This window comes from Tauraco erythrolophus, chromosome 2 (genome assembly GCF_009769465.1).
Source record: "Tauraco erythrolophus isolate bTauEry1 chromosome 2, bTauEry1.pri, whole genome shotgun sequence".
In the NCBI taxonomy this organism is placed as follows: Eukaryota; Metazoa; Chordata; class Aves; order Musophagiformes; family Musophagidae; genus Tauraco; species Tauraco erythrolophus.
The window spans coordinates 97,517,451-97,588,691 of record NC_141466.1 but is presented as its reverse complement, the minus strand read 5'-3'; the positions used below and the strand labels follow the sequence as shown (position 1 = coordinate 97,588,691).

Genomic DNA, 71,241 nt, shown 5'->3' with positions numbered 1-71,241 from the left:
CTCTGCATGAACATTGCCTCGAGCAGCAGAGTCCCATTCTTGGCTGGCACCTAGCCGTACTGCAGATGAATAGCAATAAAGCATCTTTTGGCAAGGAGACCACACCTCTTTCCCATTGGGTTTGCATTTTGATGCAGCCTTTCCAAAGATGACCGCCTCTGAATTTATTCCCCATAACCCTGGGCTGGGCATCAGCTTCAAACACTGGACCCTTTGGTTCTGTGCACTGGCTCTGTACCAAATTTTGGCCCAAATCCAGACTTTCAGCCCTCCTCTCCAAACCAATCCACAGCCTGGGAGCTGGCAGCCTAAGGGAACCTGATCCTCAGCTTTCGGATTGCTGCCACTCACACCAGCAGTGATTCACCCCAAAATCTCTATCTTGAGGGGAACGCTGATGTCTGCAGCAGATGGGTGTCTTCCCTGCTGCTGACTCCTACCCCTGAGATTTGCTCCTGCAGGGAGGTGCGTGAATGATTACCAGCTTTTGCATCTCCCAAGGCCAGAGGCACATCTCATTTCAGCCAGCTCAGCAGAATGAGGCCATGCACGCCAAACACAACCCTCGCTGCTGAGGGCATCAAGGAGGCTGGTCTGCCCTGTTCGCTGCTGCAGAGGTCCTCGGCACAGCTGAAGGATTCACTCCAGATGAAAGGATGTGCATGGAGATGGCAAGGGACAATGGCAGTGTCCCTCCCCGCAACACATCTCTGCTATCAGCCGACACCACGTGCTTCATGGGAGGTAGTAAAACCCTCGTAGCGGGCAGTTATGCAACAGGCTTCCTCGTCTAGCTCGCAGCAATTATTGTCATGCAAGATGAAGATTTATATCCCATGTAGGTTTTTATCCCAGCTGGTGTAGGGGTGGATGATATTTTTATTGCTGCTGTACGGAAAATGTGAGAGTAATGTCTTCCCAAGCTCTTGGCCCGGTCATATTTTCAAACAGTGAATTCCACAGGTTATATATTGTGTAAGGCAGTGTGTTCCTTTATTAGTATTTCAGGTGCAGTATTTTAAGTCATGAGCTTTTTCTTTCTCATTCTGGTATTTTAATAAAGGATAAATAGCAGGGTCCCATGTGCCTTCTCCCTGCCATTGTTCTTTTCGTTCCCATGTCACATCCCTCTCACTAAATTAACGATCCTAATCTTTTCTTTGTGAAATCCTTCTAGGTCTTCTAATAATTTGCATCATCGGTCTTTAAAAGCCTTCTATTTCTGATGTGTCTTTCAGAAAAGTGTCAAAATCTGAGCACATCGTTTCAAATGTAGACATAATTTCAATTCATAGGAAGGTATTATAATACAACCTTTTCAGTCCTAGCTAGCTATTGTGATCACTGTTGCTCAAGGAGCCAGAAAAGGACCTTGATGTTTTCCTGAGTAAGAAATAATTAATTTAGGGCCTGTCATGTTACATAAACAGTTTAAATTGATCTTTCATGTTCTATTACCTTGTACCTAGCCAATGCTGAAATTAAACTACCAGCTGCCTACTCTGGAGATCCTCACGCTCTCCCCTTTTTGAATCCTCTAAGCAACATACGCAGCACTGGAGCCCAGGGTCCACGTTGAGTCTTGCAAAACCAACAGCCAGGGCCCAGAGAAGAGCAGCAGGTGCCGCACAGCCCTCCGGCAATCTCGCAATGAAGTGTGGTGGGTAAAATATCAGCCATCCTCCACCAGCTGCTGGGGAAACAGCCACTGAGTGTTGCTGCTACACCACGAGCAGGTCTGCAGGGAAGGTGAGGTGAGCCCACAAACAACGGCTGCTGTCTGAGTGGCTAAATCCTTTACCTCTGCATGCCCACAGGGATCCTCAGGCACTTCCAGTCCAGCTTCCTGCTTAATACCTGCTCAGTACCAGCCATGACATTTCTACATTTCTGCCAGTCTTCTCTTCTTGACGTCTTGGTGATTGCTGAGCAAGATCATAGAATGATTTAGATTGGAAGGAACCTTAAAGATCATGTAGTTCCAACCCCTTGCCATGGGCAGGGACACCTTTCCCTAGATCAGGTTGCTCAAAGCCTCATCCAGCCTGGCCTTGAACACGTCCAGGGATGGGGCATCCACAACTTCTCTGGGATAAAGCATATCTCTCAGAAAGTCAGCCAAGCTCAACTTGAGAGTGCAAGTCTTGGTGATCCCGCTCCATTGCTATGTGTTTCTCCATGGGTCAAGCTAGAATTTGCTGCATGGACCTAACCCTATACATTGGTTCCCATCTGATGCACTTGCTTGTGAGTCTACTCATCTCTTTAGGTTACTGTTTGTTTTAAATTGTGATCAGTGACTATCATGGTTTGATGTGGGGGGGGAGGTCTGGGTGGCAGAATCTGTCCATCAGCCAACCCACGACAGTGACTCAGCACAAGCTGGAGGAGTTGCATCAGCAAAGCTGAGAGGTGGAACGTGAGCTGGCTGAACCCGGATCATGAAAGTTCCATATGGTCTTTACAGTGTCAAGAAAGAGCAGAGTTTGGCAGACAATTGGCAGAGACCTATAGCTCATCAAGATTTATCTGTTGGTACTAATTCTTGCTGCTTTGAAAAGGGCTTAATTAGAGTTGTTTATATAGACTTGGCCAAATCCTCGGTAGTTATAAATCAGCATAGCTCCAATTAATTCAATGAAATTGTCAATTGACACCAGATAAGCATCTACTTTATAGTACATTCTTGAATCCAACCAGATCACCTCCTTTTCACAAATACCTGGATGGCAGTTTTCCCTCCAGGATCCCCGCAGACCTTTCCTTCTGGAATGCAGCAGACTCCATGTTCTTGCTGGGCACGAAGTAACATCTGAGTGTTAGCCCCATAAAAAAAAAAAGAAGCACACATGGTTTTTTTACAACTAAGACCTATTAGCAAGTCAAAGCAACAGCTTGGAATGGTGGAGGCACAAACGTAAGGAATCTGTGGTATTTGTAAGAAATGCAGATAGCAGAGTATTTGACTTATTTCCAAATACTACGGCAACCGTTCCTTTTAATGCACAGAGCTCTGCTCACCCAGTTGCATTGCTGGCAACAGCTGTGTATTTCTGGATGGCTGGAGGCAAATACACAAACCTTCTTGTGAGGAGTTCTTGCCCCATAAGGTAAAGGAATAATAATTGTTTCTCCGAATCACCTTTCACCAGTAGATTTCTGGTCCCTTTGCAAACAGTGACTTCAGCATCAGGGAAGACCTCTGCGAGGCAACTATTTGGTGTTGCTATACTAAAAGAGTGATTCAGTAGGTTGCTGCAGGGCAGTGGGAAAGGCAGGAATTAAACTCCAATAACCCACTTTTCACTTCCAGGCTCCAGTCAGTCACTTCCCAAGCCTGGAACTAGAAGCCAAAATCCTGAGTCTCGTCACCAGCTGCAACTTCTAAATTACTTCTCTTTTTGTTGGCAGAATAATACCTACATCTCTCAAACCTCTAGTCCACATTGTGAACCCTTTACTCTTTGTAGAAAGTCATCCCAAAAAGACTTCTCCATGTGGCAGAGAGTACCTCTCTGCTCTTTGGTTTGCTTTGAAAGTCTCCAGGAGAGACTCTCAAGGAGAGGAAGAAGCCCAAGTTCTCCATGAGAGACTACTCAACTGTCCTGTTGGCAAAAATAGGATAAATTCCTTGAAGATCAGTCTGAATCTCTGCTGGGTTTCTGGTGATGATGTTTCAACTTTGCTCCTTATTTAAAAAACAGTGATTCTTATTTCAGGTGACTTATCCTGCTGCCCAGGGAGGTGGTTGAGTCCCCATCACTGGATGTGTTTAAGAATAGGGTGGATGATCTACTTGAGGATATGGTTTAATGGGGATTAGGGATGGTTGGACTCGATGATCTCTAAGGTCTTTTCCAACCTAGAAATCTATGAATCTATGAATCCTTTGCCTGTCTTCTGCTTTCCTGTTCTCTACATCACATAAATATTTTTGCTATTTTTCTACTAGCCACCACATTATATCTCCCACATCTTTTACCAGGTCTTATCCATCTTTATCCTACCTTTTTCCATTTTCTTTCTAATTCTTTCTTTAAGTTCAGTCTGAATTCAGCGTAAACTCTCTTCCCTGCCTTCAGGATATTTGAACATTTTGTCTTTTGTTTCCCCTGATGCTGTTTACTGTATCTTTCCTTTCCTCACCATTCCGGTGCAAAGCTCCAGATGGCATTAGCTGTGTCTGTTCTCTGAGATGCAGGAGTATTTTCAACTTTACCTGTCTAAGTCCATATCCTGGCCACATTCCGATTTCCTGGTGGGACAAAACCCGGATATACTTGGTTCTCAGTCTCTCTCCACTCTACCCCATGCCTTAGCATCCAGAGGAATAAGATCAAGTTGCCTGGGCAAGAAGATACTTCTCAGCAGCATCTCTGCTCTGGACACCCATAGGGCGTAGGACCAAAGTCTATACTATAGCATACATCTACCCATAGTGTAGACCAGGTTTTCCTGACTGTACCTGGACGATGCTGCAAAGACTCCACCTATTCAAATATCTATACCATATCTTCTTAAGGTAACTTCAGCTAGACATTGCATGTGATGTGAGAAGTGCTCAGCACCTCTAAACTTAAGATCAGATTGTTGCTGAGCGAAGGAATGAGATAAGAGCAGGCCCTCACAATCAAAAATAGGTACAAAGATGGAGCCTATAATCACACAGCAGGTCAGCATTAGATTAGGTACAGCATCAGGTCTCCTGATGGTCCCCACTGGTGCCCTCACCACAGGCTGTGTGACATTTCCCTCTCCTCACTCCCTTCTCATCCCTCTCTCCATCCCCCCGAAGCCACTCCTCTCCTTTTATTTTAAGAGCTGACTCTGCCATTTCCCATCTATAAGGTGACATACGAAAACTTTCTTAGAAAACAGTCATAAAAAGAAGAAGAAAATGAAAAAGAAAGACCCAATGGAGAGCAGAAAATTACAGTGTCTGGGCCGTATTTACAATAATTATAATTATTATAAAGCACAATAGGGTGTAGAAACCCATAATTCTCCTGGTGCTTTCTGATTTTTAGATCTATGTTTAGAAAGCACATAGCAGAGAAACAGTCAGAAAAGGAATGCCATGAAGTCATTTTCCTCTCTGTGTTGTAAAAGCATTGGGGGGAATATTTGTGTCTGCAGGAACAAGGGGACAAGCAGCTTCAGAAATGAGTGCATCGCTGCCCATCCCAGGGTGACGTACCACCTGCTAAAGTGAAAAAGGAAGCCCTCCCCTGACACTGCTTCACAAGAAGAGGCCCTCCATTCTCTACTGCTGTCCATGTGTCATTTTTATAGGACCGGACATTTCTCCCACTTCTGACACTTTGCGGACTCTTACCCAAATGTCAGACTTCACACCAGTAGCCATAGCCCCCAGACCACAGTAACATAACCTTGGAGTTGTGCCCTTCCTTATAGGAATGTATCGCAGTGGCATCTGAAGACCTCCCAGTAGCACCTGAGGTAGTCTGACTAACATCTGCCCTATGGGACTCCTTCTTTCCTCATTCCTCTCCCACAGGCAAAAGTACACAGGTAATGCAAGTGGTTTATTTTTCTCACTAGGTGTCATAACCTGAGAATCTTTCAGATTCTTTCAGAATCTTTCTTTCAGAAAGAAGTCCTGTCATGTGTAAGACAGAAGGTGGGAAAGCTTGCAATGGTCCTTTGCTCCTGCAGAAGGTTATCTAGCCCACCAGAAAGCTCTCCTCCCTGCACAGAGGAGCTTTCTCCAGTTGGCAGCAAATTCTATTGCTCATTTCTGCAGCTACACTCTTGAATCCCATGCAATCTCTTCAAGGACTGAGATCTTCAATTCTAATCAGAGGTCTTTCACAAGGATAAAAGCTTGTGTTCTTACCTAATCCTGTGTGGCTGCCCACCTTGGAGCTGAACCAGTTCAATCTGATCTTCTCCCAGTCAGGGTGATAGTATGAGACTTATGTCTCCTAAAAGAAAGAGACAGGTCTCTGCACAGTTCAGTTATGTTCACGGTAGTCTGTGTTGTTGGAGGTTATGTGCTTCAGCATCCCATACAAGTTGGATTAGTTTACCTCCACGGATCTCCCTAGTCTTTCCCGCTCGGGTTTGGACTCTGCCCTCCACGCCCTGACTCCTGAGCTCTGCTGTCCTGTTCTCCTAGGCCGTATCTATTCCAGCTGCTACGGTGTACACCAACATCTGCTGCAGGGTCATCTCACAGCCAGGAGCAAAAGTGGTGTTTGAAGTGGTATGGAGGTGCCCACATCCCTTTCAGAGCTACCCACAGGGCTTGGGACACCTGCTTAAGGAATTTGGCTGGAAGCAACCACCAGGCCATAGCACGGCTATGCTTGTGCCAACGGATGCTGAAGACTTTCCAACCAGCAAGATGGATTAGAGGCACCTTCTCTGGGAAGAAGTTTCTTCCTAAAACCAGGACATTAATTGTCTTTATTAATACACAAATGGGTGATAACAGGACTTGAATGTGAGAACTCAGGAGTTATGACCAGGAAACATGTCTAACAGAGCGACATCTGAGTAAATAGGTAGGAAATCAACAGGGACCAGCTGTAATGGAAGAGACTATGCTTTTGGACAGGAGTGAATACATCCTGCCCTCAAGCATCAGTTGTGTTTGCGACTAGGTACAGGCATCGATTCTATGCATTGCACTTGTATGTATGTACACGTATGGTCGTGTGTGTGTGTGTGTTTTTCTTTGACTGTTACACATTTTTGCCCAGGTAAGGTAGAGTGGGACTGCAGCATGAACATGCGTAACCAGAAGAGAATAATCCTTGCAGTAATTATGCCTACCTGCAAAAACCCTCCCAATCCTGCAGTACATGCCAAGCTCAGGCTCTTCACCTACCGGATAGAAAGCCAGGGGATTGCTCTTAACCAGGAGTGGTGCGTTTCATATGCCTTCCCCAGGAAACTTCTCTCCTCCAGTTCAGGCCCAGCACAGACGCAGTGGAGAAGGACGGAGAAGCACAGAGGCACTCAAAAGAGGTCGTCTTCTCAACCCTTGTTGTTTCCTAAGGGGCAGGTGAACAATTTTGCGTGGTGCCTTCAGCAGCCAAGATGAGCTCTCTCTCTGAGAGGTAGGAAAGTTGCCAAACCAAAGAGGTTTACCCCAAGGAGGACTGAGAGTCACACCTGGCCAGGTGTTCTTGCTCTCTCATGAGATCGACTCCCACCCCACCTCAAATGAGTCTGAAGTGGGAAGAGAGGGTGATCAGATAGATGTGCATACAGGTATCTCAGATATGCACCTGCCGCCCAGCCAGCGCCAGGGAGACGCCGGGGAGAAAAGGAAATGTTTTCTTTCTCTGACATTTTTAGCGTGGATAACAGAGTTCAAGCAGAGCAGAGGAGCCCAGCGATAATGGCTTCTGTTGCCTTGAGCTAAGCTGCTTAATTGCATGGGACTGGCTCATCTAATCAGGGAGAAAGGTGAAACACCCCGTTGCTTGCCTGAGCTAACTTTCCTCAACAAACAAATCCTGCGAGCAAAATGCCAGGTGGTCCCAACATCAGAAATAGCTGAACAGGGCAAACAGAGTCCCACTAATGTAATCCTGTGGGCAATACGTGTTACGCATGCACACGCTGAAATGGCTTGCAGACCAGGCTGAACCTGAAGCCTGGTAGCCATGGTCCTCCCAGCTCACTGGAAGCATGTCTTTCCTAACTTACTTCTTCTCCCATTCATACTTCACACCTCTGGGGAGCAGCAAGCAGCTCCCAAGTGGTTGTTGGCATCTAGAGAAAACTCGGTCTCCTGAAACAGCTGAAATAAGGATCTTTCTTCCACTCAGTGTCTCACAGTTCAGGGCCATTCTCTTTCACCCCTGCCCTTGCCCTCCTTTTCAAGACCTTGGCTTGCTGTTTAAAGAACTTGCAATCACCAGAAGATATAAAGTGTTCTGTCCAGATGGATAACTAAAGATCTCAATGTACCCCAAATCATGGGTAGCATGATAGAACAGCTCAGCAAGAAGGGCCCTAGCCTGGACCGATCTCTTTGTATGTCCTATCACTCAAACCGCTCAGCTCTGCAGCAAAATTGGATGATACAGGGCAGAGTATTGGCCAGCATGAGATCAGGACAGGGCTGAGGGGTCTCACTGACCTGGGAGGATGTGTCCCACAGAGTACAGAGAAGTGTAGGTTGTCCGGTTTAATTTTGCTTTGGAGCCACTCTCAAGGCAAGGCAGGTATCGGGGAGTGGTTTCAGTGCCAGTCTGGCCCCTTTGCCTCATGGCAAATTCCATATCAGCTGGGGACAGAGTACAATGGGACCAGTGCCCTGTGCAGAGCCTGCCCTGTGGTTTTCTCTCTCCAGTGACTGATGCAGCATCACAGCCTCGGAGAGGTGTCCCTAGGCTCAGTGATGGATGCTGTGCTCTTTTCTGGGCAAGGGGAACCCACCTGCGGGTACATGGGAATGGCTTATCACATCACGCCCGTGGCCACGTGTTTATCACTGGCGTCAGCCACAACACCCTGGCTCCAGGGCCATGTACCCTTCGTTTGCCCAGGTGTCATCACCCACTGCAGACAGTGCCCCAAACCCTCTGTCTGCCCTCAGGGACTGCGGGCTGGCCAGTGCTTGCCTCCCTGTGCTCCCACCCGCACCCCCAGCCAGGCCAGGCTTTCCTTGCTGTGCCGTGGTCTGTGCCAGGAGAGAAAAGCACCCTCCTGCAGCCCGTGGGAGAAGGGGAAGGGTGAGCTGGAGGGTGCCTGGCCCTGGGGCAGGTCTGGCACCACGCTGTGCCAGAGCCCTGCTGTGGAGGCGACATGTATCCATAGCACAAGCACCACTAGATCTGTCTTCACATCCTGCTGCTACGACTCACCGGACACATGGCCCTGGGCAATTTGCATTTTGGAATTTGCAATTTGCATTTTGCCACTTCCTTCCTTCTGTCCTATCCCTATTTGTCTTGTCTCATTAGGTAAAAGCTTTCCAGGGTAGGGATCACCTCTCTCCAGGCAGTGACACTGGTCAGCTGGGAGGGCTTCTGGGCACAAGGAACAGCCAGGGGAGGAGAGCAGGCTCGCTCAGTGTCAGCAGAAGCAGGCATCCCTGGCCCAACCTTTTATCTTGTCTCAATTAACAGGAAGTAAAATCTCAGACCTTCTGTGGTTCGATTGGAAAGCCAAGACTCTCCGCTGGAGAACCAGTCCCCAGCTGGAGCAGATCCCTGGCCACAATATGCTAAGCAAAGCGTGGCTTTCGCAGGAACCACAGGATGTGTCCTCCCTCCAAAAAGCCTTGCGAGCTTGCCTCAAGCGTGGAGCAGAGAGGCTTTCTCAAGCTTTGGTGCTGCTAGAGAAAGACTTTGCCCGTTGTCTGAAGATAGGTGAAGAGTCCTGGAGCTCAGCCTATCTCACAGGTAGAGGCACACAGGCAGCGGGCAGAGAGTGACCCTGGCATGGTTACTACAAGGGCTTAGGGCTGCTTGCCTGCGTCATGGTGGAGATAACATCAGCCTGCTGAAGACAGCCTCGGAGCAGCCTAATTGCTCCTGCAGGAGAAGGAAAACGCCAGCCCTGGGAGCCGTGCTGAATTCGGCTAATTGCCAGGCAGCTGCGCTGCAGGTATTCTGTATCCCGGAGGAAAGGCTGCTGAGGAGGGATGCTGTGGGCAGCTGGCACAGAGACCAGATGCGTTTAAACACTGTGAGGGAGGGGTGGACGGAGCAGTACTGAGAGGAGAAGACTCACTTTGTCTCCTGCTTCTCCCTGGGGAAATGGTTGCAGGTTAGGGTGCTACGTCGAGGACGGCAGTCACCAAGTCAGAAGAAAAGGGCAAGAGAGCTGTTAAGTGGGTAAAGGAGAGTAGAGAGGAGGGGTGTGACAGCTGCTAGGAATTTAAACAGGGGAGATGCAAGGAATCCAAAAGCGCACAAGGTCTGCTTCAGTCCTTCACTATCCGCCTTGTTACTTCATTTCTGTTTGCCAGTAGATTTGAAGATACTAATAAGGGAATGTCAGGAGACCAGCACAGCTACAGACGTTGCTAACCTCAAATGCTACAGACAAGCGTTGCAGAACGGCAAACCCGAGGTGTGCGGACATACCAAACCCAGACTCTCCTCACTAAAAATCCACATGCTCGGGATGTTTCCGACATGGCTTATAAATAACACATTGGCCTTAAATATTCGGAAACCCACAGTTATGTCCTCTAGGATTCAGGCCAAGCAAAATAGGCGAACATTTTGAGACGATATAGGTCTATGCACTTGAAAACTGCTTACTAAAAGTAGCAGTGGTAACAAACGTAGCGTTCTATATGTGCCCGGTGGACATGCGAGAAGTAAAGTATGTGTCAGGTAGCATCCCTGCTAAGAGTGAAACTGGAGGTGGCTTGAGCATGTGCGTTCTGGGCATCTTCCCTTCCTCTCCTCCTGCATGGAGTCGTCTTCTTCCTGCTCTAAACAGCCCAAAAGCTTGGCTCGTGACCCTGGCAAGCAGCACAGCAGGGCCCATCTACACCAGCCGGGCACCACACAGCCCTGCCGATTGCAGGACAGGACACTGAGCTCTGTGGAGCTTGCGAGGCAGCAAGAGCTCAAGCAGCCTTCCCAGCAAGCCCTTGAGCTCATTGACAAAACGGGAGCTCGGATCCTCGCGAACCCACGTGCTCACCAAAAGGAGCCTGGAAATGATCTGAAGGAGTGCACAGATGGAATTCATTGTCATCGGGGAGGGCAAGAGCTTTGCAGGAAGCAGGAAAGGATCAGATATTTCAGTGGATAAAAGAGAACATCCAGAGCTACACAATATAGAATAAAAATGTAAGAGATTTAAGCCCTCTTGCTCCAGGATACAAGCCAGCCCTGACTGACAGGGATTAGGACAAAAAGACACACCTGAGCAGGTTGCTTTGTAATTACCTGCAGCTGCATTTCCTGCCCCTCTTCCCTGCAGTGTCTGGCACTGGCCCTGTCCCGGACACAGCTCTGAATTAGACCACTGGGAAACTGGCAGGAGTGGAAGGAGGTTCTGCGGAGGGGAGACGAGGAGACAAACTGAGAAACCTCAACTGTGGTAGAGCACACTCATCCCCCTCTTGTGCTCCCCCTTATCCCCACCTTTCCCTCTGTCACTTCTGCCAAGGAAAGATCTCGCCTAAGCAAAGCTCTGATGACAGAACAGCCTGCTCTGGGTATTTAGGTAGGCAAAGGAAGAAATTAATTTTCAGACCATCCATCCTGTCCAAAAAAGAGCAGTCTTTCCCAAACTGAACTAACTCCATGCAATGACAACAGTAAGCAACACGATATTAAAAAATAATAAATCAAAGCTGACATCATTTGGAACATGTCTGCACTCTCCCCTGTGGGGGTATCACTCTTCTGTATGTCAACAGAGAGAAGAGAAAAGCAGAAAGAAACATAATCTGAATCAGATAAAAGACAGTGGGCCTACGATGGTGTTTCTGAGGGAGAAGACCCCTCCTAAAGACTTGCTGCATGCACCATGAGGGCAAGAGAGAAGGGCACAGGGAGGAAGGATGGGGAAGGATGACCTGTCTCCTTTGTGGCACTTGATTACCTGGAACAGCAAAGCCACCCTCGGCACAGAGGACTGGGACCATCCATCCCCGCTGCAGCATGCAGCGCACCTCCCAGAGCCCCTGCCTTTGCAGAGAGATCACTTCTTCCAAACTGCAAGAACGTGTGCACCTTGGTCCAAACCAGCAAGCCCAAGAGCTCAGGCACATAAGGGGAGCGGCAGGGCAGAAGGGAAGGGAAGCACTCGTGCTGGCTCTGGACTGGAGGATGTGACAAGAGTTTGACAGACACGTAAAGTGGTAAAAGAGCTGTCAAAAGTCATAAGGATGGCTCGGGGAGACATTCTTGAGCCAGCTTCAAACTAGCTGGGGACTAATGGGAGACTATGAGCAGCAGCAGACAGTCCAACTTGGCCTAGGAGCGGTCTGCAGTCCAGATATCTCAGTGATATACCGCTACTGGTACTCACACTAACAGGCAGAAAACTAGGTTAAAACTCAGATTAAAACCCAATATCATTAGGGTGTGTTTACCAAGCTGCGATCCCACCTCTGGAATGCAATGCAGACATACCCAAGGGATGACTGGATTTAGCTATCTCCTTGTAAAATACTAATGGAGAAGCGACTTAAGGGAGTTTTACTCCAAGGCCAGTCCTAGATCCGTATGCTAAGCACTTCAGGGTAAACCTACCTTTTGGTGTCTTTAACGGGAGCAGAAAAATGAAGCCATTTTCTCCATGACATACCAGCAAGGGACACCAGTGTCAGGGAAGTGTGCTGCAGACGCTTTCTGCTTGTGCCTCCACTCTGCACACCCCAGGTCGGGGTATTTATACCTAGATACATAGAAATCCCCTCTCTCTCTAGTTTGGTACTTTTTTCAATGGTATATCCAAGAAGTCAGCCAGCAGGCAAGGGAAAATTGGCAGGTGGATGGTGTTTGGAGAGCACAGCTTCACTCTAAAAGCTGAGGGCATCTCTCAGCAGATCCCTCAGATCCCTCGGATCACCTATCTGAGGTGCAGATCTACAACTGTGCTACAGACACTGTCAACCCAGCACAGGGCTGTAAACAGCGCAGAAGGGCAGTGCTGTCCTTTGGCAGCTTTAGCCTTTGTAAGAGATTCCAGACATCAGGGTGGATGGCTTTGAAGAAACCAGAATCCAAGGCAGTGGTTGAAAAATGAGCTTTGGATCGCATCACTGACAAGACCGTCAGGCTGGAGGGAACTATTGGGGCTGTGCTGGCAGGGGCCGTAGGGCAGGAGAGAAGGGCAGAGGCAGAGCCGAGTCCTGTGGCCAGGCTTATGGGGAATTTAAAGGAGGTAAAAGTGGTGGGGTAAGGAATTATCTTGGTTAGTTTGTTCTCCCACCTCCCTTTCTGCTGGCCATCAGCACTCCATTATATTGACTTGCTTCCAGTGATGCTGGAAGCTCTTCAGACCAGCGACTAACGTTCCAGAAACGCTGTGCAGCTCCAAGAACCAGGGATTACAATATACAGCGCTTCTCTCTCTGCTGCCATCGCTGCAGACACTGAGATGTGCACACGGGAAAAGAGACGGTTTACAGCAAAGAGAAGAAATAAGATACTTGAGCCTCTTCCTTTCAGTTTTAATGGGCTTCTCGTAGGTGTGCCGCCACTAATGAGTGTTGAGTCATGCTGGCCAGAGCTTTCTCTTGCACAACCTCTCCCTGCCTCCCTAGGTTGCTCTGTATCTGCCCTCTGATAGTGCTATACCTGATGACTAGGTTGAGCACCACTGCCAGCAGCAGAGTTTGCGCAGTATTTGCTGAGCTTTACTAGAATGCGACCCGATTGTTTCACTTCAGTGGCTGTTTGCTTGGCCAGCTCACTGTTTTCTCGGCCGTTCCTTCTCCCCCGCCAAAACCCTCCAAAACCCTCCGTAGCCACCCTTGCCGCACTCACCGCGGCGAAGGGTGAAGCACCCCCGGGGTGCAGCCCCCGCCAGTCCAGCAGCCCAACGCACACCCCGGCAGCCCAAGGAGCACCCCAGCAGTGGCCAGCCCTGGGACCTCGCTGCACTTCTCTGACATGACCTGCACCCCACCCCACCTCACCAGTGCCCACAGCCCCACTCCCTGCCCCTGAACACAGGAGGAGCCACCCACCTGTCACCCGAGCTGAGCTTCCAGGACCAAACGCTGAGACTGCAGGTGAAACAGGCTCTTTCCCGTCACCCCGGACCCTGTCCCATGCAGACCCCCTCAATGGCATCACACCGGCCCCCTTCGGCCCTGCCTGGGCACAGACTAACCCCAGCAGAGAACGCGCCAGCTCGATGCAGGGATGGCTCACACCCCAGCCAGGTGGAAGCAGCTGGGAGCTTCAGTACAACACAACTGGCTCCCATACACAGAATCACAGAATCACAGAATGTTAGGGGTTGGAAGGGTACACACTGCCTTTTCCTTCCTATTTCTCTTCCAGGCTGTCAGTGGAGGATTCGCACACAGTGGGCAGGATCCAGGCATCCCGATTCAGAGGCATCCATCCCATCAGGAATTTCTTCACGACCTCTGTGCACCGGGCTGGGGGGCATGTCTCGAGCTGGGAAACCTCCTATACCAGGAGTGCGAGTGCAAAGACGCTGTGTAAGCAGGCGGTGTTTCCTTGCTGATTCAGCTAAACGCACTGGCACATCGCAGGGAAAAAGCTGAAGTATTTTCACTGACTCACATGGGTTCAGGGATCTTGTTAGATCTATCCCAGGCTCCAAGAGTGGGTACAGCCTGTCTCTGAGTCTCGGTGCCTGGGGATTGCAACGGGAGGGAGAGGAAATCCCTTTAGAGGGGGAACTTGGATCCTGGCTGATACACAGAGGAGGGCAGAGACCTTTCACCTTGCAACAGGCGCAGGCTGTGCAGTGCAACTGCAAACTCCAGTTTAGACCCATCTCTGAATCCGGCCTCCGGTCTCCGAGGGGCTCTGCATGCCAGGGCACAGTGTCCCAGCATTAAAAATACCAAGGCTGACAGATAGTGTTTATTAATAGCACAAGTGGTGTTTATTGCTGAGCAACAGTCAGCAGCTCGGAGGTTACTGCTGCTACGAGCCAAGGTCTGAGAGCGTTGCCACATTGCTCCGTTCTCAGGGGAAAGAGGCTCCATCTTTGGAGGCAGAAGCTGTTTAGGAAGGTGCTGGTTTTAACACTCCTGTTTCAGAGAAGGAAACTGAGGTGCAAAGAGGTGAAGTGGTCCACCAAGGGTGATCTTCTGCCTGTGTTCCATGGATGATCACGGATCTGGCAACTACATCTGAATGACCCGGGAGAAGTGGCGAAGTAGGGCATTTGGCTGGGTGCTTTGCAGAGATCTACACATCTGACTTCTCTGAAGAGCTCTGAAAATGCTCCTGGAAGAGGGTTCAGTTCAGTTCAGAGACTGAAAAACCTAAAACCTAATAAGCAGTTGTCATGCCCCAGACTTACAGTTCATACTATGGAGGTGGAGGCCAAATCCATCTCTCAGCAGACATTTCTTTCCAGTCTTTGATCTTACTCTCCCAGCAGACTTTGTGTGATGCTTCACACTCCTCAGGTTTCCCTCCTCCAGAGCCATGCTCCCCAGCTTTTACCAGTTTGTGGTTAAAACACTACAGCACTAGTAGGCTACAAGCAACATCCGACTCCGCTCTTTTTCTCTTAGTTTTTTCTCCCTTTTCTCTTTCACCACATGCAACATGTGGGGGTCTCCTAGAGGGTGTTACCCCTGCACTGTCTCTTTACATATTGCTTCAGGGGAAGACAGTTGCAGCTGGAAAGCTACTCCATCCTGCCCACACAGACTGCTGCACACCTGGAAATAACATTACGTGACTGATGAGCCCTCATCTTAATCAAGGCGTGACTTTCCTTTGGAGCTCCGCAGAGAGGAGCAAAGACTTGGAGACAGGCTGCAATGTAGGCAAAAGTCATGCTTTGCACAGCACACGAAACTTCGGCTCGCCGCTCGCTGCCCACTATCGTGGAATCTCTGAGCACCTGACCGAGGCTACCAATTAATCCATCTTTAACTCTTCGCCCTTAATTCACTCATGGATCATCCCCCAGGGTAGCTCAGTACTGTTATCACCACGGTACTGTTATCATCACTAACAGATGAGGAAGCTGAGGCAGAGACCGGAGTAGTGATTGACACCATCCTAATTAGCAAGAGAGGCACAGGGCTGGGAAGAGGACCCAGAAGTCCCAGCTCTGGCACAGCACGAAGGTACAGGATCACCTATACTGCACAAGCCCATAACTTTTAGACAGTTTCCTTTATACCAAGTCAAATACAGGATTTGGCCAAAAATATGGCATAGAGGCTGCAGTTTTGGTCCGTGTTGGCTAAAAGATCCTATTCAAAACCACCTTTGTTCTCCGTAGCAGCCTCCAAGCAGGTTTCCTGTCATTGCTCTGCCTTTCACCTCCACCCACACCTCCTTACTCTCAACGAGTTAGAGACAAGTCATCCAGTGCTAGCTAGTACTCTGGATTCAAAGAGTCTACTCTTTTCTGGTGCAGAGCTCAGTCTGCCTGGCCCAGCCACCAAGAACCTGGTTCAGAGGTACCCACAGACCCACAGACCTAAGTTCCACGCACTTGTCATCTGAATGAGAAAATGATAGGCCTCTGGGTGCATTGGAGTCCATGCGTGCAGGCAGGTCTGTGTGGAGATGCTGAACGAGTGCACAGACCTCCTGTGCTCCCAGCATAGCAAAAGTGAGGTACCTCCTCTGCTCCCTCAAGGACCCCAATCCAGGTCAGGGAGCCAGGCCGTGGATGTTTAGTCTGGAACAGTCTGCGGGACACGATTTGGTGGTGTTCCCGTGATATTTCGCACAATAAGCTTAGAGAGGACAATGCAGTTGCTTTGTGAGACGTGGCGATGCTGTGTCTTGTGACACAGCCTATTAGCAGATTGGCTAATGCTGGGTGTGCAGCTGCTTTCTGTCACGGGAAAGGCTGAAAGCAGCCAGAATATACCTGTGAATCCTGCCTCTAATTACTTGGAGCAAAAAAACACTGTGCTCTCGGTTTTCCCGTATCCGAGTACCTTGCAGGCACATGCAAAATAAGGGTCAATAACCAGAACAAAAATCCTCTTTTATGCCTTAATAAAATCCTGCTCAGTAAACAGGGTTATACTTGAAATGTGCTGTGATAGAGATACAAGGAAAGAGACAGATGCCCCCATTTCTTTTCATGAAGGCAACTTGCTAAGCAGCTGAATGGATTTTGCTACCTCCACTTAACTCCAGCTGCCTGTACAGCCCCTATTTAAAACGTGTTTTTTTTTTTAAAAAATAAAACATTTTTATTTAAAACGTTTTCCCTTTTTACGGAGTCTGTCCGGCAGCCTTCCATCACTGCCTAATTTTGCCGGGGCGAGACATGAAACAGCTCGACGAGGGAACATAAAGTTTTTTCTCTTAATTTCACCAAGGGCATGATTTTCCCTTCTTGCTGAGGGTGGCTCAGTGGTCACAAGGATCCTGGCAGTGAACTTCCTGTGAACTGATGGGAACAGCCCTTCTCCCGGAGCGAGGAGACAATATCCAAGGGCTGTGGACGGAAAAACGAGGTAGTCGGCTAATAAAGAAAATTAACCCGGTGGACATGATTTGCCTGCATTCTCCAAAGCTGGAGTTCTTTTATAAGGCTTGCCACAGAAAGCTCTTAAGGATAACAACTAATCCCTGGATAAGGGTCAAAGTTCTTGCTGGGCATTAAAACTTGGTGATGTGATTAAAGAAAAAGTGAAAACTCGCTGCTTGGAGTAGAGCTTCCAATGAGGGAGCCGCAGGGTGCCGGTGCTCTGGTCGCTGCTGAATGATCCCAGGACCAAGGATGAGGAGCTAATGGGTTTGGCTCATGGTGCTCAGATGTCTGAGGAGCCTGAAAGGGATGTAAAGGTACTTTGGAGTGAAGCAGCGCAACAGCACACTGAAGTGGCCCCTGGATAGGTGCAAGGTGACGTACCCTGGCACAGAACAGTCAAAACTTCACGTCTTTACGAACGGGTCTCAAAGGTCCCCTCTGGAAAAAAATATTTAGCAGTTGCTGTGGATACCTCTGATTGGATGCCTGGGTTTTGTGTGTATCTACAACCCAAAAGGCAAACAGAGCTCAAGTGACTTAAAACAGGGAGAGAAATTGTAAAAAATATCCACAGTGAGACAAGGACATATATACAATCCTCTACCAGGCTTAGGAGAGGTCTGAGATTGACAACACCAGAAGATGGGGAGTGGATTAAAAGTAGGGTGGAACCTGGACGTAAATGGATATGGCGAGAGTCTGGAGAGCAGAGTCTGAAGCATGCCCAAGGGGACTCACTGGCAGGATTTAGGCTAGGAAGGAAAGTCATTGCTGGCAAATCACCCACCCAGCTGAACCCCACAGCAGTTTGAAAACTAATGCAATCTGGGGACATTTGACTTCTGAACTTCTGGAGTATACTTGGGCCATATTGGATTTTATATTTTCATCAGCACAAAGGATGGAAAGCTTTTTGGTTTGACTAAAAGCAGGTAGTCTCGCACACCACACAGCTCTTGTGCTGACGTTAAGTGGCACGAGAGCCTCAGCATTGGCCACGCTCTTCACCTGCGTGGTCATACCTGCCTGGTCACACCGCAGAGAGGGGAGACTCCAGGGAGTCAATAGCCATGGAGGCAGCCGTGCTGCGTCTCACGACTGCCCTTTCTGCGGCAGCGCTCTTCACGGCACGGGGAGGCTAAGGGGCTGCCCAGGGAAGGCTCCCCAGGTGCTGGTGAAGCTGGCAGCTCAGGCACTCCTGCAAACCCTAAACGTGAGTTTTCCAGCACTGAAAGCAATACACACCAGTGAGAGATGTGTCCATGGGAGTGCAAGAGGTTTTGTAACTGGGAGGGTTCCCTGAGCCCACGGCTGCCAGATAATCTTGGTCCTGCCCCACCCCACTCCTGAGACACTCTCAGACTATTCCTCCTCATCCTCCCACCTCACAGGGCATCCCTTGCCTTCCGCCCTCATCGCCTTTGCACTATCCCCTACCTCTCCCAGGTAGCAAAGCCCCTCTTGAGCTGTGCCTTCCTATTTCCCTTCCCCTCCACCTCCGTACCCCATAAGCTCCTGTCTCCGTCCCAAAAAGCAGATGGAAGGAGGTGCTGTCGGTACCTGTTGAAGTTCTCTCTCAAATGATGGAGAAGAGCAGGGAGACAGGACTGCAGCTGGGACTGGGTGGTGAGGGGACAATGACTTACCTGCTTTTGGGGAAAGTACACAGAGAGCCTTAACAATTTCAACAAAATAGGAAGCCTTCTACTGACTGGCAGTAAAATAATAAGCAGTGAATGGCACTTGATCATCTGTTAAGGGTCCCGAAAGAGGAGGATGGGATTTGTCTTACGCATGGAGAAATTGAGGCAGGGAGGGAAAGCAGAGCATCAGTGGCCCAGCTGGGAGCTGACCGCAGCTCCCTCACTGCCCACACCTCTGCTCTGCTCTATAGATGAGGACCTGCTGACTCCCATGGTTCCTCCAGCTGCGCCAGGTGATTCCTATCTGACGGTGAGGGAGAAATACAGCTCACCAGATGATTGAACACTTCTACGTGCAGGGCCGCACCTGCGCCTGCATCATGGGGCACCACCACATCCACTCTGTCACTGGGAGCCACAGCACCCTCCTGACTCAGCAGCACCAAGGAGAAGGTTCTCCCATGAACTGCCCGAGTTGGCACCTCCAGCAGAAGTGATTGTGAATTCCAGCACAAACCAAGAAATCCTCCAAAAGGATTTACAGAGATTAGAAACGAGCAGGAAACAAAATGAGATTTAACTTGGGAAAAGATCAGCTAATGTATCTGGGGCAAAGCTGCTTTGCAGTGAGAGAGAACACCCTGGAAAGCAGAACTGCCAGAAGAGGTTGAGAAAGAGCAACCATGGAGAGATGTGTCTGGAGAGAGACACAAGGAGATATGTTCAGATCCAGCTGCCTGTTTCCTCTTCTGTGGTGCTGGAGTGATCCACCTTTGGACAGCAGCAGACGTCTTTTGAGGGAAAAAGGGTATTACTGTTGTGTATGAAAGGTGTCAGGAGATGAGGAACAGGAATGGTGGAGGGCAGAGCTTAATGAGCTGATGCCAGGGGCTTTGAAGAACCGTTTACATCACTGGCCAAGAAATGTCCACGGAGACACGATGAGACTCCACAACCATCTGAGGGGTCTACGTCAGAGAGGAAGGGAACGTACTTTCATAGATTCATAGATTCACATATCTTCACATTCTTACTCACACATCTGCAGGCTTAGAGCAATAGAGTGAAATTAAGGCTGAGAAAACAGAGGCTGAAGAGCAGGACAGAGTCCAGGCAGCACAACATGTTAGACTGTGTGGTATGACCTGCACAAAGACAGATGTGTTCAGAAGAGCTGCACATTTGCACCTGGTCGACATGACAATCTAAATCCAGAAATTCAGAAATTGTTCCTCTTGGTATGTCTCTGAGTCCATGACTGATCCCGACAATTCAGCAGGGGTGTGGATCACACTCAGCCACACAAAGTGACTCACGAATGTCACAGCCTCTTGCACTGTACATGCAGACACCCCAGTGGGGTACTGGTGCAGAGGGCAGTGCCACTCCCTGAGTCATCAGCACCTCCTCCGACAGCTCAGCCAGTTCTCGTAGGTGCCATGTATTGACTAGGTCTACACTGCACATTCACAACACAGAGCTCTGGTAAGTCAATATCACAAGCAAGAAATTGGCCCTAAGCCTCAAGACCAGCCTCAAATTAGTCACCGAATAACTCAGGATGATCCTATGACTCATCATTTATGGTGCCTGTGGAGACTGGAAACAATCAGATCCAGTGCTGTTGACCCTCCATCCGTTGCACTTCCAATGATGAAATAAATGAAAATAAATAGGAGTTGGCTCCTTATTCCCCAGGAGCAACAACACCTGAGAAAAAAAAAAAAAAACATGATCTGCTCAGGAGGCTCCAGGCTGCTTCTCCCAGATGCGAGATCCTTGCAATGCAAAAAAAAAAGAAGGCACGAACATTCATGCAAGCCACCCAACATAAGGAATGGGACTTGACAAAGGAATGAACCAATTCAAGCTGGGAAAAAAAAAAAACAGTGGAGGTGATCGACAGCAAGTTGCTTTTTCAGAAATTAGTGCCTGCTCTGGCATCTGAGGAGCCAGCTGAAGGTTTCTTTGAAAGGAATGAGTCCATCACAAAGCTCTGTTGGAGCTTTTGCTTCTGCACGCATGGAGTCAGAGCCAAGCACAGGCAGGAAGGGCAGGGACGGGTACTGATGGGAGCCCAGCTTCTGGAGAAGAGGCCAAGGTCACAACCACGTACTCCCCAGGTATCAATATGTTCGTGGCACAGGCTGCCTCCAGTGCCGACAGGTTCTCTGTGGGTGAGAAGGACAGGAACACCAGGCAGTGAGATGGCAGCTTGGATGCTTTTGCTCGGACAGGAGTTACAGGCAAGAGGAAGAAGAGCTCTGGTCATTTCAGCCAGGTCACACTTCTGGCTTTAAAGTCTCCTAAGAGCTGATGGAACTGGATTATTTGCTTATTGTACTCATCGTGTGCCACTTCTCCCGAGCTGTACATAGGGCTTGCAGCTAAGGGGTTAGGTCTCTCCCCCTGATGCTTATATAATGCTCCCATTGAACAGGGTTGCACACAAAAGGACCAAGGGCTTGCTTGAGACACATCCTTCCTTCTCCACAGACCCATTCAACCAAGATTCAGAGGTACTGCCATCCACAGCCAAAGCTTCTCACCTCCAAGGCACTACACAAGTTGGGAGCAAGACATCCTGATCTGCACCCCAGATTATTTAGGCATTACATGGGCTTCCTGGAGAATGCTCAGCAGGAACTGCCACTCATCGATGGTCCTGGCAGGGTGCTCAGCAGAGCCAGACACCTTTCCCAGCCTGGGTCCCACCACATAACACTCTCCAAGCACAGAGCGCACCAACAGCTCCCAGAATAGCTGGCAAAGGAGGTGTTGAAGTAACCCCCTAGCTGAACCCCTGCTGTGCTGGCATCGGGCTTGCAGCAGAACACCTTCCCCCTCTTGTGTGCACCAGGCTTGGCCAGGAATCGGGCAGCGCAGGGTGGGCAGTGGAGGTACCTGGGTGCTAAAGGCACAGAGGAGCCTATGGCAGCAGGTTGCAGTGGGCAGCCCTGATGCCTAAGGAAATACTTGGGCACTCCCAGGTTAGGGAGAGATTTGGCTTAGTTTTTTACCCCAAAAAAAGTGTCTGGGGCATCCAAAAGAGCGAGGTAAAAATAAAGAGCGTGAACCAGCAAGATTAGCCCCCTATCACAATATACAGATATAGCACAGAAGTGTGGTTATTTCCTAACACGTCCCTCAGCTTGGATGTATAGAGGTGTCTCAGGCAGCGTGTCAAAATAAACCCTTATGGGAAAGCTTTTCTGGCCTCAGGATGCCAGCCTTGGGCAGGTAAATGGGTGGCACGTGCCCATTAAGCCCATTTGCCAAGTTTGCCTGAATAAGCCTGTAACCTGCTCGCAGAGACGGCGAGTTGCACCTCTGGGAGATACCTTGGGACCTCCTCCCTGATGTATGCAGCCAGCAAACCGCTGACATTTGAGGGGGACTTCACCCTCATCCTCTCCATGGTGCAAAGTCCCCAGGGTCCTTCCAGCTCCCCAAACCAAAGGGAAAGCCTTCTGCAAAGCTGTGGTCAGGTGCTCTTTGCATTCCTCTTTCACCCTCCTTCACTGCTGGTGTGGGGAATATCATCTCCCTGCTCTTGTCCACAACTCACCACCTCCTACAAGGTAGGGGGGACTTGACTGGAGGTCCAGGCACAAGTGCCTCGTTCCTCTGGGAAGGCTGGCAGCTCAGCAGTCCCACTGTGCTGTGGGGTGTCAGATGCTGTGAGGTACAGTGAGGGCCAGCAGCTGCATGGGGCCACCCTGGCCCAGCCCCAAAAGGAGTGCTGGGAGCAAGCATGGTGCTTGCATAGACCCAGACTGCAGGCCTTGTGCTGGATGATTGGGATTAGCCTTAAATTTCAGGCATTCCAATCACAGAGAGGCTTCCCCTCACACTCACCGCATGATCTAGGATAAAAATACCCATCTCTTACTATCAAAGATCCCATGGGCAGATGGTGGAGGACATAGCCTGAGGGATGGATTTCCTTTGGGCTTCCAAGGTCCTTCATGGGACCACACTGGAGGACAGAAGCTTTACAGGCATTTCTAACAAAGGCACTGCAGGTGTTTGGTGGAGACCAAGCACAGCCTGGCTGACTTACAGACCAGACCATCAGCAAAAGACATTAGCAACAAGGGGTTAAACCATCTAGTAGGTGCCAAACAGGAAAGACTGAAGGAGCTCCCAACCAAAAGCACCCTTTTCCTATTGCTAGCGGGGATTTGTTTTGTGTCTGCCTGAGGCACCCTTTTCTCCATCTTGAGGTGCCTCTGCTCTTTGAATCCCACAGAATAAATGAAGCAGGCACAAGGAATGCACCAGTGGCTTCCTGAAGATAGTTTTTTAATCAGCCAGCCACCAAGACATGGACATGACCAAAAGCCTTTGAAGGAAAGTTCTCACACACAGCATGAAAGGCTGTGTGCCGAGATCAGAGTGCCAGCCTGCAAACCTGGCCTCGCTCCACGTGCACTCGCCTCACCTCAGGACGAGGCATATGTGAGCCAGGTGTGAGACATGGGCTCAGGATGGGCAGGGTGAGGGGAAGCCATGCTCCTGCATCCCAGCCCCTCCATATCCACCCTGGAGGACAGAGAAGAGCTGGACTGCTTCCTGGGCCCCAGGTACCTCATTCAGAGATGGCTTGGGCAGGTTCCCAATGCTGTGGTTTCAGGTAGCTACCTCGGCTCTGCTGCAGTCACATGCAAACGAATGCTTTGAACAAGTAGAGTTATCCCAGCTGAAATATGCTATCCAGCTAGGCACAGCTGCTGTCTTATGGAGTAGATGGCTACCAGGTCACCTGGCTGTGCAGATGTCCTACTTCTCCCAAGTCCTCAGAGACACGAAGAGAGAGGAGTACAGCACGCTCTTCTCCAGGCTCCGGGAGCAGCCAGCCCAGCTCACCACCAGCGGGCAGGGTTTGAAGTGTTGCGACTGACAGTAGAGACCCGCTGCCTCATCCGTCTGGGAGACCTGGGTTCCCTCATGCTGAGATTTCACATCCAGAGAGGTCTTTGTGGTTCAGCACATGGGAGCAACACTGACCTGCTGGTTTCCATCTTTTCAATTTGATGACTTGTATATCCAGGTCACACAGAGACAATGTAGGTCTACGGAGGATAGGCTTGCTGTCTTTGTCACCTTGCACAGCTATCTGCGAAACAGCCCATAGATCCTCACAAACCAAAAACCGGTGGTGAGTATACAAAGGAAGCAACTCCTTGGGTTCCTCACACAGCAGCATCCTCAGATGGCCCCTGTTCACCTTCTCACCTCACCACTGCACTCCACAAGATGTTACTGAACAAGATGAACCAGAGCCTCCTCAAGTACTCATCCTCTTTTCTCCACTCTGCCCTTTGTAGAGGCTGTGACTGCAGATCCACCTGTTGAGCTACCTAAGTCCGCCCTAAATAAAAGCCAGATCCTTTACCTTCACAAAAGCAGGACCAAGGCAGCCATGAACATGTATAAACCCGGGTGAGTCGCCTCCCAGACATCCAGGAACATCCTATACGCTCCTTTCCAGCGTGGCCAGATGACTGACACGTGATACACTTATCTCCATGGCAGATGAGGAAAGGACACCACTTCCAAAGAGCTTCTCCTCCCAAAGACCCCAAAGCACATCACATGCAACGGTATCAAGATCCCTCATGAAGCGATGAGCACCGTCAGAGCTGAACAGTTCTTTGTTCAACGTTGTCCAGGATGGTGATGTCTTGCTGAGCCATATGCACTGCTCCAACTGCAAACACCAAATCCATTACCAGCAAAGGGCAGGCTCAGAGCATCAGTGTCATTTTGGATTGTAAGCTCCACCGGGATCACATTTACTCATGCCTCTACAGAGCCCAGCACGTGGGGCTTGGCTCCTGACAAGACGAAGGCAGGGTTGGGACGATCACCACGCTCCTTGGCATCAGAGAGTGGGAAGGAACCTGGCAGTCCTGCCCCCTCATTCCTGCCCATCAGACCACCCTCTTCTCACTGAGCGGGGAACTCGGGCTGAGCTCCACACAAGTACTTTGGTGCCTACCTCCCATGCATTTCAACGGGCTTTAGGTACCTAGCTGTTTTTGGAGGCTCTGGGCCCAAATCCAAGAGTCCGACTGCCAGGTTGCTGGTGCCCTGTAGCCTCCAGAGGCAATGCTGGAGGGTCTGTTACACAATGGAAGAAAACCAGGATGCAAGGCAGAAGGAGAAGGCAAAGGAAATCAAGGTCAGAATTAAATTCTTTAATACAAAAAAAAGTTTGTTTCTCGTCGTCGTCGTCGGTTTTTTAAGATATATCTGTAATTTCTTTGTTTAAAAATAAATATGTACTAAGGAATATCTTGAAAAAATTCACTAGACACAATATGTAGTGTTAATATCTTTTTTCCCCGCAATTATTACAGATAAACAGTAGCACCAATAAATAAAATGATAACAAATATTAAAATTAAAAAGGAGAGAGATTCAAGATGTAGAATTTTCTATTTTTCCTGTTTCTTCTTTTTACATATATAAAAAAATCGTAGCGTCTATTTAATCCGAATCACACATATACATAAACATATATATATATATACAAACACATAGCCAAATATATATATAGTATGTAGATGTATATCTAACCCTTGTCTCAATAGGAATGTGTAGGGGTAGGTGTTAGAGAAATTAATTAAATAACTGCCCATAACATGCTACTGACTCTGCCAACAATTGGGGAGAGATGGGATGGGACAACAGGAAGGTTAAATTTATACACAACCAGTACAAATAAAAAAAAAAAAGGAGGTACGGCTTATAAATAGTTGAAATTAAATATTAACAAAGAATACTGAAAAATCCCTACTCTTTAATTAAATTATCTGTTTAATTTCTAATTTAAAAAGGGATATTAAATAAGTATATAAAACACTTTCTCTTCCCTCCCCCCCCCATCGGAAGCCTCTGTCTTGCGCACGATGCAGCATGAGTACTCTACATTGCAGATGCAAGCACCCACCCGTGTGTTTTCTCCTCCTCCTGAAAGCCATCGGTCGGATGGGGAGTTCCTAGTGGTTAGTAGTCGCTTGTTGTGAGTCTGTTTTTAAACCGTCTTGTCTTTTTGGAAGCTTTCCGTGTTGTACATTACCAGGCGTTGAAAATTCAATTGCAGGTGATGTTTGGCAGCATTCTGACACAGACCGAGTACCTTTTTGATGATGATTATTATTAATAATAATTTTAATCACAGAACTAGATTATATATATCCACATAGATGTACAAACACGCTTTCGGGGGGGGGTGTGTGTGCGCGCGTGTGTAAGGTGGGTTTCACATACACCACAGCGTATATTGCAGATACACACATAGCCAAGATTCTCGGACACGGCTTAGGGATTCCGCCTGCCTTCACGTTTGATTCCCCAGCCCAAGACGTGGAAAAGGGGCCTGATATTTACAGTACGTCATTAAAAAAAAAAAATCTTTGACGTTTTTAAGGGTCACTCACACTGGGCGTGCAAACTGAAGGCAGCGAAAGTTGCTTTCATTTTTCCCCCCTTCAATCTTGGCATACATATATATTATTTTTTTATATATATATATGTATAAAAATAAATATATATATATAAAAAAGAGAGAAAAACACAAACATACACGCACACAGACACAAACACACACATCCACATGCACACGCACACCCCCCTCTACTGTGTATATACTTTTGATTAATATCCCTTTCCAGAAATGTTCCGTAAGCATCTTGGATGCTCTTGAGTGGCAGCTCTGTGCATGAAGAAAGCAGACAGTGCTGAACAACTGTGTGGCTACGCACCGGTCCCCATTCTTGCTTCAGCACACTGTAGGCCTTGTGTCCTTTTGCAGCCACCAAGGGCGGGAAATCTAGACTCCTGTGATACTTCCTTGAACAGAAAGTTAGCGTGCCATCAGCTGCCCACCATCCTTAAGAGCAGCCAGCGCGTCTCTCTGGCAAAGTTTCTATAGCGAATAAAGTCAACGCAAAACGTACACTGACATCCCGTGTCCCAGCAAGGCAGGCAGGTTATGAGACGAGTAAGGGCGAAGGTTGGGGGAAGAGAGGGGAGGAGGAATCCTTGATCACGCAGACGGCCATTTCCTTGGCCTTTGACCCATCGCACCCTAGGATGCCGCTCTTTGGAACTCCCTGCCCATCCTCTCCGTCACCTCTCCTCCCTGTCCCAGGCAAGGAGAAGGTGGTTTGTGGTACAGCACACTCTACAGAGAAACAGCGGAGGCCGCACAAGTCAGTTAGAGTTAAGAAGTTTACACCCAGCGCTTCTACTCAAGTCCAGTCTTAGCTTTTCTTATGCCCCAAGTAGCCCGCTTGTGTCCACAGCAGTCGAGTATTATCCAGTGAAGACACCAATAACATTAGCAATGTTAAAAAAAATAATCAGTATATATATATATATAAAATATATATATGTGTGTGTGTGGTTAAGATATACATATATGTATATATAGATGTGGTTAAAATACATATACATATATATATATGTATATGCATGTATACACACATATATATGTATGCATGGGAAAACCCATCAAATACACCCCTATAGTCTTCCTGGCTCTGTTATTTAGCAGCATGAAAAGAAAAATAAATAAAACAGTTCAAAACCCAAAGGTGAATTCTGTGCGGCGGGTGCCTTGGGGAATGTTCCTTCCGGAGTCCATCGTCCGTACTGAAAGTGCTGTGCTCTACCGATCCTTCATTTTTTAGGGTTCATTTGGATTAGTGTTTTGTTTTGTTTTGTTTTCTGTCCAGGCGAGAAATCAGGCTCCAGAAACAGGGCTCTTCCCCCTTCTTTTCCGCTGCTCACCGTCTCGGTTTTTCACATCTGCCAGAGAGGAGAGGGAAGGAAAAAAAGAGAGGAGGAGTTAATGTTTGAGTTGGGAGTGCAAGCAGGACAGGGAAGGGAAGGAAGGGAGGTGGCTAATGTGTTTAAGAGCACATGGTGTTAAGACATGGCATGACGTCACTGGTGGGGTGAAGTGCTGTGCAGATGGGGCAAAACAGCTGAGAATCAGAACCCGTGAAGGGAGTCAATGAATTCTACTCCCCCAGGCTCACCTAGACGGGAGATAGGGGCGGTGGGGGAGCATACTGGTACAGGGGTAAATTTAGGAGCAGAATCAGAGGCTTTGTCACAGATGAGCCAAGTGTCTGTTCGCACGCTCTCACACCATGCACACATAGATAGACACAGACACACAGAAAAACAAGGCTAAGCCAGGCATGCAGAAAGACACACTTCCTCAGCTCTCCACCTAGCCTGATGTTTGGCTCGGAAGCAGTGCAGACAACAAGGCCTCATGCAGGCAAGAAAGTGAAAAGAAAGCGCCTCTCATTCCACTAACTGCCATGAGCAGGGGTTAGCACCAGAGAACAGCAGCAGCAGTAGCCTGAAGAAGCAGCAGAAGGAATGAGAATTTGCCCTCCCCTGAAGGGCCCAATTCTAATTCAACTAGAAAGAGTATGAAGATCTCTTAGCTTAACCAGCTTTTTATCTGGAAACAGATAAGCTACCCACTCCTATGACTCCTTCCTATCTTTCTGGCCAACACACCAGCTCTGGAAATCTCCCTTAGTGCCAATTACCCCACCACAGAGAGGGACTAGTAAGAGAAAATAGTAAACTCTTTCTGCAGTCATGACTTCTTTGGGGTACTGTTTGTTTCTTTCTTTGTATTCATGACTATTTCTCACCCTTCAAACTCTGTAGGGTAACTTCCAGTTATTCTGGGGTTTGGGAATAGGAGCAGAGGGAAAAGGCCAGAGTTAGGTCTGGTCTCACACTTCAGGGGTTATGCTCTCTGGGAGAAGTTTAACTCCAGAAGCTGCGCTATTCTCGCCTCTCCATCAATTACTTTCCCACTGAAATTACAGCACCTCAGAAAATTCCTCTGTATACAGAGCAGTTTCCACCACACTGGCAGTGCCAGCGCCTCTCTAGTTTGGGCACAAAACACTTTCACACCTCAAGAAAGCCCTTGCTACTTGTAGCAGCCTTAGTCACCAGCCAATTCCAGGCAGGCAAATAAACAGAGGCAAACGGACGTCTCCTCTTTCAGGAGGAGGTCCTCCTAGCCACAGAGGACCCTGGATCTCTCTCCCTTATTGTCTCCTATCCAGCCACTGCAACTGCAGTACTATCTTGACAGGAGGGATTTCCTAGATCTCTGTGAAAGGGACCTGAGCTCAGAGTCACAATCAAAGGCTCATTAGTAACCCTGTTTCTATGTCTCTCTCTGGAGAGGTAGGATGATCCCACACGAGAGGTGCACATGCAGCTGGTGCGAGTCAAGAGAATCCACTGAGTTAACCAAAGCGTTCAGGTGAGAACCAGGAATCAGTTTCTGCACACGTCTATGCCACAGATGGTGCGTGACAGAGAGCACTCAGATGGCACGTGCACAGCATGGATCTCTGAACAAACACTAAATACACAGTGTCTTTGCGTCTCACACCTGAAATACAGACCTCTGCCAGCCTTCACCTAGAGACAGACTTAATCCTGCTGTATTCCATGTCACAGCCCTGAGTGCAGTCCCTCAAACCCCAACTTTGGCCGAGACATGGACAGGGAACTGTGAGCACAGCGCAAGATGACAGGATGCTCTCCCTGGCTTTTAAGAACAAAGGCAAAGGAGAATGTGGGGACAACCTTGAGGGAGGCTCCTGGCCTGGCTTCTCTCACTCTGCACACAGCAGAGCGTCCACAAGCTGCATAAAAAGGGCTTGGAAGCCAGGGGTGGTCAAACCCGAGTCAGCTAAGGATTTGTCTTTGTCCAACAGTATGCTGAGAGTTGCATACAGATAATGTACAGAGGGCTACAGACCCTCCCCCTGGCTACCTCAGCAACATGAACTCTGTTATCTTGTTTTACGGGAAAGGATACCGTAGATACAAACACCCTGTCTCTGTGAGCCGTCCCGTCCAAGTCCTGACAGTGCATCTGAAACACACAGTCGCCCTTTGACACAGGGAAACTCTGTCCTCATCTCAGTCAGCCCCTCTGCCCTCTGGCCCACGTAGGACAGGGAAAAGAAGTAACCATATAGCACTGGTGCCAGAAGTCAGCAGGAAGCAAGCTCCCCCCTCTTTCTCTTTCTCCCTCTTTCTCTTTGTGTGTTTCTCTTTCATCCTTCAGGACACAAACCTGCAAGTGCGCTCGTTTAACTCAAGCTGCCTCGACTTGCAACGTGAGTCTGTGAATTTGCAGGAACATTTACAGGTCTGGGGATCTTGTACAAACAAGTGCTTTCTCCTCTCTGAGCAAGGCTCACAGTGACTGCAAAAAGGCAAAAGGAAAGATGTCTAAGCTACAGCGCTTCAGCAGAAAGAAAATACACATGCAACACCCTAAACATCAAAGCAATCCCCTTGCCCCCTCCCACAGCCCCCATGCTGCCCACCGGAGCGTTGCGGGCTGATGGATTTTCCAGCAGCACCCCAGCAGCCCCAGGACAGCACCCCCTTGCATTAGCGTAAAGAGAAAGAAAACAGGCTCTCTGCACAGTATTCACAAATGCTGCATTGGATCCATCGGCACAGGCCAGAGGGAAGAAGAAGGGGAAAGCAAGGATGGGAAGGTGAGAAGTCCCAGCCAGCTGTTGATGTATCAATGAAAGGAGTTCTCTGAAGTGGGCTATTCGAGTAGAAGGAGGCCAGTGGCTAAATGAGTTAAATACCCTCCCCTGGAAAGCAGCTGGGCTCCAGCATCATGTGCTTACCCCTGCAGCCTGCACTGCCCCCCTTTCTCTAAGCCCCATCCCAACCTTGCCACCTAGAAGTCTCCTATGGAGGGGCCGTGAATTTACAATGCAGAATTCTGTGAACCACCATGAGAGAGGCAGAGCAAAAGAGACAGAGAGAGAGACAGGGAGAGAGAAGCCACCAAATCCAGCAGAGAAAGAAAGAAAAAGAGAGAGAGACCCCTGCCCAGTTCCCCAGCACCCCCTCTCCGACTCCCCACCATCCCACCTCTCCTCTCCATCTGTGACTCCACCAGACACGCACACGCACGCACACATATGCACGGCAGAACCAGCCTGCCTGTCACCAGTTGTCCCAGCAGTGAGGGCACAAGGCGAGTCGGGGAAAGCGGACGACAGAGTTGCAACCAGAAAGCATGAAAAAGAGGTGCAGGGTGCTCGCCCACCCACCCGCGTTCTCGTGCCTTGGGAAAATGGTCGCCACTGATGATTAGAGAGCCAAGCAAGCTAAAGCCGCCTTCCCTGTGATAACCTTAGTGCCAGAGCGGTGCCACCACCAGCGCTGCCCCCGCAGCATCTGCAGCCCACCAGTGACTGGGAGGGGAGGGTGAGATTTGAGTGAGCGGCAAGCAGGCGGTTTGGTTTGGGGAGAGGGAGGGAAGAGAGTCTACAAGCAGAGGACACAAACGTACAAGCTGAGTGGTTTGTACCGGCCTTTCTTGCGCTTTCTCTTTTGACCCTTCCCCTTTCCTCGCTTTGATTTTCTGGAAGAAAAACAAAAAAAAAAAAAAAAAGAGAAAGAGAGAGAGAAGGAAAGAAAGGGAAAGAGAGAGAAAACGGAAGAAAACGCAAGGAAGAAGAGGAAAAAAAATACAGCCATGTGCCTTGCTGGGAGGGGGGAAGCACATGAGGCAGGACTGGAGGGCAAGTCCAGGGGCCGAAGCACAGATCTCCACCTCGCACACACATTCATCAGCCCTCCTGTGCTCCTGCCAGCACCGCAGCCAGCCAGCCCGCAGCCGAGGCGACGCCAGGGGACTCGGCAGAGACCACCTCCAGCAGGGCTACGCCAGTGGGGACCCATCCGCCGGACCCTAAGAGGGGCACCTGCCCCCTCCAGAGAGGGGACGTGGGACAGGGGGAGGGGGTGAGGAGGAAGGAACAGAAAGCTTCGTGAAAGCATCACGCAACCGCAGTGAGTGCAGACAACCATTCCAGGCGATAGACGCGGGCGCACGCTGGCTGACAAGAGGCGACCTGAGTGGAGGGACTCTTCCCAGGAAAAAAGGGAACTGCTCTGACCTGACGCACCGCCCGGCGCTGGGCCTGGGAGGGGGCAGCCGAGCTCCAGAAGCTCTGCTGCAGGGCTGGTGGTAATCCTGCTCCAGGTGAAGAGGGTCTGGCCTCAGCACCCCGCAGACACAGGGAGAGACCTGGTCTACGCAGCAGTGCCGTGTGGGAGAGGGCTGACTAGCCCAAAGGCTCTGCTCACCCACCCCACCTCCTGCCTGTGGTTCAGAGGGCTCCAGGAGACCTCACTGGATGTCTGCTAACATCCCCTCTGGCAGTCTCCCTTCTGAGTATGGAAGGGGAAAGAGGGAGGTCTCACCTAGTTATGACACCCAGGAGATAGCCAGCAAGCAGCTTTCAGATCTTCCCTCCTTTTCCTCCCTCCCCTCACCTTCCCCATGGATCTGCCAGACAGACAAGCAGATGGAGGAGCCAAAGCAGTGACTCCATTCTGAAAAATTCACCAGTTGCTCCTGACTCTTGGGCAGGAGCTGGGACAGGAAGGGGCTGGGACATGCAGGCCTGGACACTAACCGTGGATCCCTACAGGCCAGTGCCAGCACAGGGAGGCAGGGAGGGAGGGAGGCTGGAGCCTGCGCTGCTCCTTGAGCCACGTTAGCACAGGACTAGGAAGGGAGAGACATGCAAGGAGAAGACCCTAGGCAAAGCACCAGGGCTTGTCAGGCAAGCGAGCCCCAGCACTGTGGCAGTTCAGCAAAGGCTCCCTCATTCCCTGGCACAGCCCACCTCTGGAGGGAGCTGTCGAGGGGACGTGGGGGACAGAAGGGAAAGCACCATAGGTGTCTCTTAGGCCCTGTTCAAGTCGTCTCACTGGAACGAGTGTCAGAGCACCAGCTCTCGCTCCCAGCCTCTGCCCTACATGTCAGGAGTCACGGGGAGGCGGTGAGGGGAGGAAAATCGACCTGAAGGGAGGAGAGGGGCACCAATATAACAGTACTTTCAATCCAGCACAAATCAAAGCACACCAATCTCTCCCATCCCTTCCCTTCCGTCCCCCGGGAGTGCAGAACCAGCAAACCAGCAAAGAGCAGGCAAGGTGCTGTTAGAAGAGAAAAGGGAATGCAACGCAGTCCGGGCTGGCTGCTTCACCCACACCCCATCCTCACCATAGTTCACACAGACCCAACTCTCGCACACCTTCAAACCACAGAGCCACGCAGACCAACCATCCCCAACACGGCCCTGCACAGAGAGAAGTGTCGGCTGCACGCAGCCCGATGCAGCCAGGAGCAGATTTCCAGGGGAAGAAGGAGAGGCTGGAAGGCAGCTAGAAATATACAACCACCAGGAGAGGGGTGAAAGTAGTTCTCTCACTCTCCCACTTGCTCTCTCTCTCTCTGTTTCAGCCTCATCTCCCAGTATTCACTCCCTTCGTCTCCGACTCCGCAGCTCTAAAGGGCAGAGTCACTATCCCAGCCATGCACAGTCCAGCTGACCCTCTCACCCAGAGAGGTCATTCTTTTTTTTCAATGTTGTTCCACATTTTGTGATGGTCCCTGCAACTACTGCAGGGCAAGAGCTTATTTCTCTACATTCCACAACCTTTTTACTTTGGGGAGGAAGGAAAGAGAAAGTCGTGCCTTAACCTCCTTCAGGTCACCAGAGCAAATCCATCAGATTGAAAAAAAATCTCATGAAAGCCTCCACCAAGACCCGGATAGGACATCCACTTCCCTTTTTACACCCTCCCAGGCCCCCACCCAACCAAAACCAGCATCACATCCTGCATGGCATCAGTCCTGCCTCCATCAGGCCTCTATTGCCACCTCTCCCTGTAGCCAGCTGAGTTCCTACCCAAGCTGCTGTGAAAGAAGCCAGCAAGTACTCACTCAAGCAGCAAGAAAAAAATTAATAATAAAGAAAGGCAGCAATTTGCAGTAACCAGAAACACCCCAGGAAGAGGGAAGGGAGAATGGGGGCTGCACCTTGAATCCATTCTGGTAGGACACACACGACGGGACTTCCCTGACTCGGGATAAAGCATTAGGAATGACTGCCATGGCTGTGGGTCATGCAAGCTCCAGGTGTGGGGTATGAAGGAAGGACCATCAGATCTGGGTTTCTGTGCCCACCTGGAACGGATTCAGAGTGTCGCCCCATGCACTACCATATGCCATTTCCAAAAACACCTTCTCAAAGTGAGTATCTCCAATCAAAGAAAAGGGCAAGGGGCAGTGGGGAAAGAAAACGCCAACCAACCACCAAAAGAGAAAGGAGGAAAGGCTCGTCACTTACTTTTCTTGTTTGTTTTTGACATCTTTCTTTGGTCTGTGGGGGAAGAGAGAACGAAGGTCTCATTAGAAGGGAGCTTGCCACATACACTTCGAGTATTATCCCCAGTTCCCGCCAAGTCCAGGGATGGACATGTACAGCTGGCATTGCAGGATGCCCATGGCACACGTTAAGTGGTCCTTCTCAAAGTGTTTGTCTCCTGTTGCACCTCGCTGGCAGCCAGTGCCAAAAGACCCCAGGCTGCAGGCTAACATTGTCCACCTGTGATATCTAGAGATGGAGGAGCCTCGCCAGCAAAGGACTTCTTTTCCCAGCTCAGCCATCCCACTGCAAACCAACTGAGGAGACTGTAGAAGCCTCTGGACAACAGTTCCAACCCAATGGCAGAAATAAAGGAAAGGCTCAGAATAAGTTTATTGCAAGAGGAACCAGTGCTGCTCCATTCTCACCTGCAGTCACATTTACTGTGCTGTAAGAAGCTCATGTGCGCTATGTGCTGACTCTGATGGGGTTTAATTCTCATGATCTGGAACAAAAGAAACAGAGAGGGTCACTGCCCATTCACTATTTATACTCACAGCTCCAAATCAGCCCTCTGCGTGGCAAAGCATTTGCACCCCAGGTGCTCCTGGGAAAAGCATGGCAGAGTTTGAGCTGGCTTTGAGGCCCCATTCTCCCAGTCAGGGAAGGCCTTTGATCACAAGCAAGTGGCAACACTAGGCTCGTGCCAAAGCTCTGTTTGCTCATGCATGCAAGGTGCCAGCACTGGTGGACTGCCTTGGAGACAGGCATGGGAGAGGGTGTAACACCGTGGCAAGGTTCCCACTGAGCCGTCCCTGGTTGATGCTGAAGAGAGATAACGGAGCATCCAGCCTGCCCTCACACAGAGGCATGTTTCAGTCTAATGCAAAGGCCCAAAGCAAAAGCTCCATATCCAACTCCTTTTCCCTAAGCCGCCGCTCCTTCCCAGATGACATCTCACTTTCTCCATGACTCGACACACAAAATAAGTCTGGTGCTCTGTGCTTAAAACTGCCCTGCAGAACCAGACATCACCCATCCCCCAGCCCCAGGTGCCTCCAGGGAAGTTATACTGGAAGCTATGCATGTACTGTCACAGTCTCTCAATCCAGAACCTGACTGGACCACTAGCTCTAGCACTGGCACAAGAGATCTGCCCAAGTGCCTCTGACTTTTAGACATGCAAGCATACCAGCCAAAAACCATAATTCAGCAAGGAATGGTAGGAAGAAAACCAGCCTTAGCTACATCATGCTAGTAGGCTCTGGCCCAGGCTGGAGCCTGCAAGTGGAAAAGCAGTACGGGCAACCATGGAAGGGCACAGATTGGTTCTCCGCTGAAGTTCAAACACAGCTTAAATGACAGGTAAAAAGCTTGGTGGTAATCAGTCCTGTATGTCTCTCATCCATATCAAAAAGGGATGGCAATATTTACAGCGGTCATTCAAGAGGCTGAGAGACAAAAGTAGGTGAGGGATCTACAAGCTATGGGTAATGGGCACCAGCATCATTGTGGATACAAGCTGGGAACCAGGCTGGCAGACAAGGGCAGTGAGGAACCTCTCTAAAACCAAGTTTGTATCTTCCCAGTGTGCCCAGCTTTTGCTATCACAGCTATCTCTGTTTCTTCCAAGGAATGAATTCAGTAGCCTCCAAACAAAGGAGGAGGATGCCCAGAGGCAGAAAGGCTTCTCCACTTGACACTGAAGCAGTGTGTTTCTTAGAGCCCCTTTCCACCCCTGCTGTGCCAACGTAGCTAATGACCCAAATCCCCGGCTGTGTCGGTTAAAGCTGACCTCACGCACCCTGCCCTCCGGGAGAGAGTACTGACAGGCTTTCCCCTTTTGCACTACTCAGCTGCCTTCAGAGCAACAGCTGTGTGGACCAAACGCAGCGCTAAGGTGGAGCAAGGGCCTAAGGAGCATCTTCTTTGGGGCCTCAGAAATAACATCATCAGAAATGCTCCTTTGCATTCTCTAAGCACGAAGCGCTCCTTTCCAGGAATTCTCCTTTGCATGCTCCTAGCGACTGCATTTGGCACTACCAAGGTCAGTATTCTCTTAGCCTTAAACAGAGATGGGCAACTCATCTTTTAACCCTGCACAGTGCAACACTGGGCACAAGGGTCAGGAGAGAGGTGAGCCCTCCTGATCTGACAATCTCTGGTTCCCTGGAGTAGGCTGCCCATCCTCTGAAATAGTTGGGAGCTGGGATTTGGAGTGGCTATGACAGTTGACTTGCTTCCTCCACCCAAGCACACCAGCTTGCAAGCTGGGCCCTCACCTCCATCGTGACGTTGTACACATCCACAGGGACACATTCTAGGCCCTCATCGCCGCAGCAACCCGCACATCTCATCAGAGGCACACAGGATGGCTTGAATATGTACTCCACCTCATCAGGGTACTCCTGGAAAATGTCCACCAGGGTCTCAATTGTCCTGCAGAAGCTGCGCTCGTAGACTTCCAGGAATTTGATAACTAAAAGGAGGAATGGAGGGAATAAGTTAATGCAAACTTAGCTCAAGAATGCCTAGTGCTTCGCCCCTTAAAAGAAACCAAACAGTTGCAACACATCTACCCTGTGTTCTTCACTAACAGTCTTGCAAGCCTTAATCCTTTGTCTCTGCCCTACACACACACGCACACACACACAAATACGTGAGGAAGAGAAAGAGACAATCTCTTCCTACCGCTGCTTCAGGGCAGAGGCAAGATAGACAACACAGCCTCTCTATTTGATTCCCTGGCACCACGATGGATCCCACAGGTGCTTCCTCCCCAAACCCCTTCCCCACTATCCCCCGTACTCTTGGATATGCTGCCACCAAGCATATTAGTTCAGCCAAAAAGCACTTGAGGCTGCTGCAGATGATCTGCACTCTGGATTAAGGCCCTTCACCAGTTTGCCTTTTACCCCCTTTCAAAACAGCCAGTGGATGCCCCAATGGGTTTTAGAAGGCAAGGGGATAAGCCAGAAGCATCCTTTCTACAGACCTTGGTACAGAGACACTTCCGAGAATGAGCAGAGGGTTCTGAACCATGCATCCACATATCTTCACTCTTCCCATCAGCTACCTCTTGCCCATACAAAACATCCGCCTCAACAGGCCACCTCAGAACCACAACACAGTCACAGCCTCTATGTCTCCACACTGACCACCTTCCCAGACCAAGGAATCAAGCCACCCACTGAAAGATTCAAAGCAAGCCCACGGCACCCCCAGGACTGTATACTTGGCTACTGAACCACAAAGAGGCAGTGTGGGAGGGGGAACAGGGTGGATCTGCCATTATCCCCTGCCTTCCCTCCGAATGGAGCAAACACTAACTGCTTGCGATCTGCATGGATTTCACAAGTGTTTCTCAATGTTTCCCAGCCTCTTGCCAAAGCTTCGTTTTGCTGCTTGGTCAAGGGTTGGAAAGATTTAAAGAGATGAGAGATAGGATAGATAAGTACACACGCACAAAACCCAGCTGCCAGCACAGTTCTGCAAACACTGAGTACCTGGAGCCCTCCAAGCCTCCTAGCTCTACCAACATGCAGGCAAAGGAGAACGTCTCAAATGGAGCAGAGGATAAGAATACACACAAAGAGATAGTACCTGCCCCATGCTGTTATGCACTATAATGATCCACCTGTACAGTATGCAGAGTCCTACAGCACCAAGGTTGATAACTCTAAGTGATAAGCACAAACTGCTTGCATCATGGAAAAAAAATGGTCTCCAGTAAGTGTTTCTAAAGTGCCCTGAACTTGTGACAAACTGGCATAAAGGTTACTTTGCCACAAAAATGCAAAAGCTGCAGGGCTTGGAGCTCACAGCCCGCAGTTAATTGTTGAAAGTTAATTCTAGGTCATGCAGAGCTGACAGTGCCACAGTCCTGAGAGTGGGTACAAGAGGGGAGGAGCTTCCATCCAGGGAGTTTGAAGTGTCAGAGAGCGTGAGCAGCTATTAAAAGAGAAAGTGGCTTGTGAAAGGGAAATGTAGCCTGGCAGGCATGGACTGCTTGTTGGTACTCCTTGTCTAGAAGACAGCATGTTTCTGTTCCTTGTCCCTTCCCTTCCTCTTCCCTCCTTCCCCAACTGCAGTGTGCCTCCTGTCTGTTCTCCTATCTCATCTGCAGCTATCTCCTTCTTCCCATTTCCCTTCAGATTGACCCTAGTCACCGCCTATGTTCCAACAAGTTGAACAATTTAATTTGCAGGAAATTCTGCAGGCACAATGACAGACACTGAACTGCACTGTTGATTATTCACACTGTGCCAGCAGAAAGGACCTGGGAACTCTGGCGGTAAAGGCACAGCTCTGGATAAAAACATTAAGGGTAGGAGGGAGGGAAGAAAAGAGGGAGGGAAAGTGGCAGTTACCTGTGCAGATCAAATGCTGCTCACCACAGCAATCTGGGGCATAAAGAGGCAGAAACCAAAACAGAGCAGAAAATTGAATTGAAACTGACTTACATCTGCTACGCTTTCTAAATGTTTGCACTGCACAAGCAGCTGGATTACAGCAGAGAATCTGGACTACAGATTGGCCACAGAACAGCACATTCAATTTATTTTGCAGAGCCTTTACTTTCGTGGCTGCACCCTGATGACTATACTTAAGATCTGGGAGGATCTGAGACAGGACCAAATCCTTCCCATAAAGAATCCGGGAGTTTTTGCCTTTACTTTAACATATGATGATTTTCCAAAGTCTGAATCAGCCTCTGAAAAAGAAAAGGGGAATCCTTCTCCAGCTGCCAGTCAGAACAACCGCCACGAAAGGCACGTTGCCTTAATTTTGCTGGACACAGAACATTCACACAGAGACGGTTCAACGCTCCATAGTCCATTTGCACAGTTAGCACCCAAACCGGAGCGCATGACTGAGGTACAGTCATCCTCACAGCAAAGCCCTGCCCCTGCTACCATACGTACACTTACTCCTATGTACCAGGAGTCATATTCCACACTTTGCTGGGCTGATTCAGTCTGTGCTTCCTTTCCATTGGTTGTGTCAGGGACGGAAGAAGGTCTGTCTTTCATGGGGAAACATAGGAAGGTCACTGAAGGACTAACACCACTTGGCCTGCTCCCTTCCTGCAATTTGGGCTTCAGCCCACGTTAAAAGTTAATCTTACATTTAACCTACACCCCTACTCTGCAAAACACCTCCAGATTTGAGTCAGAGGTTCTTCTTTATGAATGGAGGTGGAAGTAAGGTTAAAATTCAGTCGGGGCCCACATTAACTCTTCAGGGCAGATATAGTCACAGCAGGCAGGATTAAGTCCAAATTTGGAGCAGTCAAGTGGGAACACGCTAGACTAGAAAACAAGCAAGTCTATGATCATTTTGACTCCCTCTCCGTCAATGGCTTAGCAGCAATACAGACACACTGTTCTTTTAAAAATAAAAGTGCGGCCACAAGTGCCGGTGGTTTCCTTTATTTATACCAGAAAATCTTTTCTCGTGGAACAAACAAAGAGTGTTTGTCTGACTCCTCTACAACTTCCCATGCCACAAAACATGTGGAAAGCTCTCTTGAGCACAAAAGGGTAGGGGCTGAAGCTAAAATTACAGTCTCCAACCAGAGTAAGTCCATTCTAACTAAAAACCTGTCACAGCTCAACGTCTCAGAGCAAGCACAAAACAGCCAAAGACACAAAATCACCTTTCACCCCAACCCCAAAGACCCCAAGAGCTTCACTGGAAGGAACTGCAGGACTGTTCTTGTGGAACAGAGGCACATCATCTTCTCCTCTTCACAGAGGAGAAACTGAGGAACTGAGAGAGGACCTTCAAGGTCATACAGAAGTAGAGCCAGAAAGTTAATGCCAAGAGTCCTGATTTCTAGCTCACAATATATCCGCATCACAGAACCAGAAATAGCACCAAGGCAATAGCACTGAAGTCTCACCACTCACATTGCCAGACCAACTTCTCCCGCAATCCCATCAGCCTTCTTGTGACAGGGAATTAAATTCTGTTTGATAATTTCCCTCCCCAGGAAGGTAGTCGGACACAACAAATGGCACAGATGAAGACACTAGCTCTTTTCTAGCAACAGCAGAAGACTGGTTACCAAAATAAGCCTCACAGCAGGCTCTATCTTGATCCCTGGGGAGTCACTGAACCTTCTTCTGTTGACTTCAGCAGGAGCAAGGGTCAAGCGCAACAGGAGGCAGCCCACCAGCAAATCAGAAATTTTGCCCATGGAAAATGGACACCTATCCCAAACACAGCCTGTCACAAACCTCCGGCAACACGCATGCAGTCTGTCATACCAATAAAGTTAAAGAAATTGAAATCAAGTGCGACAAAAAAAGTGCCAATCTGGGCCCACACTGCTAGGGCCCTCTGCTGACCTCCAGCTGGAATAACGTTGGAGGTCACAACCCGTGGGGACCCTGCAAGACCTTCACCGGAACCTGCCATGCAGGGAGTCTGTCTGCTCTGCTATGAAGGTATGGGGAAACCAGTCAGGATGGCCTTAAAGCAGTCGATGATCACCTCAGCCTGAAGGTTCCGAAGCCCACAGCCCTTCTACCCCACTTCTGAACTGAGGACTGCAGACAGAAAGTCAACATCCTGCAACGCACAGGGCTCCACCAGACAGGGCTCTGGCAGGAGGCATCTCTGACTGACCTGGGGGATGACTGCTCTTCTGGTCTACGTTTACTTGCACAAATCAACGAGGAAGAGGACATTGCCACAGCCTGGCCTTTGGGTAGCCAGGGAGACACAAAATCACAGCGGCTGCAGAGGCACCACCTGGTTTCCTCATCAAACAATGCTCTTGTCCGTACTGGACCACCAGCAACAAATTCAGTAGAACCTACGGGATCACAGTGCTGTCGCCTAAATATGCTAAGCCTGCTAGCTCAAACCAGAGCAAAAGGGTGTATGTTTCAAGGCTGGGTCTGTACAACGCTTAGCAATATCCTGACTAGGGGAGTACCCAGGACTGTCAGGAGGCACGGCTCTGGAAAATCACCCAGGGCTGCCCGTTTTTCCTTCTCCCCCACCGCCGAGACTTGCCGCCTGGGCGTCTGGGGAAAGCCGGGGCACTGCTTCGGCCATTGTTCGGGGATCAGCCCTGGCCACCCAGCCGGGCACGGCCAGCACCGCTGGGGAAGAGGCGGGCAGCGAAGACGACAAATCCCTTCCTACGGCACTGTGGCGAATTCCCAGCAAACTGCTCGCCGCTGCTCAGCTCTTTGTGCGCGCGCGCGCGTGCTGGGGGCTCTGTGTGTGTGTGTGTGTGTGTGTGTGTGTATATATATATATATATATGAGACTGTGTATGTGCACAAGCGCACGCACGCAGTTTTCCTCAAGAGTTGTGGGAAGCCAGCGGCAGGCTGGGCCGGCCCTCCTGCCCGCCCTGGCCCCGCGGCCGCCCTGGGGCCCGGCCCCGCGGCCACCATGGCCCCACGACCCCCCCTCTCCCCACCCCATCCCCCCAGGCCTGCAGCGGGGGCGCGGGGGACGGCGCGGCCGCCGCGAAGGGGTTAATGGCGGCGGCGCCTCCCGCCGGCAGCCCCCCGTTCCCGCCGCTCCCCGGGAGGTGGCGGTGTTGGCCGCCGGCGGCTCCCGGGGCTCGGGCCGCCTTCCCCCGAGCCACCGGCCGTCCCCACCCGCCGGGAAGCCGCCCAGCGCTTACCTTCGTTGGGTTTCCGCTCCCCATCCCCCAGGGCCGGAGCAGCCTTCGACAACTGCAAAGAGAACAGAAAATCAGTCACAACACGGAGCCGTTCCGCGGTCCCGGGGCGCGGGAGGGCTGCCGGGCCCGCCGCCCTGCCGGGCAGAAGGCGGAGGGAGGCCGCGGCAGGAGCGGGCGCCCCCCGAGGCGGAGCCGTTCCTCTCCAGCCCGCCTGGCGGGCAGAGGGACCTTTTGTTCCCCGCGTCCCCCGGGGAGCCGAGAGGGACACGGGCGACGCGGCGCAGCGAGCGGGACGGCCCCGGGCCGAGGGAAGGGGCAGGCGAGAGGGAAGCGGCCGGGCCTCCAGCGCGGCGGGCCCGAGAGAGGCCCCAAAGGCAGAAACGGGTCCCTCGAGAGGCAGTTTCAGCGATTATGGTCAAAAACCTGAGCAAACCTGGGCTCGGGGAAGAAAAATAACAGCCGCTGACATAACGGGCAGGGCTGGGCACCTCCATTTCCCCCCGTAAAGGAGAATCCGGCCAGGGAGCGGAGCGGGGAGGGCAGGGGAAGGGCGAAGGGCAGGCAGGCGCGAAAGGGCATCGCTCCCCCCTCCGTGTCACAGATGTCTGTCATGCAGTGGTGGTGGCCACCGAGGTGTCGGTGTCTGGCCGGATGTCAGGGCGATTAACTGTGACAGCACTGCTTCATGACGAAAGCCACCAAACCGCCCGGGTTTCTCTCCTCTCCTCTGGAAGGGAGGGCACTGCACACCCTCACCTAACGGGCCCAGTCTCCAGCCCCTGCGTGGCCCAGTGGCAGCACGGCTCCCGTCCCTGCGCTCCCTGCGGCTTCCCCGGGACAAAAACCAAAAGGCCCCAAGCTCTGTATTCACTCCTGCTGCCTTTTGGGACAAGGGGCATTTCCACACTGCTGACCCAGGCAGGAGTGGCGACAGGTAACCCTCCCCCAGACCGGGATGGAGAAGCATTACACTGCTTTACTAAGAAAGTCCTTTTAATTCCAGGTGAAACAAAAACTCCACTCTTCCTGCTCTGCGTGAGGGTTTTAGCTCTGACGTAACTTTCCAGCCAAGTCAGGTTTCCCCCTGCTGTTCTGAAGCAAAACCGAAAAATACCTGGCTTTCTTCACTTCTCCGAGATATGTTGCCACCTGTGTGACGCCATCCGCCCCAGAACCTGCTGCCTTTCAGCAGAGATCCAAAAAGAGCGTGGCAATACATACACACAAAATACTGTTTCATCAGCAATATGCTGCATTTAGGCTTAGAGAAAAGCCCTCTGATCTCGTAGCAGGAGACAGGACTGAATTGAGCAGGCGAAGTCCACCTCGAGCTCACAATGGGAATCTGCCACCTATGGTCTTCTAGGCAGCCCCATGCACAGGTCAGCACCACTGTCCAAGCAGCCCAAAGTGTCAGCTTTTAAAAGGAGGGGGAAAGAGAGCCGGCGAAGCCCTGGAAGCCCCTCTCAGCGACTCCTTTGTGTCTGTGTACAGTTCCCTTTGTCTAAGGTCCCCCTGACCGAACTCCTTGCTTCTCATTTCAACCAAAGTCTTTTTGTAGCTGGGCATAACTCAGCAGCCCAGACCTGAGCTACCCCATGCATGGATCTATTTCTTCTCCAGGGAGGAGAGGTCTGTGTGCTGAACCGCACTGCTGTGACGACAGTTTAAAAAGCAGGTTCCTAGAAACAGTCTCATTCCTGAAGTGTGAAGGTCACTGCAACAGCACAAACAAAATGGAGGCAGCGGAGGTTGCAGCGGCCTTCCAAAGCCATTCAGTGCCTGACAATCTATGGGTCAAAAGAAAACCGCATCAAGGGCAGAAAAGCCTCAATCTGTGTCGTAGCACAGGAAGAGGATCACGAGCCAAGTCCGTTTATCCAAGTCACAATGCCCCCAAGACCTTTCACAGAGGGATTTTTGGTTCACGGGCAGAATGACAGTGATGGACTGAGCAAAATTAGCTCGGAGACACCTCGAGGATCATTATACCCATTCTCTATGCGAGGCTGCCCAGTCGGCTGCCAAGCCCACCGCCTCCTCACGTGCAAGCACATGTGGTGCACAGGTGATGGAAAGCAGAAGCAAGCCACACACTTTCACTGCTTGCCTGTGCCTGGCCAGCACCTCGCCCTGCCCCTGAAGTACTGGGGCAGGAACCAGAACACTCCCAGTGCTCGCCTAGACCTGGGTTGCGATCTCACCCCAAGGACAGGGAAGGAGACCAGTACGGAGTCTGTAGAGCTTCTGAGCATTCCCAGGGGAGCTCTCAGTAGAAACCCGAGAGGTTTCCCAGAACTATCAGTAACACGCTCTCTGCTCACCATACCAAGAAACTTTTCTGCCCTTTCAGCAGTGCCTTCCACCTGTGGCTAGTGTCCTTAAAGCCCATCCACTAGAACAGCAGGCAACACAGGGGCTTGTCCCTCACTTTAAACCAGCCTGCCGCATATCGGACAGGGCAAGGGGGAACCAAAAGCGTTTCAAGGGACAAGCAGGCCCAGTGTGCCCTTCGGTGGGAGCCTGAAGGTCACACTCTCCTCTGCTGGCTTTTGGCATTACCCAACAGCTCTGTAACACAATTTCCTTCCAATAGATTTTCAACTTTTCATAGAGGTGTGGAAGCAACCCTGGGCTCGAGAGTGGGATAAATGACCCCAGGAACGGGACTGACCAAGGGGAAGCTCCTCTCTGTGCCCTTTGCGGGTCACAGCAAACGCAAGTCTTGCGGTGGAGTAAAACTCTCCCTAACAAACAAACCCACTCCATCTCATCTGCCTGCACCTTCCCTGTCCCCCTTCTCCCCTAGTCGCTGTCCAAAGCAAGCTACTCTCTGAAGGGAGAGAAAAGGTTAATCAAGTCATTCCTCTCTAACCATCACCCCCCTCACCACCACCACCACCAGCACTCTTTCTCTCCCTTCCCCTCCCCCTAATCTGTGCAGCCTCATTAAAAGAGCTTTGTAACTGTTTAGGACTGGAACAAACAATCCATCCACTTTGAGAGGGACTCTGGGACAGGAGTTAAGGCACTTTTCGTCTTAGGCGCTAGAAATTCTTCTCAGCGGTTTCTACTTAAGGGGGCGGGGGAGGAACGGGACTCATTGCACCCCTTCTCCATTGTACATGCAGACAGAGGTCAGTAATCCCCCAAGCTACCAGCACAGCCGAGGCACCTCTGACACGGAGCAGGACAAACAGGAGAGCGGATTTGGGGTTGCTCAGGAATCAGCGAGACCCTCTGAGATGTCAGCAGAGGCTTCCTTCTCCTCTGCTCCCAAAGGAGCGCTCCTCTTCCCAGCCTGTCCTCGGAGCACGGGCCCGGAGCGGCTCTGGGGAAGGTGACCCGCTGTGTCCCGGCTGCCTACAGGCTGGGGAAGCAGGTTCTGGTGGCTCCCCATCGTGGCCTGGCGCAGAGGCACACCAAAGGCAGGGAGCCTGGTGGGTGTGCGATCATTAGTAGTCTAGTCACAGGCTGGCTCTCCCTCCCTCCGTGTCTGATCACTCCCTGTTCCCTATGGCAATACAGCTGGTGTATCCAGGTCCCCCTGCAGTTCAGGGCAGGAAGGAAAGAGCTTGCAGACCCTCATCAGAGGTGACCTGCCACCAGGCTGCCGCCAAGACCTGAAGACAAAGGAAGACGAGGAATGAACCGACCCGTCTCCAGTTCTTCAGAAAAGGGGGGACTGGAAGGGGTTGCACAACAGTGCAACCTCTCTGACACTGTGGGGCGTGAGGACTGTGCACTGCAGCTCAGCACAGGCAAACAGCTGGGAGGGTGGCACTGCAAAACCACCTTTTCCTCCCTCTCCCGCACAGAAGGGCTATCTCCACCAGTGGAGGCAGACACCTGTGGCGTCAGGACCGCCCAGCCCCGACCGTGACACGATTTCCCACCGTCCCAGCCTTGCTGCAGGAGCGACCGTAAGAACTCCCTCAGTGAGGAGTCATCCCACTGCCACCTTCACCAGAGGAGCACCGCGATTCCTGCATCCCTCCTCCTTCGCCTTCAAAAAAGGACACACGCTGGACCCCGCTTTCCCAACTCAGCCCCTGCCAGGGCTTTTATTTAATGCTCTCCAACGTGCCTGGCTTGCTAGATAGGTTTTATTCAGCACGACAGCCAGATTAACAGTACAGATAAATATTATCATCAAAGCACAAAACCCTAGTCCCGGCGTGAAGAGTCATGCCTTCTGCCATGCCCAGAGTCATCGTCAAGCTGCCTACGTGAGATCTGCTGGTATTTCTAACGTTCCCATCACCGTGGTGCCCAGGCGACCAACGGACAAATAAGGACAGAACCGAAGGGCAGACCTCGCTGTTGATCTGCCTGAGCACTTATATGGCCCGCATCACCCAGCCACCCGAACATCTCGCAATCTCTCCTCTATCCATCCCCGCAACGTTTCCCCCAACCTCACTGACACCCCATTGCTTCTTCCCTACTTTTTTTCCCATCGTTATCCTCTTTCTTTTCTCTTCGGCACCATCCTCCTGCCTAAGAGAAAAGGCAGCACAAGCCTTTGAGGCGACTCCTGAGGACAGACAGACCTGGACTCTACCTGATCCGCCGTTTCCTCCTCTGGGGAAGAGGAAGGGGAGGGGAGAAAGAGCGAGGGGAGGGCTAAAGGGTATTATCACCAGACACGGATACAGAGTTGCCTAACCTATAGCCGGGGAACAGACGCTACTGGGTAAGTTTACTGAGAAGCTGGGAGGCGAAGAAACCCCCGGGTTAGGTGACGGTGGAAAAAGTCTTGCAGAGCGGAAAGAATTGTCCCACAAGCCAAACGTGGCAGGCAGGCAGCACGGAGCTGCTCTGTGCCACACTGGAGTGAGAGCTGCGCCTCGATTCCCATCGAGCACAGCCCAATGCGCGGCTGTCACTGGAGAAAGTGGAGATATAACAGGCTAGAAACAAAGCGTGCAGTGCCTGCATGACTTCAGTTACAGCTGAAATGGCTCCTAATTGGGGAGTTACCTTCCAGCATCGGTGCTGAACAAACAATGTGAATAAACTGATTAGTTTGCAAGCGACGTTTATTTTCACGATTGGGAGAGATGATCTAGCCCGCGTCCTCTGCAAGTGCCGAGGAGAAATGGCAGGAGAGAACTAACCTGTTATAGCCTTTAAAACGTAATCCATGCCCGCCTAGTGAACAGCCACTTTCACGTGGGCACTCTGTCTAAACCCCTTAATATCTCTTGGCAACACAGCCCTCTTGACTCCTTAGAAAACAGGCAGATTTATAGGACAGGTTTGCACAGAAAGCTGCCTTTCTTTTTTCTTACAAAAAAAGAAAAAGAAAAAAAAAGAGAGCAAAAAGGAAGAGTTGGTTTCTAATCTCTCAGGAACGACAATGAGGCAAAAGTAAAAGTGACCCAGGAGGAAGAGAAGAGAAAAATGTGCGGTTTTGTAATCTCGGTGCAGGAGATATGTATTTTGGAAAAAAAAAAAAATCAATCTGGAAGAAATTCAGGATCCATTTTGTCCTCTTTGATCTCTATTTGTTTTTCCAGCTAGGTATTTTGAACTCCACTCGGCGGCACAAACCCGAGCTGGGACCCAAGGCAAATACCGCCGAAACACCCTTTTGCAATGTCAGGAGACCCGAGGACGGGAGGCGAGGCTGATGCAAGAAGCCAGCGCGCTGCCTCCCTGCCCCGCGCCGCGCCGCGCAGCGCCCCGCCGACCGCGGCGCCCCGGCCCCGGCCACGGTCCCGCCGGGACCCCACGGCCCCGCCGCCGCGGGAACCCCACGCCGGGGGCGCGCAATCCGCGCACACGCGCGCGCACATTCCGCACGGCACTGCCGGCTGCTCCGGGGCCCTGCGAAGCGCCGGGCAGCGCTTTCCAACGACCCCCCCCCCCCCCCGCCCCCCCAGCTGCGGCACTGCACGCACACACACACACGTGCGTGCGCTGCGGGCACCCAGCCGGACCCGGTGCCAGCAGCTCGGTGGCACCGCACCAAGCAGGTGGGAGGCAAGGGGTAGGGAGAGGGCCCAAAAAAAAGATTAAAAAGGGGGGTGAAAAAAGTCTTTTCCGTCGCCCTCCCGCCCTCGTACGCGGGGCACAAAAGCCCCCGTCCCGCCGCCGCCCCCGTCGCTTACCTCCGCGCTCTGCAGATAGAGCAGCGCCGCCAGCCCCCAGTGGATCCAAGTGAGCAGAAAGTTCATGGTTGCCGGCGCACGCCGCGGAGCGGGGCCCGCCGCGCTCCGCCTCGCCGCCGCCGCCCCGCCGCCGCCGCCCCGCCGCGCTCTCGCCCGCGCCTCCTCCGTGCCCGCCGCCGCCGCCTCCTGGGGTGCCGCCGGCCGGGCGCTGCGAAGGGCTCCGAGGGAAGGGGGGTTCCTCTTCGGGGTCTCCGGTTTCACCGCTCCATAAGCCCGGCTCTCCGCCGGCCCCCGCTGCTGCTTTCGGTGGGCGCTCCGCCGGGCCGAGCGCAGGCTTCGCGGCCGCCCCGCCGCCGCCGCCCGGCCCCCGCCGCCGGGCAGTCCGAGCTCCACAGCGGCGCTCGTCTGCGGCCGCTCTCCGCGCGTCGGGGCAGGCAGGCACCCGCGCCGCGTTCGCTCGGTTTCTCGCACTAACGCCAAAGTTTGCCCGGAAAGTTTCAAAGCATCTCTTTTCCTGCGCCCCCTCTTCGCGGCTGCTGCCTCTGGCGGCTCCCCGAGCCGGGGTCGCCTCTCCGGGGGGAAGGGGCTGATCCTGCCGCCGCCGCTCGGCCCGACCCCTCTCCGCAAGTCGGGGTGGTGGTGGCGGAGGGGACGAACAGAGGGCTTTCCTCCTACCCTCTCTGTCTCTGTGTCTCTCCCACTCTCTCTGTCCACCGCTTAAAAAAAAAAAAAAATCAGAATATTAAAAAAAAAAAAAAAATCCAAACTGGCTAGAGAGGGAGGGAACTGGGGCGGGGGGGAGCCTCTGCAGGAAAGGGAGGGAAAAAAAAAAATCCCAGCGGATCAAAGTATAGGTGGGGAAAAAATAAATTAAACGAGAGGATAAAGCAAGGCGGCAAGCCAACAGCAGGTCCCGGTGCCCGGGGAGGGCTGCTCCCGCGGCGCGCTGTCCCCCGCCGGCACGGCGTGCGCTCCTCGCCCCCGGCGCGGCGGTAGCCCCGCTCCGCGCACTCCAGCGGCGGCTCCGCGCAGCGCCCGCTCCCCGCGCAGCGCCCGCCCCACCGCCCGCTCGCCGGCGCTCTGCAACTGCTCGGCGCGGCCGCGGGGAGAGACGCTCCGGCGAAGTCCCACCCTCCACGCTCCCCTCCCTCCCTTCTTCCCTCCCTCTTCTCCTTCCATCCTTGCCAGCGCTGAGCGAAAACGCCGGAGGTATAGGGGTGCTCGCCCCCTCCGCCGCCTTCCCTGCCCGCCCCGCTCGGGACCGCAGCCGCCCGCGGCTCGCACATTTCGCCGCCGACCTCCCTGCCCTGCCTTCTTCCCCGGCCGCCCCACGGGCCGCGCTTCCTCCACCCTTTCTGTCCTGCCGATGGATGCACGTTCCGGTCAAAATTCACCTTGCCCGTGGGAATTGCTCCAAAGTCCAACAGAGCCATTTGGGGGAAGGGGGCAACAGGGGACAAATTGCGATCACGGTTGTCATCCGTCCCCCTCAAGGCCTTCGCTTTTCAGATACAGTGATTTCTTAGCACCTATGTGCTAAAGGGGTGTGTGGGGGGGGTCACCCTCAGCTGGGTTTTATTTCTCTTTCTCCAGTGCCGACTCCCCTTGGCGCAGGGGGCCTGCCTGCCCTGGCTGAGCGGTGCCCCGGTGTGCGGAAGGGTGTCGTAGTGAAGAAGGGTGAAGATCTTGCCAGACAAACCCTACCCTGCTTTCTGGGAAGGTATTTGAAGGGCAAAAAGGCAGCTCCGTCTCACCGGCGTCAGCGCAGACATTCCCCAGCTGAGCTCCGTCCCTGGTGTCACAGGCAAAATTTCCCCCTATGGGATACATAGTAACAATATGCGTGTGTCAACATAGATAAATCTCTCTCCTGACACCGTCCTCCCAAGGACCTTGGGTGGCGGACGGAGTGGAAGCCCGGACTGGCAGATTCCTTCCTAGGGCTCACCATGGGCTGGGGAAAGGGGAAGGGGGAAAAGACACCGAAGAAAGAAAAGGCCATATTATCACTAGAAAGCAGGTATTCCAGTGCTGTGCCACGGACTCCTACCCATACAAGCGACGCGTTGGCTCTATAGAGGCACCTGCTGGCTGAGGGAAACACGAAACAACAACAAAAAAAATATAAATTTTTGCTTTCGGCAGATCTTAGACCTGCTCTTCCCTTTGTTTATTTTTTAAAGCTTTTGTGTCACCCTCTGGTGCAGTATGTCGGGGTGTCACCCAGGTCACACTGATCCCGAGGAAGGCTGGCAGATGAGTGACAGGTCGGTCTGAGCGAGGAGCGACTCCAGCTCCCGTCCAGCCCCTCCGTTGCCCTGGCCGGGGGGTCGCGCCCCGCACCCCTGGTGCCCACAGCCTTCCTTCTGGGTGAGGAAATAAATCCAGACCAGTCAAAAGCCTAGAAGAGAGTAAAATCTCTTTCCCCTCAGGGATCACCTTTCTGCAGAGGAGTGGTGGGTGTTGTTCAAACATTGCAAAAGAATCCCTTTTTCTTTGCTGTCTCCGTTTTTTTTTTTTTTAAACTAATTGTTGCAGAGGGTTTCTGAAGAAACACATATCCATCCAAAACAACCAGAGTTTCCTGTATTCAGAACACAATTGCCAAAAACATCCTCCAAGAGATAGGGACACTTCAGCCCCTCACCATGGGAAAAAGAGGGGATATTTTGCTAATTGAAGGTAAAGCCAAAATAAAACTCCCGGCGGCAGGAACTATTCCCGACTCTGTCACAGTTCACCGTGAGCAGCTCCCTTCTCATGCCAGGCCTCTGCACTTCAGATCTGCAGTGAGCAGATAGCTCACTCCATACTTTTTCCTCTTTATTTGGTAGAAGGTCCTAGGTGCCTTTTCCCCTCTCACTAGGTGAGCGTTTTATGAATGAACATTGCTCTAACGCAAATAACCTGTAATTTTAATGCTCTTCTGGATGGATAAAATCCCTCTGGCCACCGCACTGCTGAAAGTCTCACACAGAAATCTCACAGAAAAGATTAAATCAACGAGTGGCAAGGGGGAGCCTTTATCCCCTTAAAGCTACAACGTACTGTAAATAATGTACAGAACACAGCTTCTAAAATTACCGCTACAGGATTGCTCATCTCATCTTACGTTTCATCTGGATCCTGTGATCTTCCCACCTGCCAACATCCTGTTACCAGGAGAGCGGTGTATGTGAAGTTTGTGCAAATGGTCGTGTACTTGTCTGAATTCTGGTGCCAGCAAGGACATTCATGTGCCTTCCATGTTTAACGTTACACCATCATAAATACTGACCCTGGTATAGAATCCGCAGTGTTCGTGCTAAGCACCGCTCGCCGAAACAGCAAATCAGTGCATGTCCCAACTACTCTCCTTTATTAGCCTTGTTATCTTTCCCATGTCTATGTCTCCCGAGACAGAAAGAAAGATGGCATCAACAAGCAGGATTTTAAATATGGAATCACCTAAAAGCACGAGCTCAGTGTTTAGGCACTAAAGGGAAGACGCGTGATTTGCAAAGAGGCTGAGTGATGACTTATTTGGAGCTGTGAGACGCTGAGAACTTTTAAGAACCTGACCATAATTTAGGACTTCATCTTGCAGATTGAACTCAGTGGAAGCTTTGGCATTGACTTCAAAGGGCACAAGATCAAGCCCTTATTTAGGGGCTCAAAATACAAAATTAGGAGCCTAAATTTAGGCATCCATTTTTTAATACCTTGACCCATGTTAGTAATACCCTTGGTCTAATCCCTCTATTTGACCTGCAAAGAGAGGAATGTCAGTAACTCTTTGCCACCTCACCTAAAAGAACGTGTGATTGACAAGGGGGAAATGCAAGAAACGCATTCCCTGCACTTTGTTTATTTTTTCTCCTCTCTCAGATCCCCAAAATAAGAGCTGGAGCAATGTTAGTGGAGGAGCTCAGGCCCGCTTTGAAATTGGAATAGGAAACGTGAGAAATGTGGACGTTAAAAAACAAATGAAACAAAACAGTATTTTCTTAGAATTCTATCTTGTGAGCAAGTCTGGGGGGAATCTAGATTCGGATAATCTAAATTAGGAGAGAAGTCAGGGAAACAAAGAGTAATTTTAAACATTTTAGTGCCAGAGCTATTTCTTAACACACAGCTCACTCTCTGATTTCAAATATAGTCCCTCAGCGCTGAGCCTGGAGAACAGCATGAGGAAAATCGACGTCTTGATCCGGCCTTCCAGCAGACATGGAATAAAGGCCAGAATGGAGTGAGCCGTTGAGAGAAGCAGCCAGGTGAATGGCTCCTAAACGTCTTGAGGTATTTCAGGTGCCTCCTTCCCTGTAAGGAATCGCAGAGACACAAGATGCAATAACTCGGCTATGGCCGAGTTGGCTGCAGCGTGGTCACAAGGCAGTGAATCAATTAACCGCACGATCCGTGTTATTGTGATTATTTTTGTGTCAGCTGCACTAACAGGGAAGGGAGCAGCTGTAGGTATAACAAAAGGTTGCTCCTCTGAGATGCTTTGCCAACGCTCCCTCTGCTGTGGTATAAATAGAATACATGCAGCGGGCAAGGGCAGAGCTAGGCTTGTATTCGCAAGCATTAGAGATGCCCATGCACCACCCACTGGCAGTTTCACTTGCCTCTGTCACTCAGGAGCTTGTCCCAAGATCTTCAGCTCCTGGAAAGAGAGAAAAATGCTCAGGAATGCACAGCACCATCACTCACTCCGTCCTTCTGGGTTGATTTTGTACCCTGCGTGCTTCTCCCATAGTGAAAAATTAGAGCAGGTTATAAGGAGTTACTCCCCTTTCCTTACTCTCCATCGCTGTTTTCCTGTGTCTCACTGGATCTTTGTATGAACTTTTTGCAGTAAGCAGCAGAGGCAGTGACAAGCGAGTGGACGTAACAGGACAGGTTCTCAGCCATCAGCAGAATTGTTTTAATTCCTACAAAGAGATCAAGAGACTCAAACAGCTTTTTTCCTGAGGAAGCTACATGTAATGTCAGCCTAAGGGTACAGACATCTTGACCCTGACTTACATGTCCCCAGCTAATAGAGCCGGCAGGAATATGCACACACGATTATTGCGATAGTACACTTCACCTTACACTTACATCACAGTCCCCAGAGAAGCATCTGATGGGGCAGCCTTACGTATTAAATCATTTCCTGGAGGAGAGAATTCATTTGGGCTCATTTATTATAATTTCTCCTGGAGCTCGTATTTTACACTCTCAGCATAGGGAGTGGGTGTTATTCATGGCTATGGGTCTAAGAACCAAAGGATAATTTCAGAAAAGCTGTTCTGTTGTTTGAGGTTGATCACTTGATGTTTGTCCCAGGTGCAGGACACATGTTGCTTGCTGAAGGAGGTATGACTTGGCCTCAGATTTCAACATTTTGGTAACTACCAAACAAAAATAAAACTAAACTCAAGCATGCCTATCCCACCCCTGCAAATCAAGTGGCCGTTAACGATATTGACTTGAACAATAAATAAACCTATACAACAATCAAATCAGAATCACAACAATGACGCATTGAATGAACATAGTAACAGAGCGACACAGAAGTTGGACAGTCAGTCCCCTGCAAGGACAAGCAAATGGGACTTCAGTCCAGAGGAACCCATAAAGTGTCTGTTCTCTGTGCCATGGGCCACAAAGTCCTTCCTTCCAGCACCTTGCACTGCACTTCAGAGCTGTAGCAAAGGCCAAATACCATAAACGTAAAGTGCCACAGACAGAAAGAAGAGCGTAAAGCTCTCTCCAAGCCCTGGCAGTGGCAGGCTCTGGTTTGCACCAGTGCCCCACATGACTGTCAGAAGTTGTCAGCACCAAAGAGGAAGGTAGCAAATCTCAACTGGTGGTGTCTTTCTGATCGAGGAAAAACTCCCTCCCCCCATAGATCTGACAGTCGCATTAAATGCTGGGGACACAGGGAAAGGATCATGGATACACCTTGTCACAAATCATGTCTTTTCTCTGGCCGCTCATACACCAGTGCTCCCCTAGAAGGAAGAAGCTGCGGCACAAACTCAGAAGCCTCCTTCTCCTTCAAAAGCAGGAGAAATCCTTTGTACCTCCCTTCAGGAAGTGTGGGATTTTTGCCACATGGGCATGGTTCCAACAAGTGCTGACCCAACCACCGCTCAGGTCTTCTTGGTGAGACTTGAATGCCCCTCTGCAATGAAGGGGAGAGATTTGGGAGTCATAACTTCCTTAGGGTGAAAAGCTAGGGAGCAGCTACTGGCCAGCTATTTGTGTTCCCCCATTCAGAGGCGGGGTACCAGAGGGGCGTGAAATGTATATACATCAAAGCAACACCCCTGTGTCTTCCCCAGCAATTAGGGTCTGAGGTAGGGAACCTCCCCATCCCCTAACACTGCTTCCCCACAGATGACTCTAGATCTCCTTGCACCATTTCCTCCTCCCACTCTCTTTCCCACAAGTAACTCATGATCGTCCTAGACTCACCTCCATGAATGACCTGGGGATCGATCCCTTCAGGAAATCCTGCCCACTCAACCATGCAGGCTATAAACTCCAATCAAAGGATGCTCCAATCAAATCTACAACTGGATGCCAGTTAAATACTTCCATAATGAAACTAGATTATTATCTGATGTGCAAACCACAAACCATACATAAATTGTAAAGCTTCTGTATCAAGGTATATTATGTCTGGCTCAACAGTCCAAAAGCATGCAATTTTTTTTAAAATAATAGACTTCAACAAATTGTTTTGGATAAATGGAAATCTGATAACTCTTTTGAATCACAGTTTACATAAGATAGTATTTCAGTTTCGTCAGGACCTTAAGTAGAGCATATTGAATATGGCTCAGTGAGCAATTTCATGAGAGCACATTGGGTTGCTCAAAGCAGGGGAATTTTCTTAAATTCTTTCTGTCTCTGGACTTTACAGATGCCCAGACACCTTGGTGGCTATCTGCCCAGAGCCACACCTTTACACCCAAAAAAAAAAAGGCTAGGCAATACTCCAACTAATAAAAGATCAAAACAAGGGCAAATAGGCAGATAGGAAGTTCCTAAATTCTCCATCTCTCAGTCCCCTGGGCAGTACTTCTCAGCTCTGGAACTGAAATACAGCCCATACAAGATTTCTCGAGAACAGAATTTGAGAGAGCGCCTTCCTCATCCTTCGCCAAGCTAATCGGCCTCCTCCTTGTAATTATAATTTCCCAAATTCTTTTTTCCTCTCAGCATTTCGAAACCGAGTTCTTAGGGCAAATCTTGGAGGAAGGAACTTTGGTCCAAACAGCTTCAGCTTGAGACAACACTTCACTAGTGTCAGTTCTGGGAAAACTTCATTTACACCAGTAGGGCAAAACATGTCCAAGGCTTAAGATGCCTGTGATGCCAGAAATGTCCCCTTTCTTACAAATATGTTATTCATAAATAAAACTACTTTTGAAGAAGATTGGCAAAATCTGAATTGGGTAATAGGTTTTCTGATGTCACCAATGCACAGAAAGGTCAATATAAAAAGCCCAGCTGATTTAAAACAAAAAACGTAGGGGCAGATACTCATACAACTGCCATCCATCAACAAAATTAAAGTTCAAACATATGATCAATTTCATCATTTCCAGCTTATTTTCTGCTCATCTAAATAGAAGTGTTTTTTCTGGAACTAAGCTATGGGTCAAAGAGCTTAGCTTCTGACATCTATAGTTTGATAGAGAAGTTGCTTTTCAATATTGTCTTTATTCCCATATATGTTATCTTTTTCGCCAAGGGACGATATTAACTCTCCCAAAGGACAATGGACAGAGGAAGGGATGTGAGTTTGCAAATCTCCAGTGAATCTAACATATTGTCTCTATCCTGGTAGCAAGAAATATAGAGAAGCTTTATCCCATCCCCTTCCTGGCCATTTCACGAGAGTTACATTGTGGGTGCACTAGCATCTTATCCACTCACGTCTTATTGATCTGCATTATGTTGCAGGGCAGCACAGGACCATCAGGGCAGTGCTCCAAACCTGCGCAGGGCAGTGCTATCTTACCATTACAACGTGCAGCAGCAGCACCCAGAAAGAGCAAGCTGCCTTCCTAGTAAAGGAAAATACACAGTCCTTGCTCCAGAAAAACTTGCTATGAAGTACCTAGCAGCTTGTTTTCCCTGAAAGCGAGCCAAAAAACAACTCTTACAGCAATGCATTTACATCCAGATAGCCCACTTCCAGAGCCAACCAGTTTGCAAGTGCAAGAGAAGGGGGCTGAATTGGAATAAAGCTTCTGTCACCCTTTAGAAATAACAGCATGTTAAATTTTTCCATCTTCCTTTCTCATTTACCCCCCCCAAAAGTTTCAAAAGCCCTAAAACACCCTCTCTACCCAAGGCTAAATGTTTAAGCCACTTTACCTTTTAATGCTCGTAACCCTGAAGCTTAGATGGGAAAAAGCCCCTCCTGACCATTTAAAATACCTTTATTCCACAGCTGGATTTGCATGTCATTAGTTTCTGGGGGGTTGGCTTATATATCTTCCAGTTGCCATGCGCAGTGCTGTGCTGGGGCCCCAGGACACGCCTGACATCAGGACAAGACAATCGTTCTCTGAGGCAACATCCCAAGTACATGCCACTGGCTGGGGACCAGGGCTGTCAGCAAAACAGCTTTTGCTTCACTTAACATCAGCCCAGTTAGGTGAAATAACGTGAGCTGAATCCCGTTTTCAAAGAAAATGATTGCACAACCCAGTGCTATCTGTGAAAACAAACAATTAAGCAAACGAAGTCAGGCAGCAAACTCAATGCAAGAATGTGTTTCATGCAGTGCCATGCCTGGCTAGCTAGCCCTGCTCTGGAGGCCGGCAGTCCCATCCTTGACACTTCTGCTCGTTCTCCCTCTTGCACACTGGCCCATTTCACTGCATTTCACTTGGGGAGTTCGCTTTGATCCTTTGCGGTTTTGGTGTACTCAGCCAGAGAGACCCTGCAATGGTGAACAGCTCCAGCTGCAAAGCTCTGCTGAAGCAGCACTTGGGCCTGTGATTTAGCTGGCCTTTTCTGTTGGAAAGGAAGGTGGCTTTGCAGTCTTTGAAAGGAAGAAGGGACTTCCAGAACAGAAATACTTTACCCATTCTGTACTTCGGTTCTTTCACTGATAAACATCTCCACAGTGTGTGTACCCATGTTCCTGTCCTGCCCAGGACTGGGCACACGAGGCTGGGCTGGGCAGAGAGTTCATGGTGAGGAGATGTAGCAGAGGCCTCTAGAGGAGTTGCTGGTGGAAGGTCTGTAGCCCTTCACCCAAGGGACCATGCCTGGCAGATTTCATGGGAAGAGGACAATCTGTCAGTTCACAGCGTAACAGAGCACCTCTGACACACTGGAGACATTGAGAAGCCCAAGGGCTACTACCTCGGAGAACGAAATGGTTGCTAAGGGAGTTGTCTTCTTTAATAACATACATCCTTGACCCAGGTGCAGACCAGGTGCAGACCATGTGCAGACTGGCCTCACTGCTGGACAGCATCCTATGGCGCAGAGAGCCGAGGCCAATGGGTGGGGGCTCGTGCCAGGTTTCGGCCAAAAGCGCTTGCCTTTCATTTTACTCTGGACTGGGCAGTGGGAATGGAGAAGCTGCATCGGCCAGCACCGATTTCATCTGGTCAAATGTTTGGCGTACTCAGATGAGTCAAGACTCATTAAGCAGCTGCTGAGGTTGCCTGAGCCGGCTGCATTTTTCTCCAACAACACGCGCATGTGCTTCAGAGAGCAGCTATCGGGTCGTCTACCTGCTCTCCCAGGTCTGCAGCTCATCCTAGCAAGGGGAGGACTGGGAGGATCATGCTAGCACTTCTCTCCTGGCATCCTACCTGTACGTATCTGGCCACCTGGGAGAACAAAGGTCTCTGATGGGGTCACGACAGAGGCAGGCCTCCAATGCAGGAGCAATCTCCTCACCAGACGTGGCCAGGTAGCAGAAAACAGACAAGAATCAGGACGTGGGCCACGTGGAGGGCCCTGCACACTGCTGGACAACCATTAGCGAGAAGCACCCAAGCACACAGCTGGAGCCGGCCAGCACAGTGACTCTGTGCCATCTTACAGAAGATGGCCTGTGTTCTATCATTGCAGACACCCCAGGGACAGTCACCCGCTGGAAAATGGGAAAAAATTATCCCAGACATTTTATTGCTGGCTGCTCCTGTCCTGAACCCACCAAAGCATCTCCGACTTCAAAGCATTGCAGGATTAAGAGCAACACAGCCAGCTGCATCCCAGGAGACTTGTAACTAGTGCGTATTTTACTCTGACCAGCACTAGTAGCACCTAGGCTAACACAGGACGTGATCCCAGAACAGCTAGCACACATCTGCAGGCAGAACAGAGGCAGAGTGCCTTGGAAGGGGTCAGGACAGACCTTCCAAAACACCTTCCTTTGGTGGCAACTCATTCCCTATTGGTATTCTGCACTAGAGGAAGACTACTAACTACAGAACTAAAAATGAATTATTGATTAGTTAAGAGTCAAATGAGCGTGACTCAATGTGATTTGTTACGAGCAAACAGAATAAAGTCCAAACTGCTAACGTGCAAACCTGGAGTTTTAAAAGGACCAGTTTCCAAAGCTGAAAACAATTCAGCTTTGAGCTAAATCAGCTGGGAGAGAAATGCAAACAGAAGAAAATAAATAGTTGGGAAACTGAATATTTTTATTGGTGCTGAAATATCACAATTGAGAAAGAAGGCTGATTTGAAGGGAAAACAAAGCAGTCACAAAAAAAAATATGTAGACGCTCTCTCTGTATGGATTTGTGTGTATGTAGATATGAGGGGGAAAGAGAAAAGCTGGTAGCAATAATTAATGTGACTGATAATTTAATTAATTGCAACCATAGAAAATTGATGGGGGGAGCAAAAGGACAGGAAGATGTTTGTGAACCGTAGATTTAAGGGCAGTAAGACAGCTTTTTTCAAGCAAAGTCAAAACAAAGGATATCATAAAACAGTTCTGGACCATTGCTATGTGGAAATAGTTGTGAGATAATTATCCAATAATGATATAGAGAGCAGATGTAGCCAACAAGTATGACTGTTGTAGACCTTGAACAGTGATGACACATATTTCCTTCCCAATGGGGACTAGCAAGGTTTAAAAAAAAATCAACAGAAGTATAAGAAACCTGAAGGCAATGATTTAGATTAAACACACACACAAAAAAATCCACAGAGTTTTAAAGACCTGGCAGAAAAAGACTCTGAGGGGCTTAAATAAGTTTTAGAAAAAAGGTTTCATAGGCCTAGAAACTGGATGTCATTGTACCAGTATTACAATGAGTATATAAAGAAGTTGTGCGGCACTGAAGCAAGATACCCAGAGAGCTGGTGGAGCCTCCGTTCCTGAGCTTTTCAATTAGTAAGAATGAATTAAATGGGGCAGCATAATTCGTATCAGTGAGCAATATGTAGATATGAGATATGTAGAAAATGGATCCGGTTAAAAAAACGACCACTTCTGTCAGTGAGATTACAAGTTTGCTTGACAAAGGGAACAGTGTTGATGTAATTTACTTGGACTTCTTCAGACCGCTTTAGTTCATGCCAGAGGATGATACAAAATAAGAATGGATCTTATTAAACAGATTAAAAACTGTCTAACTAGTAGATCTCAGGAAGCGATATCGTAAGTGAAGGATCACCGTTTGGCAGATGATGCTTTTGGCCCAAGTCCTTCAAACCCAACTCGGAAAGATACATGAAATTATTCCTATTGAAGTCTGAGGACGTCACAAAGAGGGAACTATTAAGTTATGAAGAAGATATGTCTCTGGTGCAGAACAATACAGATTGCCTGGGATCATGCAAACACAATGCATTTTAATGCAGAAATGTACGTAAGCTGTGGAAGAAAGCAAGACACCTCCTACCAAAAGGGGATTTCTAACCAAGCAAGCCAGAAATCTGGAAAGGACTTGGAGGTCATGGACATGTCTGCCAGGGTGAAATATGGTGTCAAGGGTAACAAGATCCTGGGCTGCAAACCAGGAAATATTAAACAGGAAAAGGGAGGTTGCATTATCCCAGCCTTTAGCACCAAGACAACTGCTGCTGGGATCACTGCATGGGAGGGGAGGAGTTGGCAGGGTGCTGAGAAGAGCCAGAAGATGCCTGCAGCACTGGAAAAGATGCCATGGAGTAGAGCTGCCAGGACATAGCCTGTTCATTGGACAAACGAGAAGGTCATGGGTGATTTGGTCATGGCGTATAAGAGTCTTACACTGGAGATAGCAATACAATAAGAAATGGTTCCCTTTGATTTAGCAGTAACAAATACTAAAAGAGCCAATGGGAGGAAATGATGCAAGGCTATCTCGGAGATTAGAAATGAGGTGAAAATGCAATTGAGGAAAATTAACAAGAAGCTCTGGTGGATTTTTTGAAAACTGGAAATCTTTCAGTCATTTATTTTCTAGAAAAGAGCTTTAATGTTTCTCCTTAATTCAAACAGCGATGAACTCAGGAAGATTCTTTGGCAGGTGTTACACAGATCAGATGAGATGGTCACCATAGTCCTTTCTGCCCTATGTTTCTGAATCCGTTCTAAAAGTTGATGGATTCTGTGGGTGCATTTGTTGCTCACTGTCACCGCAATAGGGATTCATGCCTTCCCGATGATCAGTCAGTCCAGATTGTCAATCGAGTAGTGAATTCCTCCCTGATGGCCTCTTTTCCTTCTTCGTCTCCGTAGCCAGAAGCAGCAGACACCTTCATCACCTTCCCTCCTGCTCTCTGCAACGTGCGAACTCCCACAGGCCACTCCTGACTCCCCACAGCTCCATTCCTGTCCCAGTGTGCCCCAGTCACCACATTCCTCCGGCCCCGCTCCGACTGTTAAACCCCAAGAGATGTTTCTGGAGAAAGACCCCGCAGATGCCCTGAAGGACGCCCACGTCTCTCTGTTCGGCCGCACGAGCGCAGCTGCGCCGCTGCCTCGGGCTTGAGTCCGAGGCAAAATTCGGGGCGGCCAAAGGCGACTTCGGAGCAGCCAAGGCAACTCCCACAGCGGAACAACTCGCCCAGGTCGTACTCCAGGCTTGTGGCAGGGCGAGGAAGGCACTCGGAGCACACCCCCACCCCCACCCCCACCCCGACCCCCGACCCCCCGCACCCGCACCCGCGCGCGGCGCCTCGCTCGGGCTTTCCCGCGGCCGGCGCGGGCACGCCGTCTCGCGCTGCCCGCACTGCCCCCTGCTGGCCGCCCTGGCGCGCGGCGCGTCCCTTCGCTGCTGGCCGCTCCCGATCCTGGACGTGAGGGGTAGGAGCATTTCGCGATGGCTGGCGCTCGGTCCCATGCCTGGAGGTGCGCGGGGTTAAATATCCTTCACCCGTGCGTTTTGACAGGGCATGAACTTCAGCCCGGGTGAGGGGAGCGGCGAGGAATGCCTCTTTTTTTCGGCTGATGCCAGCGAGAAAACAAAGCCGGAGTAAACCCAGCCACCCAAACCGAGGAAGCCTCTGCCTCCAAACGCCACTGTAGGAAAGACTCAACAGCATCAAAGAGCTGCGGAGGCTGTTGGGCAGGCGTGCGAACAGGAATGTCATTACCTTGGATGTTACCTCACGCTTTGCATGACTCACAGCTGGAAGTGGAAGCGCAATCCCCATTACCCGCGCTCTCTGACGGTACGGTCATAACCCCAGCAGAAATAGATTGCTAAAAATTAACTTATTAGTATTGTCATTGCTGTTGTTGTTATTACTAAGAAGGCAGATACAGGAGTACTAACTCAAAGGAATGGCCTGTCCCCTCCCGCCAGCCACCCTCTGAAGGCAGGACTTTTCTGCTGAAGATAGGGATTAAGGAGAAAAATGAGTGAAGACTTCCGTTTCTGAGATAGCTGGTAATAATTAACATGCGGCTAATGGAGGGGCATGTTAGTTGGGCTTTCCAGGGAATGCATTCTAGCTGCGAGAAGATGGAAAAATTCCAGAGTGAAATGCAACTGGTCTTGCACCTCGTATTTCTTGCGCTCCCCAGATCCCATCAGGCCATTAGAAGGCCTGACCCTGACCATGCTGAAGCTACTCTGAGCACTTTCTTTGTATGTAGAGGACTTTGGGGCAAGACTGCTAAACCCCAAAGAAGAAAACCAGGATTATACTCCTCTTGGAAAATGCTGTGGCTCAAGAAGCCCTTGGGATTCCTCTCTCTCTCTGGCAACGTCTTTCTGCCAAAATAACCCTGTCATCTCCTGCTGAAGTTTCCCCTCCAACCATTCAGAAGAATTTAGTTCTTTGGGGAAAATACTCCCAGGCTTTGTACAAAAAGAACTTTTTTGTACAAAAGGACCTTGATAAGCCTACCAACACAACAGACTAGGGTGTGATCTGGTCTGTGGGCTGTGCACCACCACCAAAATGCTTTGAGTAACGCAATAAAAGAGCACAGAGCTTGCTGTAACAGGGATAGCGCAGCTCCAATAGTGATAAGTTAAATTTTTCGTATATCTCTGACCTATCTGGTAAAGAATCCAGCACTGATTTCCTCTGTGGTAGGACACTTCTCTAACTGTTAGCCCACACAACACTACCAGTTTTCAAGCAGTGAAGAGAAGAGCAACTTCTCCTAACAACTGGGATTAGACACATTTATATACAAAGAGTAAAAAATGCCATCAGTTTGCGCTATCATTGTTTACTATTGCATATGCAGCAGGAATAGCTCAAGATAGTGTAAGAAAAATAGTTAAAGTCGTACAAACATATAGATTCTGGGGTATTTATGGGACAAGATAGGACAGTGAGGAAGGATAGATAAGGTGGTGCAGGAAGAAAAGAAAACGAGAAATTTTGCCCAGGGCAGTTGAGATATTGAGGAAGCCCCAAATCTGAATGAGAAAGTTTTAAACATTAGATGATCTCCAAAGAACATTTGTGGTTTTCCATCCTTCGTAAACACAGAAGTAGCATAAATGGGGGGAGGGGAAAAACACACTGAAATCTTAACTCATATTAATAGCGTATAAAAAAGAAAGTCTCATTCCATACAATTTCTTGCAGCTCTGTACAGGCAAAGACTAACATGGGAAAGGGGAGTGAAGGACCATTAGTAATCACAAAACCCAATCTCCTGTGATTACCATCCAGCCTTTAAACAAAAAGTCTTCACAATTTGCCAACCGTAACCGTAATTCTATTGTCTTTGCTCCCGAGTCCCTCGGCTCACAGTTACAAGACCACTCATGCAGAACGTCAGGTTATAATTCTGATAGCTGGTGGAGACAAAGAGAAAGTCCACCAGCGAAAGATAAATATTGTTCTATAAAGATCACCAACCAAATCTACTCAAATTCCAGAAGATAAGAATCGTTAATAATTTCCTGCTCAAAGTAGTCAGCCCTGGCCTCTCCTGCAACCTCTTGTTCCCATGAAGATAACATTTTTGAATAATAATTTAAAAAAAAAAATTACCCAAAATTAAAGCAGTTTTCCCCTGAGTAAACTTCTGTCCCTCATTTAGCCAATGTTGGCTTTAGGCCATCACACTTCTTTCTTCTCTAGTGGGTTGTATGGTGCATTTGGAGAAATGCAGCAATTGCTGAAATGTTCAAGCACTTTATTTTAAGCAAAATGTCGCTTCCATCCACCTCCAAAAGACATAAGTATTCCAGTAAGTAAAAGCTACCCGTCATCTTACCAGATCACAAACTCTTTCAGCTGTCTCCGGAGAACAAAATAACAATAAGTAATTTTTAAGTAAATTCTGTCTTTAAGGGCTGATGTAACACTTTGACTGCAACTATGCAGAATCCCTCTCTGGAATTGTTATCTACCAGAGAACTCCAGCACGTTCAGACTCTCTTGCACACTACAATAGCTGAAAGTTTATAACCCTGGTGGTATTTTCAAGCATTTCCAAAATCATTTTGTATTGGTGATACATTCTCTTCAGTTAGAGAAAACATTGTGCTGGAGATGCTCTCTGATTCTTCTGGCTCTGAAATATCCCCACAACGAAGCAGCTGCGGAAGTGATTTGCCTCGTATCACAGCATCATATCACGTTCTGCAAAATATCTGTAGCCATGACCACTCCTTACGGCAGAGCTGAGCTCCCTGTGCCTGCCTTGAGCTGCTTACTCTCGAAACTCCCACCCAGGGCTCTTCCCTCTGTGCTAGCCTCACAGCAGCCGTACAGCTATGAAAGAGAAAACTGGCTCTGCTCACCAGAAACGTGGCATTTTGCTCACTGCCATGCACCAGCGAGAACCACTTTTGGGAGGCAGATCCAAGGGCAGGCTTGCACGATGGGCATCAGAGGTCAGTAAGTCATTGCTTTATTTGTAAACGTGAGAAAACTTCATCTGGAGTCAATAAAACCGTGGAGTCTCATGAGGCCATTTTCCCGAGTCAAAAGCAATAAATTCAAAGAGCTCATCCCTACAGAGAAGGGAAATTGGCAAAGAACAGCAGTATAATAATATGTTACATTGTATATCTACAGGCCCTTTGATCCCTGGATATTTACAAATATTAATGAGTCATGCTTCTCAAGCACCTTTTTGGAAGGTATCATTAGACCATTTTCCAGATGGGGAAACCCATGGGAGAGAGAAATGATTCTTCTATAGCCACACAGAGCGTCTGTGACACAGTCGAAAGCAGAAACCAGATATTCTTGCTTCCAGTCCTTTGTTTTTATTATAGCAACATTCTTCCTCTCATATTTTATGTTGTATTTTATAACAAGTCATATATGAATACACCTATGTAGGGCATTTCTTGTTGGTTTACTTCCCACCAGTCACACTGATATTTTACTCTTTACCCTAAATGAATTTTAACTGACTCCATTACAGCAGAAAACTCAGTCATGAAAATACACCGCAGTCACGCAGAGAATGTCCCTCACACAAAACAGTAATTGCCTTTACAAGCAGCAACAGGACACTGAAAATTTAAGAACAGATGCATCTTTAATGTTTGAGAGGGAAATTTTACCAGCAGAAGAAGAGGAACAATGCGTCTACACATATGAGTGAATGTCAAATAATGTGTTGTGCTGTCTTGGTCAAGTTCAGCACCTCTGCAGGTGCAATATCTTACAGTAACGAATTTAAAGAGACAGAATTCAGTGTCTGTTGGTTTGATGGAAGAGCAGAGGTAGAAAAGAAAGAAATGAAAAAATCGTCAAGTATTCTCAAGTATGTGAGAAAGCAGCTATCTATTGGCTCCTTTGTTCTGGGGGAACTGATAAAAGAAGCGATCTTCTTTGGTGACACACCACCTAGCACTGCTTTTTTGTTCCTGTTGTGGATAAGCAGGACAGTTGCCATTGGATGACCTAACCCATAGCAGCTATGCTTTCCTCTAGAACACCATAGCATTTTCTTTTTTCTTTTATTTTCTTCTCTTTTTCTCCTTTTTTCTCTCTCTGCGCCCCCCCCTTCCCTCCCCCCCCCCCCCTCCAATGTACAGATCCTTTGTATGTAACAGCTCACGCTTTAATGCCAGAACACTATCGTAGAGTTTAGGCTAATGGGATTTCTTCATTTACATACAGGGCCAGTACTTACTAGTTTATTTCTACAGACCATATCAAAACATTCAGATCCTCCTGTCTCCTCCCTCTGAAATCTATAAATTCTTCACACCAAATCCATAGATAAGGGTGAGCCAGGCCTCTGCACCAATTCTGTTCCTTACCAGACTTGAAGTGGTGTGGGAATTTAATCACTTTATCATTTTCTCCCTGGCTTTCTCTTCAGCCTCACTCTTCTCTGCTCTCACCCTTGATTTAGCTGTTTGTCCTTTCAAAGGAAAAAAGTAATTGCTCTGGATTTTACCAGGGGACGTTTTGCTGGTGGGATAAACCTGTCCAGATGTTGGCATTTACATCAGAGCTAGACGTCTAGACTTAATTTAACAGTCAGCAGAGAGAACAGGCATTCTGGGGCATGGGTAATCTCATTTTAAGGTAGATGTTGAAAAGCGCTTGGATGAACCAAGTCCTAGAAGTGCCTATCTCTCTCCATTGGCTATAAAGATTGCCTGGAGCAGAAGCTCAAACATAAACTTCAAAAGTTAAGTGAGATGAAAGTGTATGGTCCTCAAAGTTCCTAACACAAAGGTACTTCAATAGTCAGTGGGCTTTTAGTCTTTTGTAGTGCATGAAGTAATATCTATGCTTGTGCTTTCCATGGTGTGATCCAATAGTAACAGAAAATAAGGAAGAGGATTTTCCATGAAGGAATCACAACCCTATACTCCTTGTCTGAGAGTGGTATCTGCTCACATGCCTCAAGGCAGCTAGGCTTAAGCCTCAGCCTCAAACCCAACAACTTCAGTTCAAGTATTTGCGTTACCATCAGTGGAGTCAGATTGTCCTGTCTCAGCAAGAGGAAGAATGGTTTCATAGCAAACTCCGTTCAAGGGAAGAGCTGCTTCTCTGGTGTCACTGAGCAGACGCCAATAACATGTAGTCTTCCATAATGCTAGCTCTTGTCTCCCTGAGCAATGTGAGGCAAAATACTTCATGAGCTCTAACTTTATATCAAGAAGGTGTATCAACTCAGTTGCCTTCATTAGCACAGTTTGCAGCTTGTCACCAGTGAGATCTCATCTTACCCATCTCATGACAGGAGGCCCCTCCACATCACGTCAAGGGAAGACATTGCAATTACTACCCTACTGATGATGCAGCCAGAGACAGTCCAGCAAAACCCTAGATAGCAGGCTTTTAATCAAGCTTGTAATCACAACTCTCATATTTAGACACCAGAGTATTGCAATGTGGTATTATGACAGCCAGTGGAATAAAACTCAGAAGTCTTGCCACTCGTCTCCCAAACCAACCGTTTTCTTCAGGTTCTTCAAGCTAGAAGACAACAGACAACCACTTGTGCAGATTCCTGTTTTTTTCCTTTCTTTATTAGCAGGGCTGAGTGTCATTTTATCCATAGTCCTTTTCAAATTCAGCTACATTTGCACAATGTCAGCATCTCAACAAGATTATTAAAGACGCCATATTACCCATAACTGAAAGCCTGGTTCGTTATGATGAGTCTTGTTCCCCAAAACCAAATTTTCCGAAGATGAATATGCAAAGAGGGAGGGTTTTTGTGACTTCACTCCCAGCTACCTTCCTAATCACGTGGAAGTATCTGGGAGATTTGCACCTTGAATTTTCTTCTACTATCTGCTCTTCCAGTATTCAATACTGCGTTAATTAGCCTAGTGGAGTCCAAAAAGCTATCACAAATGCTAGGTTTCTTCCTTCAGACAGTCTAACCGTAAAGAGTAATTTCCAAGGACCTCCTCTTTGCATTATGAACTAAGATTGTTTTCTCAGTTTTCTTTTCTTGTTTCTCTAGGACACTTATTGGCAAAGTGTCTTTGTTTCTTAGAAGTTCATCGACTCTCACCATCTGTTTCTCCCATGATGTCACCGCTCTCACTTTTGCCTCATCGCTACTTTCACAGCAATCATCAGAATTGATGTCCTCAATATCTGACCTCCAGGAGGAATTAAAAACCAGAACAGAAGGATATGAAGAAAAAAGAGGATAAGGAGAATCAAAACCAGGGAAAAACAACTGCTCAAGTCTCTGATTGCCTCTAAATGTGATTCTTCTAAATTCCATATTATGGCATCATCTTTTAAGAATGTTTTAAAGTTGACCACCAAAGAAAACGGTGTTGAATGTATAGACTTTAAAAGGTAGATATTTAATAATGTTTTCATAGTGTTTTTAAAAAGAATGATTTCTCCTCATTCTCATATTCAGCCTCCCATAACCTGGATATCAAGAGATGGTGTAAGAAACTACTGACGATTCTTACATCGTAAGAAAAAGAGAATAGCATGTAGGTGTTTTAAGTTGAAGGATTCATTTCTTTTCCTTAGTGTTGGCACCTAATATACATAGGAAAAGAATAATATCTTTGTTAGCAATCGCTTTGTGAATTTAGACATGAGACATCTGTTGGTTCTGAAACATACATCAAAATCAAGGAAGACTCAAATGCCAAAACTTTGTTGTTTCTAGCTGAGAAACAAGCAACCATTCCCTCTTCCATTTTTCTTTCTTGTCTTGATCACACAATGTCAACAAACAAACAAGGCCATAAACTCGGTTGTATTTTGACTTGGCAGGGCACCTGCAGCATATGCTTGCTCTTACACAAACCAGAGCTTTTTAGTTGGTTTTATTGCTCTCTCCGATATCAAGGTGCCCACAACATTCCAGCCAGGAGCTCTCAGCTGCTTCTGGGGTTGTAACAATGCCAGAAATACCACTGCATAAAGGAGGCTTCCTTTCCATACACTAGAAATAATATTTTCCACAGATCCCCAGCTTGCACAGGTTAGTGTGACCACAGGCTTCTTCCTCAGCCCCCTGTAGCGACTATCATGATGAAAGCGTTCGAAAGCGCTTTGTACACTAAACTTCCTGGAACCGACGGGAGGGCTCAGTATGGCATTTTGCAATCTGAGCATCCATCTAAGCAGCCGTGTTCCTCATGAAGTCCCAGCGCTGCGTATGCTGCATATCTGCGCTAGCACTCGCTGCAAAGGGGTGCAGCTGAGCCTGATCTCAACACAGCTGAAGCACAAGCACTGCCAAGAAACAGAGTGTGTTCAGCGCTGTTTTAAGAAGTATAGTACGTCTTCATCTGCAGGAGCTGTCCTTGTTCTCATTACCTCTCTTGAGTGCTAGAGTCTTGAGGCAAGTGAGAGAGTCTTCTCCTTCCTTGCTTACAGTGAGATCTACTTGCCTCAGTTTGGAATCTCATTTAACTAGAAGTTATCCCCTCTAGACGTTTGTCTGTCATCACTGGAGGATCTGGTACATCCAAAAAGCACATATCCATATGTGTCCATCCAATAATCTCCACGAGGAACATTTCTTCTGTACTTGCTAATGGAGACATCTCTCGTAGTATCCCCAGTCTCACCTTCAGATTGTTTCATGGTCTTTGATTTATCCTTTCACCTCCCCAAGAGATTTCTTTTCTTTACATGTCATACTGGAAAATGGAGGAGAATGAGTACAAAGATTTTTATCTGGATTATGCACCACTTCCAGGTGGCCCTTTCCAGGAGTCCAATGTTCCCCTTGTATGGTTTCAAGCAAGACGCCCATCAGTGTCGCCTTCTATTTCAAATATTACGTGAGTGTAACCAATCCTTTTCAGTAGTTTATGGACTAGCACACACTTCTGAAGGTTGAATCAAAGAGGGCCTCAGTAATCTCCAGTTGCATCATCTGTTCCCGTGTATGCATACTCAGACTCTCCTCCTCCACTTCCCTCTGTCTCTCCATTCTTGGTTTCAGCTGCCCTTTCTCTTGTCAGTTATTCTCCACATCTCCCTTTACCCTGAAATTACTCTCTGTCCATCTCCCACCGTTCACTCTCACATTCCCTGGCCCTACCAGGCTTAAAAGTTTAGGGTGCAGATTTTACCTCGTGAGGGTGAACAACAGGTGGGTTGGAGTGGCTGCTGGAAATCTTACTGGATCTGCGATATGGGCAGTGGGGTCTGTATGCACTTAAAAACAAAATCTTGAGGGAAATCTTGAAGCCAAGCTGAGATGTCAGGATTTTGCTCAAAAGGTCATAGATACGTAGCTGAGAAAATTAACCCCCTGGCTCCAAACAAGATAAGGAGGGATGTGAAAGTTAGGCTGCTTGCCTAGAAGTCCTGCTTACTAATCCCTGCCTCTGACTTCGGGGCTGACCTAAAGGGATACGGTTCATTTGCCTCTGGATGATCAGACAGCTTCAGGAAGAGGAGCAAGGAAAGACCGTTAGCGTTTTGTTTCTTTGCTTCACCTAGCCTGGCAATGACCACTTCACTCACAGCTGCACCGACCCAAGCGTCTGTCTCATCAAAAGGAACCAGAGTTCAGTGTCTATTCTGGGAAATACAGATGGAGTGAAGGGAAGGAGGGGGGAGACCCGTTTCCATGGTTTCAAGCTCACTCTTTCTCGATGTTGCTTCCCTCCTCTTCAGCAGTTAATTTCTCCAGTCTGGGGGCTCAGGCCCAGCCCTGCATCCTCCCCAAGATTTCCTGCAGCACAATAGGGTCTTTCACACCTTGGCGAGTCCTTTGCTGAGGGACACAGCAGGGGAAGCGAGCGATCTGCTCCTGCTTGTGCCAGGGCAGGCTCTGCCACGTGTTGCACACTGCCTTTTGTTGAGCGTTCAGGTTGCTGTGCCTCACTGTGGCTTCCTTCTTTTCTTCAAGCTGCCCCTCACACAAATGAGACCCAGCTGCAGTCCGTCTCAGCTGCCCCGAACCATGGGAGATGTAATACCTCTGGGATAAGTCACAGCTCTTATCTTTCCTCCCTCTTTCTCCAGGGCAGGAGGCTCTTTACAGCCCCACTGTTTTGCTCTCAGCCTTACTGAAAGGATGCCCCATCTGATACCTGAAAAGGAAACTGAACTTTCCCCTTTATTGTTGGGTAACACATCAACTCCATCTTTTCAAGGACAGCAGCCCATCGATCTAACTCCCTTAAAGGCTGCATCCAAACAGGTCCTGCAGGGGAGGTGTGGGGTGTCCTCCTGGCAGGGGCTGAGCACACCCTCAGTGTGCAGTGCGCTCCACCCTTGCCAACATGTGGCAAAACCTCTTGGCACTCTCCTCCAGGTATTCCTGCTCTTTCCCCCCCAAACCTCTTTCCCAGCAGATCTTCCCCAAAGATCAGAGTCACACTTCCCCCCTGGAGACTCTGTAAAGGAAAAGAGCCAGCTCAGAGAGAGCTAAATTTTCCTGGGAACAACTCCTACCTGCTTTTTCTAGAAAGGAATGAATGTAGAGAAGCTTAGAGTTGGGCTCTTGGCTACAAGTCCAAACCCAAGAAAAGACAAAAAGGAACTGAAAAGCTAGCCACCCTACCATTAAAATATGAAAAGGATTAAGCTTATCTTCTCCTTAGGAAATAGAGAAGTGTGAAGTGGCAGAGCACGGGACCTACAGTTGAACAAGCTTTGTTTGCAGGATAACAGCTTTATTCCTGGTGAGGAGAACTAAGCCGTGTTTGCAAATAATGCTGACTGTCCAGCCCTGGCTGTGCTCCAAAAATGCAGCATCCCTACTCCTGGATTGCCTCAGCATTGCGGTCCCCAGAGGCAGGGAGAAGCAATAATCAGAGGAAGCAATCCAAAACATGACACAACTTTTGAACAATATTTTCTCATGCCTTGTGGTACGTAGAGGGCTGTTGTCCCCACATCCCACTGGCAATTGCTCTGGTAACAAAAATATTATTGTCTGCACAGTGATGGACAATAAAGACCCCGCAGGCTCATTGTTTTAGAGTCGGGATTTAGCCCAAGTTTTCTTACCACGCCTCTGCCTCTAAGTGCTGTGATTCAGTAACTTGGCTGTGGGCTGGAGAGTTGCTCCCTCCCATCTGCTAGCATGGGTCGGCCCTGTAGGTGGGACAGAGTTGATGTAAGGGCCTCGGGCTGGCCTGCAGGACAAGGGAAGTTAC

The 71,241-nt window shown here is 49.4% G+C and overlaps 1 protein-coding gene across 4 annotated transcripts; it reads right to left on the bottom strand.

Annotated features, from left to right (window-relative positions):
- Positions 1-27,559: 27,559 nt before the first annotated feature.
- On the bottom strand, positions 27,560-47,857 carry VEGFA (vascular endothelial growth factor A). 4 transcript variants are annotated; one of them, XM_086628280.1, is made up of 9 exons: positions 47,792-47,857; positions 41,676-41,727; positions 36,307-36,503; positions 34,453-34,529; positions 34,007-34,039; positions 33,697-33,843; positions 31,153-31,224; positions 29,905-30,036; positions 27,560-27,581 (listed from the first exon to the last, which is right to left on the bottom strand). In XM_086628280.1, the coding sequence occupies exons 1-9, from the start codon at positions 47,855-47,857 to the stop codon at positions 27,560-27,562; spliced, it is 798 nt and encodes a 265-aa protein (XP_086484406.1). The 4 variants fall into 4 exon arrangements, with proteins under 4 accessions (XP_086484406.1, XP_086484415.1, XP_086484425.1 ...); XM_086628289.1 differs by lacking the exon at positions 33,697-33,843; XM_086628299.1 differs by lacking the exons at positions 31,153-31,224; positions 33,697-33,843.
- Between the last annotated feature and the right edge of the window lie 23,384 nt (positions 47,858-71,241).

What these genes read in the sequence shown, in the direction of transcription:
- VEGFA (XM_086628280.1), bottom strand. Translation starts at nt 47,857, where the DNA reads ATGAACTTTCTGCTCACTTGGATCCACTGGGGGCTGGCGGCGCTGCTC. An exon ending in GGAGCGGAAACCCAACGAAG is followed by an intron (nt 36,504 to 41,675) that starts GTAAGCGCTGGG and finishes TCCTCCTTTTAG; the next exon opens with TTATCAAATTCCTGGAAGTC. An exon ending in CCTACCAGAATGGATTCAAG is followed by an intron (nt 31,225 to 33,696) that starts GTGCAGCCCCCA and finishes TTTTTCTTCCAG; the next exon opens with AAAATCAAAGCGAGGAAAGG.